At 34.2% G+C, this 72089-nt stretch overlaps 4 protein-coding genes and 1 pseudogene across 5 annotated transcripts; 4 read left to right on the forward strand and 1 right to left on the reverse strand.

The window, feature by feature from the left end:
* The first annotated feature begins 3986 nt into the window (after positions 1-3986).
* Positions 3987-7069, forward strand: LOC136065523 (cell division control protein 2 homolog A-like; annotated as a pseudogene).
* A 6083-nt stretch (positions 7070-13152) lies between these two features.
* LOC111985053 (probable beta-1,4-xylosyltransferase IRX10) lies at positions 13153-18064 on the forward strand. The gene is made up of 4 exons (XM_024016679.2): positions 13153-13597; positions 15010-15398; positions 16153-16394; positions 17341-18064. The coding sequence occupies exons 1-4, from the start codon at positions 13501-13503 to the stop codon at positions 17852-17854; spliced, it is 1242 nt and encodes a 413-aa protein (XP_023872447.1). The 5' UTR covers positions 13153-13500; the 3' UTR covers positions 17855-18064.
* Positions 18065-24706: 6642 nt separating this feature from the next.
* LOC111985018 (uncharacterized) lies at positions 24707-28091 on the forward strand. The gene is made up of 7 exons (XM_024016638.2): positions 24707-24996; positions 25704-25875; positions 26055-26104; positions 26277-26577; positions 27004-27192; positions 27287-27469; positions 27625-28091. The coding sequence occupies exons 1-7, from the start codon at positions 24815-24817 to the stop codon at positions 27868-27870; spliced, it is 1323 nt and encodes a 440-aa protein (XP_023872406.1). The 5' UTR covers positions 24707-24814; the 3' UTR covers positions 27871-28091.
* A 1629-nt stretch (positions 28092-29720) lies between these two features.
* LOC111985054 (peptidyl-prolyl cis-trans isomerase FKBP19, chloroplastic) lies at positions 29721-37806 on the forward strand. Of its 2 annotated transcripts, XM_024016680.2 has the most exons (11): positions 29722-29872; positions 29977-30049; positions 30320-30457; positions 32173-32258; positions 32358-32408; positions 32709-32789; positions 32872-32916; positions 33347-33402; positions 37054-37129; positions 37210-37357; positions 37438-37806. In XM_024016680.2, exons 1-10 carry the CDS (start codon positions 29825-29827, stop codon positions 37303-37305), a joined length of 750 nt encoding a protein of 249 aa, XP_023872448.1. In that variant the 5' UTR covers positions 29722-29824; the 3' UTR covers positions 37306-37357; positions 37438-37806. The 2 variants fall into 2 exon arrangements, with proteins under 2 accessions (XP_023872450.1, XP_023872448.1); XM_024016682.2 differs by lacking the exon at positions 37438-37806 and having other exon boundaries at positions 29721-29872; positions 37046-37129; positions 37210-37257.
* Positions 37807-38362: 556 nt separating this feature from the next.
* LOC111985032 (sterol 14-demethylase) lies at positions 38363-41995 on the reverse strand. Its single transcript, XM_024016648.2, has 3 exons — positions 41741-41995; positions 40628-41124; positions 38363-39630 (listed from the first exon to the last, which is right to left on the reverse strand). Exons 2-3 carry the CDS (start codon positions 41096-41098, stop codon positions 38632-38634), a joined length of 1470 nt encoding a protein of 489 aa, XP_023872416.1. The 5' UTR covers positions 41099-41124; positions 41741-41995; the 3' UTR covers positions 38363-38631.
* Between the last annotated feature and the right edge of the window lie 30094 nt (positions 41996-72089).

Here is a 72089-nt window from a genome sequence, read left to right on the forward strand (position 1 = left end):
TGGATAGAAGGAAATATGAGAAAGAAGGAAATGGAATTAGGAGTTATACACCCTCTTGACCATGGATCCATTTCTTTTAATAAATCACGAGTGCCTTAATAATGAACTAGTTCTTTAATTACAATGTTATCGAATGGTGCAAATATTGCAATAAGTCCCAAATAACTTAAATATTCAATTAATTGTGCTCTGCTAAACTTCTGGCCATTCAACCTTGTTTGAATCCAAATATTTCGTTGAAATCTTTGACAAACTTGCTCTTTCATTTCTTTTAGCCCTTTTCACAACACTCAAGTTCAATAATTTTTTTCCCATCAATGCCAACATAGCTTTTTTGAAAGTGATCGGACCACTTGATGTTGCTTTCCTTCAAATTATCCTAGATTGGAGCCACTACCTCCACCCTCTTAAGAATTTCTTCATTTTTATTCCTACTTTTCCTTTTGTTACTTTGATTTCATATGACTGAGACTTTTATAGTGAGCTTTGGAGTGGATACTTGTTTAGTAACTTCCTCAACTTGAATGGAAGTTAGAAGGTTTAAACTTAACTTCTATAACTGCCATCAGAAGTTAAGAAATTAGTGAGAAGTTAGAGCAGTGAGTAAGAATTTTGCTTCTACTTCAGAATAATAGAACGTGGTCCGAATCATAAGCTTTTGGATATAGATTTACTCTGAAAATTTCTAAGTGTTTGGCGGTCATCCAGGTGACTCCATGCTGGACGACCTTGCACTTGGATGACCTTTCTGGTCTTAGACGATACTATAAACGAATTGGAGATGGTCTAATTTTTGGTTCACCATCATATATAAATAATAAAAATATAAAAATCAGGAAAATGACCTCAACTATGTTATTTTATAAGGAGGTATGCCCTTGAATGTGATGGAAGCTACCAAGGGAGATACGTAGGAAGTTAATTGGTATATTCAAATATTTGTGGAAGAAACCAAGATAATTCCAGTTGATTTTTTTTGTGAACAAGAGTAATTATTGTGGTTGGGCTAATTTCATGGGATTTTTTTTTTTTTTGGATTTTAGATCTAAATTTTTTAATATAACTTTAAAAAAATTACTATTGTGATGAGGGTTATTAGTAAGTAAAAAGTGACCTCAATGATAAGCCTAAATGTAAAATTATGGTCAGATGTAATATTGTAGTGCTTACTGTAATGATTGAACTATCAATTGTAAGGAAAAAAACAGGTACCACGAATGTTACAAAAGTACGGTTAGGAGTAATGTGGGTATTGTCCAATGTAATAATGGAACGGTCAAATTTGAGAATAAAAAAATAGGGTACCACTGAATGTGAAAAAATAGAGTCAAATGCATGTTGGTACTACTTAATGTGACAATGGAACCATCAAATGTGAGAAAAAAGTAAGAGAACCAACAAATGTGAGAAAAGAATTGTCACATGTGATGTTGGAACTGCACAATGTGAAGATGGAACCGTCAAATGTGAAAAAAAAAGTAAGAAAATCACCAAATGTGAAAAAAGAACTGTCACATGATGATATTGGAACTGCACAATGTAAGGAGGGAATTGTCAAGTGTGAGAAAAAAAAAGTAAATGAACCACCCAATGTGACAAAAAAACTATCACATGTGATGTTGAAACGCACAATGTGAAGATGGAACTGTTAAATGTGAGAAAAAAAGTAAGGGAACCATCAAATGTGAGAAAAAAACTATCACATGTGATGTTAGAATTGCACAATGTGAGGATGGAACTTCAAATTGAGAAAAAAAGTAAGGAAACCACAAATGTGAGAAAAAACTGTCATATGTGATGTTGAAACCGTACAATGTGAGGATGGACCGTTAAATGTGAGAAAAAAAAAGTAAAGGAACCACCAAATGTGAGAAAAAACTGTCACATGTGAATTGAACTACACAATGTAAGGTGGAACCGTCAAATATGAGAAAAAAAAGTAAGGAAACCACCAAATGTGAGAAAAAAACTGCACATGTAATGTTAACTGCACAATGTGAAGATGAAACCGTCAAGTGTAGAAAAAAGAAAGGGAACCACATAATGTGTGACAAAAGAACTGACACGTGTGATGTTGGAACCGCACAATGTGAGAATGAACCATCAAATGTGAGAAAAAATAAAGAACCACCAAATGTAAAAAAAAAAACTGTCACATGTGATGTTGGAACTCACAATATGATGATGAAACCGTCAAATGTGAAAAAAAAGTAAAGAAACCACTAAATGTGAGAAAAGAACTGTATATGTGATGTTGAAACGCACAATATGAGGATGAACCGTTAAATGTAAAAAAAAAAAAGGAACCACAAATGTGAGAAAAAACTGTCACATGTAACATTGAACTGCACAATGTGATGATGGAACCGTCAAATGTGAGGAAAAAAGTAAGAGAACCAAAAGGTGAGAAAAAACTTCACATGTGATATTAAACCTCACAATGTGAGGATAGAACTGTCAAATATGAGAAAAAGTAAGGGAACACCAAATGTGAGAAAAGAACTGTCACATGTGATGTTGGAATTGCACAATGTGAAGATGAAACCGTAAGTGTGAGGAAAAAGTAGGGAACCACCAATGTGACAAAAGAATTGTCATATGTGATGTTGAACCGCACAATGTGAGGATAAAATCGCAAATGTGAGAAAAAAGTAAAGAACCACCAAATGTGAGAAAAATCTTCACATGTGATGTTGGAACTGCATAATGTGAGGATGAAACTCAAATTGAGAAAAAAGTAAAGAACCATCAAATGTGAGAAAAAACTATCACATGTGATGTTAAACTGCACAATGTGAGGATGAACCGTAAGTGTGAGAAAAAAGTACGAGAACCACTCAATGTGACAAAAGAACTATTATATGTGATATTGGAATGCCCAATGTGAGGATGGAATCTTAAATGTGAGAAAAAAAGTAAGGGGAACTACCAATGTGAGAAAAAAATTGTTACATGTGATGTTGGAATTACACAATGTAAGGATAAAACCGTCAAATGTGAGAAAAAAGTAAGGGAACCACCAAATGTGAGAAAAGAACTGTCAATGTATGTGGAACTGCACAATGTAAGGATGAAACCGTCAAATGTGAGAAAAAAGTAACTTTGTGTAGCAGTTACCTATTAGTGGGTACCGTACCCCTTTTTTTTGGGGGGTACTGTAGAATTACTCATATATTTATGTGTTATTGTGAATTCTTCTTTCAAATATTTTTTTTTTAAAATTTTATAAATTTGGGTAGTTTTAATTTGTAAATTCAGATGATTGCTTGGGGTTAAAGTAAAAATATTAGGTCAATTTTAATCATAATTCATGCAATAGTAGGGTGTTAGATGTTGATATTAATTTTATGCGTATTTAATTAATTAACACAAACATCTTAGCATGTTTAGTTTGATATTAATTTGACACTTTGAGATGCAAGCGCTTCATTATAATTAAATATAAATATTATTATGTTAGTATGTTATAATTATTATTTGTTGTTCTCCTCTACTTCACCTTAATTGTTATTTGAATAAGTAAAAGTTATCTCTTAGTTCGATCGGGTATAACATTTCTCTTCAATTATTAATTAGTCTTTCTCAATAAAATTATTCATGTTATAAGTTTATGCCAAAACCGTCAAAACTTGATCCATTTACTACTAAAAGCTTTAGAAATTAAAAAACTTGTCTAATCTTTAAAATGTTTTTATTATTTTATTTGTTATTAAATTTAATTATATTATCAAAAATAAATATTTTTTAAATTTATATATAATTCTTTTATTAACCTGTGCATTAGGCATGAACTAGTTTCAATATAAAATAGTAGAATTTAATATATGTTTATCAATAATCAATGTTTATCTATCAATTTGTAGAATATTTTATTGATGAATATGAATGTGTAGGCATTGATAATCGGATTTTAACTTTAAAAAACAATGGAAAAAAAAAAAATCGAATTTCGGCTATTTTGTTGATTTCCTAAGCAAAATTTATTGAATTGACTTACAAAGATTTTTAGTAAAGACCGAAACTTAAAAAGAAAATTGAAAAAAAAAAGAAAAAAAAGGGCGCCCTAGAGTAGGGTAGAGCGTCAGAGTAGAGTAGAGAGTAGAGAGTAGAGAGTTGAGAGTAGAGATTTCCTTTCCCATCCGATCTCCTTTCCCTCTTCTCTTCTCTTCAACTGAACTTTCTCCACTTCTTACCGGAGAAAGGTAATTCTTCTTTTCTGCTTCTTTTATTTCTTTCTTTCACTGTGAATGGGTATGGCCGATGCATCCGCTTTTTTTTTTTTTTTTTGTGAATGTTACTTACTGGCGTCGATGATTTTCATTTTCATTTTAATTTAATTTGATTTATTTATTTTTGTTGTTGTTTATTGTGAAAACGCTCAATTTCAAGAATTATGATAAATCTCAATTTCAAGAAATTACTGAAAAATATGTTATTTTCTCTCCTTTGGCTTTGGAGCAGTTTTAGCTGGACTGGGTTGGTTGGATTGGATGGAGCAGGTTAGTCTGTGAACAGATATAATTTTCTGTTTTTTCTTTTTCATTATTTGTAATTCTTTAGATTGTAATTTTGTTTGTGAATGTGAATGTGAATGTGAGTCAGTATGAGAAAGTTGAGAAGATTGGAGAAGGAACATACGGCGTGGTTTATAAGGCTCGTGACCGGTGACTAATGAGACTATCGCTTTGAAGAAGATTCGGCTGGAGCAGGAAGACGAGGGAGTACCAAGCACCGCAATACGCGAAATCTCCCTCTTGAAAGAAATGCAGCATGGCAACATTGTCAGGTATTCATTTCCTTTTGATTCGTGTCCTAGATTCATTGAATCACCTGATCCCAAAAGTTCTATGCAATTATAGCTGATAAGAATGCTTCTGTACATTTTGGTTGGAAATTCCGAATTTGGGGGCACGTGGTCATGGATTATTGTATTTTTATATGTGTTTTTATGATTGGAATTGCAATCAGGGGAATCTATGTTTAATATTCTATATTCAAATGGAAAAGGTTTTGATTGCTTGAGGTGAAGGTTGACTAGTAATGCTAAGTTTGATGTTTGATCATATAACGAGGTCTTAAAGGCTCCACTGGAAATGCATATGGTGCACTAAGTTTCCGAAAAGAGTTACTTTCTTTCTGTGGACAGCAACTTGGGGTAAATGCTTTACATGTGATAGCCTAATTAATATTAGGAGAGAGGCATAATCTTGGAGGATTGTGTCGTATGTGTAAAAGTAGCGGTATTTAGATCACTTGCTTGTGCATTGTGAAGTTCCTCATGAGTTATGGTCTTTTGTATTTTCTGTTTTTGGGGTCCATTAGGTAAGGCTCAAGTCTGTTTGAGTAGAGGAATTGGTTTGGGAAACATGGTGATCTTTTACTTGGAATATAGCTCTCTTTTGTTCATTGTGGGTCATTTGGAGGGAGGGGAATGATTGCACGTTCAATGGATTGTGTTGAGCCGAAATCTATGTCTTTAAGATTATTGTTTGAATGGTCTTGTTTTCACATAAGTGATATGCACTATGTTGTAGACTTTGTAGACTCCGTTCTTATAGAATATTGCTTTTATATAAATTCCTTAGAGGGACTTTTATACATATCCTGTGTACATGACGTTTTTATAATAGTTTTGCCCTCACAGCCATTGGTTTTAAGCCACGATCTTACCCTTCACCATTTCTTATGGGGAGGGAAGAGGTGCTGATTGAGCCAGTACTAGTTTGCTTATCTTCTCACTTATTTAAGGTTTTCCAGTGGAAGTCCATTGTTATTTTACAGCAAATAGGACACTTAATCATTTAGAGCACTGCTGCCTCTGCTTTCCTGATATTTGAGGGAGGGATTTACACTACAGTTATTCATATCTAAGAAATTCTGGTTCCTGTGAAGGATTATGGATAGATAACTTTTTTATTTCTTCTTGATAAGTGCTAGACAATTAGCATTCTAGTTTGTGCATGTTAGCTCTTATAAGAGAAGCAAGCTTAATAAGGACAATGGCATTAGCATGTCAACCTCATAACAAAACGACTGCAATCTGGTGCTGCTAGAGGTGACTAATACACATGCATGCTGATCAGCTGATGTGTCCCTACAGGGAATGTTACAAGAATCTACAAGCTACATAAATTTTTAGCATATGGAAATTCTCAGATGTGAACCGTCTGGCATCAATTATTTGTCCTTTAAATCTATGTTAACATTATGATGTTTATTTTGTCTCTTGGAGATCGCCTGTAATTGTTGATGAATTTGTGGTTGATAGGTTACAAGATGTGGTGCACAGTGAGAAGCGCTTGTATCTGGTTTTTGAGTACCTTGACTTGGATCTGAAGAAGCACATGGATTCATCTCCAGAATTTGCAAAGGATCTACGTCAAGTAAAAGTAATTGACTGCTTTCTGCCCTTTGGAGACTCTATACAATAAGATTTTCCTTTTCTTCATTTTTATTTTGTGGGTGATCTTTTGAGGGAAAGAATTGTAGTTCTTTTAGTAGTTATCTAATTGGCAAATAAAAATACTGTCGCATCAGGTGCAGGCCATTTCTAGGTTTTTATGCCTCACAACTTCTGTGATGAGGTTAGAGACGGTAGAATAAGATGCTTATTGTTTTTCTTTTCCTTATTCTTTTTGATATTTGTGAACAAATTTTCAGCTTTTGCCAATTCCTACAGATGCTGAGCATGGATTTTCAGCCCAAAATATGTGTCATTTATTGCATATTTTTCTTTCTCATTTACCTGTTGAGCATATTTAAAGAACTTTTCAGTGCAATCTAATATGATCATATTTTCACGATACCTTTTTTTTTGGGTTTAATTTTCTGGGTTTAATTGGGATAATTTTCATTTCTGTAGATGTTCCTTTATCAAATTCTACGTGGCATTGCTTATTGTCATTCCCATAGAGTTCTTCATCGAGATTTGAAACCCAGAATTTGCTCATAGATCGCAGCACCAATGCACTGAAGCTTGCTGACTTTGGACTGGCCAGAGCATTTGGTATTCCTGTCAGGACATTTACACACGAGGTATAAATTTCACTGGGTTCAACTATCCTTTGTTCTTATCTGTGTTTCTCTTGTAGACAAGACACACTGGGTGATGTGTTACTTATCAATCAATAGAGTTTTTCTGTTGTAATAGTGTATAATGTGTTTAATTATTGCAATTGCTCTGGGCTTTCTTTGTTCATTGCCAAAATTTGAACACTATGATGATTTTAATCCACCTGTAAGTAACAATCAAAAAGTAAAACTTATGGCCTTTGGATCAAATGGCATCCCCTCCCCTACTAAAAGTTGTTGAGGGTGCATCATGAGCTCAATCTTGTACACATGCATGAGTTCTGTGTATATGATNGTCTACTACAAAAGCTGAGTATGTTGCAACAACTGAAGCTGGAAAGGAGATGATTTGGCTACATGGTTTCTTAGATGAATTGAGTAAGAAGCAGGAGATGGGCATTCTACACAGTGACAGTCAGAGTGCAATTTTTCTTGCTAAAAATTTGGCTTTTCATTCAAAGTCGAAACATATACAAACAAAATACCACTTTATTCGGTACCTTGTTGAAGATAAGCTGGTAATACTTGAGAAGATATGTGGATCTAAGAACCGGCAGACATGTTGACTAAGGGTGTCACTAATGAGAAGCTGAAATTGTGTGCAACTTCAGTTGGCCTTCTAGCTTGAGGATAGGAGGGTGAGTTGTAGGGATGAGGGATTGCTTTTGGAGGATAGCGGCTGATATTGGTGATTGAACTAGTCTCCAAGTGAGAGATTTGTTGGGCTTTGTGGAGCCTAGTCTATGTTTAAATTTTTGGCCCGTTTTGTAGCCCATTGTAATCCTGTGTGCAAGATATAAAAGCCGCTTTTGTGATTAAGATTTGTTAAATGTTGTTGTGTTTTTAGAGAGAGAGAAAAACACTGTAGCCGCACTTTGTATTTTTCCTTGATAATATAGAAATCTCTGCAACTCCGTGGATGTAGGCAAATTACCGAACCACGTAAATACTGTTTTGTACGTGTGATTGTTTTCTTTGACGTGTGTTTTCTCTATTTTTTTGTTTCTCACAAGTTGGAATTTCGGTTTGAATTCCCAACAAGCTTGACTTTTGTAGTGAATATAAAGCGAAACTTTGATAAAATTTTCTTCTAAAGTAATTTTTAACATTTTCTCAAAAAGAAGTAATTTTTAACATTTTTTTTTATAAAAAAGTTTAAACAATACTCATCAAACAACAATATATATTAAATGGTTCTAATTAATATTTCTTGTTATATTTTTAATTTGAAAAAAACAAAGTTTAATAGGGTCATTTGCCAACAGGGTTGGATAAAATCGACTAATTTTTACAAAGTGAAGGATTAAATTGATAAAAGTAAACCTTAAGAACTAATTTCATAATTGGAGTAAAAATCAAGAGTCTAAATTAAATTTTTGCCTTAAAAATAACATAGTAGAAATATAAGGTATCGAATCCTATAGCCAAATAAATCTCACTTAGCCAAACAAAATAAATGAATTTAACCCTCTATTTATAACCAAACAGCCCCAACCTTTATCACTCTTTCACCACGTTAACACTGTATTGCTACCTCTCTCTCTATCTCTCCTATAGCAACCAACCACCTCTCACTGATGGTCCATCCCGTTTCTTCTCCTTCTTCTTCCTCACCAATCCCCCTCTCTTTTGTCATCCAGCTTCACCTGCTACTCTCGAGTGTTGTCATGGAGTGGTGACATGAAGGATGGATTTCTCATCTCATGCATTGACAAACCCATCATTCATGTTGCCATTCCTCAAAGGTGATCGAGTGGAGAAAGAGAGGGATCAATGAGGAAAAGAAAAATTATGGGTTAACGGTGAGAGGTGGTTGGTACTTGGTAGCGACAAGAATAAGAGGCAACGATGTCGGTTTGTGGTTAGATTGTCACAATTGATGGATATTGGTAGAGGTTTTGGATTCTTTGGTTACAAGAATAAAGCTGGATTTGTTTGTATTGTTACTAATACGTGGGATTTGTTTGGCCACAGGTTTGATTAATATCTCATATCATAGATGTTTTATTTTTAATTAGATTCTTTTTTTTTTTTTTTGGGTAGAATATTTATTTAATTAGTTGGTGCTTTGTTATTGGACAACCTGTTCGGCTGTTCATATTGTAGGAATCGTAGGATTCATGATTGCAAGTGAATGTGATATGCTCCTATCCTCTTCTTTCATGCTCATCTCCCCCGTCCAAGTTTAGGATTAAAGTCATACAAGTAAGTATAGGGTTTCAATCTTAAGCTTACAAATTTGTTAATTTGACAAATGATTTTTAATTCTCTGAATAAAGGAGGGTCAACAACTAATAAATGTTATTGTAAATAGTAACAAGTCACAACAACTTCGTTATCTAACATTAAAAGAACTAAAATGTGAATGATTCTGAAAATATTTACTAGAAGAAAAAAAGAAAAAGAAAAGAGAGATGTGGTTTTGGAGAAAAATATAAGTAGACTGGCAAAATTAGACTTGACATGATAACCCAACTCGAACTCGAAGAAAAATATCTAACCTAAATTCGAGAGATTTGAGATAAAAACGGGTTGACCCTTGAGCAAGAAAGTCGATACCGTACCGGTATCGGCCGTACCGGCCGGTACATACCGTACCGGTTGCATACCGGTATCGAAACATTAACGTCTCGTACCGGTTTAAATACCGGCTGTACCGGCCATACCGGCCAATTTCGGGCAATACCAGCCGGTACCGGGCTTACCGGTCGGTACAGAAAAAAAGTTTTTTTTTAATTATTTTTTTATTATTTTTTAAGTTTTGTAATTTTTGAATTTTTGTTAGGGTAGAATGATAACTTATTTGCATTAACTTATTAGTATTATTTGTTTTCTTAGTATGCAATGGTAACTTTTAAACTTTCTATTTTTTATATTGTGTGTGTGTGTGTTTTTTTTTTCTTTTAATTGATACTAAAGTCTAAAATTATGAATAATTAGTTTTGAATTGAGGAAATATTTTATGGTAAACTTTTATATTTATTATAATATATATACACACACATACATATATATATATATATATTTATTTAAAAATATAAAAAAATAGCGGTAAACCCGAAACGGTACACCGGTATTGACCGGTATCCGAAATATACCGTACCGCTGGGCAAACCGGTACAGCCTCCGGTACGTATTGACTCCCTTGCCCTTGAGGCCTTGACTCATGACACGGCTCGTTAAAAAAATTAATAATAACCATATAAGCTAGCAAATCACTCCAAAATTTGAAACCTTTCTTTTTTTTGGGCTGAATACCAAAATTTGAGACCTTGAAAAGATAACATGACGTCAAGGTAATGATTATGTTGAATCAAATAGTAGCCACCAAAAGACCACAATACACAAGGCAACCAGATTCAAATTAAATTAAACTTATAATATAAATTTTGATAGTATTAAGTAGCTTAAATTGAAGCATCTTTTTTTAGAAATAGTTTCAACCTATGTGCTAAAAGGCTCAAAGCATTGGTCTAAATCGGTAAAGATACATGTACTCAGAGCTTTGGTCTAAATTGGTAAAGATACATGTACTTGATGCCCCACCCAAGAAAGAGACCTAGGCTCTAGTAGCCCTGCTAGATCCTCCAAATCATTCCCGCAGGAGGTCTGGACCCATTTTTCTCTAATCCTTCATAAAAGGACTCATTCTTTTCATATAAAAAAAAAAAAAAAAAAAAGAAGAGGTAGAACCAATAAATATTTCTTTTTCGATTCATCTTTGGAGTTAAATAGCTTATTAAAGAATTGTTTTTGATCCAATCTACAGGAATCAATAGAAAAGTTATATCTTGATAGAAATTCAATATCTTTATTTTTGCCTACGCAAATAATTTTTTTTCCACAAGGGATCGTGATGTCTTTCTATGAAATTGCAGGTCTCTTTATTAGCCCTTATTTGTGGAGCACAATTTCAAGGAATGTAGGTAGTGGTTATGATCGGCTCGATAGAAAAGAAGGAATAGTGTGTATTTTTTGCAAATTTTTCTATAATAAAAACTCATAAGATCTTTTTCATTGTCAATCTCACTCTCATTTGCTATAAGTGAACTAACATCTCTTTCACCATCATCAAGTATAACAAAGTTAGTATTTGAGAGGATGAGAGCCATGGATTTTTTTTTTAATGTAAAAATTTTTTTATAACAAAACCATGTCATTTTTGGAACTTAACAGCAAATCACCTAACTTTTATGGAGATGATATTATTAGTGCACTTTGAACTATATAAAATTAAGAATCTTTGTATTATTAATTTTTTTTTTTTAATTTAGTATTTTTTTGTTCTTTTTTTTTATTTGCATGTGAAAAATATAGGTTGACTAGTAACCCAATCTACTTGCTCGTTTAGGATGACCCATGTTTGAAGTTTGAACTGAACTTGATTAACTTGACCCGAACCCACTTGCCAAGTCCAAAAATAAGGGAATAGAATGAAAATAAAATAAAGACAAAGTTTGACTACAAACTTAGTTGTAGTCTAAGCCTATATCTCTCACTCAAAAAATTAACATTGTTAAATGTTTTAAAAATCTAAACTGTTAAATTACATGTTTTTTATGTTCATAATACACATGTTAAATTTCTTGTCAATCGAATGTTATTTACTATTTAATTTATAAACTTATTTATTATGCATAATTTTAGACCATAAAAATTTGAAATTTAAACATTTGATTAATTATATAACTATTAATTTTTTATCTTTTGGAAATTTTACAAGCATGAAGTATTTAAGAAGAAAATGTAATTCAATGGTAGATTTCTCAAAATTCACATCTAATAAAAATATATTGAGTAAAATTGTAGTCTTAAGTTACAACCAAGTTTGTAACTTGTTGGCTTCTCAAAAAAGAAAAAAAGTTTGTAACTTGTTGTCAAACTTTGTTCAGAAAAGAATTGTTAAGTATTCACCCCCGCCCTTCTTCTTTTTTTTTTTTTTAAAAAAAAAAAAATTGAAAACGTTTTTTTATTTTGAAGTTTAATATTAAGGAAATGAATGAAACTCATTACCGTTTAAGTTCATTTTTAATCTTTCCAAAATAAGCCAATAGATTACATTTTAATAGATTTTTATTTGAATCCTCTATAATGCTCACTTTTCATAAAAATAGAAAGGAAAGACGTATGCTGATACAACAATTAAAGAAACTATTTATGTGTAATTTGAGTCGTATTATAGATGATCTTATTAATTGTCACTTAGGCCTAGTTTGGGAGTAAGGAATGGAATGGAATGAAAAGAATAATTTTATAATATTCTTCCCTTCTTTTGTTTGGGAGTTTTAATGGAGGGAATGGAAAGTCAATTCCCTTATTTGAGAATTTAAGTGAGAAGAAATGAAATGGATATGAGGGAACACTCATTCCTCTCTATTTTCTTAAAATCTCAAATTTTCATTTCTCCCAAAATTGTGAGGCATGAGAGGGAATGAAATTAGATTTAATAATTTTTTTACTAAAACTCTCAAAATACTCTTATATATTCAACTTTTTATTTTAAAATAGGAGTCTAATAGTAATATTATTATAAAATGATTTCATTTTATTCTCTCTATGTTACTCTCAAATAAGATTACTTACATTTCATTTATTTTCATTCCTTGATTTTAAAACATCCAATCAATGTGACTTAATTTCATTCTATTTCATTCATTTTCATTTACTTATATCATTTCATTCAATTCCATTCCCTTCTTTTATGAACTCTCAAACGAAGCCTTAATGGGTTAAAAAAAGAGGGACAAATGTGTTAGCAAAAAGTTAACCGGGTGCTCTAAGAACATTTATTCATAAAATATTTGAAAAAAAATTTTATGAGAAAAGTCAAAAGTAATTAATTTTTTTATGGCTTTGTATATTTTCTATAAAAATAGTGTTTAAAATTTTTTAAATAGTTTATTAATAATTGGTCTAAGTACACCAATTAATGGAACCCAATATTTAATTGAACTTCATTCTTATTTTTATAATCTGGCTTTCTATAGTTCTATTACTAAAGTAATAAAGTTCCATGTTTTTAATACATCTATTTTTCTTTTTAAATTCAAGACAGAACAGCTTGACTTGTTTATCAGCCAATGAGATGGACTTGTTATCAAACCGGCAAAACAAACTCAGCTTTCAGTAACCCCCATAGATATGTACATGTTTGCTGCAATTTCATCACGAAAAATGCACCTTCTCTGTTTCTTCAAGCAATTCCACTCTGTATTCCCCATCAATCCCTACCTTTAAACTTCCATTTTTTATTCAGTCTCATAAGTCTAAACTCTAAGAAACCTCCTCAACTACCACCCATACGACATTCCAACCATATACTCTTTCTTCATTTATACACCCTTTTCCTTCTCTTTGAGACAAAAACCCACAAGACCCATTTCCATTTTCTCCATTTCTGGTCTCAAAGATTGCATTGCAGTCAGCAAAATGAGGATTTGCATATGGGTTTTTCCTGTCCTTATCGTTTGTGGTCTTGTTTGTAGGATTAATGCTGACCAGACTGCGCGTACTGAGCGAATTTCAGGTGATTTTACTAGTTTGAAGTTTTCTTGATTGATTTAAGTGGAATTCTAAGCTGTTCTCATGTGCTCAATTTATGCATTAGCTGTTTATATTATCCATTGGAGTTTGTTGCCAGTGAGTCAGTGACATGGCAATTTGGTCCGGGCTTTTGTTGTTTCTATGTTTCTACTATAGGTTCAAGCGTTGAAATTTGGTAATTTTGCAGTTCTGCTCTACTGGGATTTTGGCATTTGTAATATGTACCGTTCGAAATGGGGTGTATGTATGGTTGATTACATTGGCGATGTGTTAGTTCAGCACTAGTTAGTGATATATCTTTGGGGGTTCTTGTTTAATGATCAGTTAGATTTATGGGCTTATGGAATATCTTTTCCTTTCAAATGGAACTGGTATTTCAGCTTGAATATGATTGTTCGTACCAGTATGATGGTATTTTATTTTTTTATTTATTCAGTTTCAGTTATTAAAGATTAGATATTATTGACGGAAACTAGACCATTGATTCTTAGGGGAAAATTGAATTAGAGAAGCACGTTGCCTTAGAATGGTTTTCAGTAGCTTCCATTCTTAAACATTTCCTAGTGTGGTTTTTATATTTATTACTATTTTTTTACTCATCAAAAGTCTTGAGAATCTGCTTAAGAATGAATGTCATGTACTAGATTTTTGCTTCATATCAATCACACGTGTCATGATTATACACATTGGACTTCACTCTGCTGTTGGCAGAATGTGATTTGAACCACGGCAATTAGCAGAAGTGCATATTAGTTATAGGCAGATCATATAGTACTTTCTGCCTTCACTGACTAAGAAGAGCATCATGTTTTCACACATGCTCATCATATGGCTTAGGTATTAGTTAAGATTGAGATAAATTATTTGAGATGTGGTATGTTTGATTTTCCTTCAAAGCAGATTTCTAAGAAAAAGTTGTTAACCCAACATTTTTATTTATTTTTGCTGAACTCATTAACAATGATTGTGTCTTCACATTGTTGTCCAAAGTCTTAGATCACACTGATCCATTGACTCAACTTGTGAACCACTTCTAAAATGCATGCACTGGACTGATAAATATTTAAGAGAAAAGATACAGAAATTTTATTGGAATTCTAGCTGCTGGACACTGTTTGTAAGGGCGTGCCAACTCTAATTTGATCAATTTCATGCTCCAGCACACTGTGGATATGTTGCTTGATAAACCCAAAAAACTGATACTTTTTAACATGTATATTGTAGGCATACATAGCTTCTTTTCTGTTAGTCTTGATTGTAGAATGACTGGCAAATTGTGATTTGAGCTTATTTTGGTGAAGCATCCAAAAGAATAAGTCTAAATTTAGTAGAGCAGGTTGACTCAGTTGGACTTTGAAGCATGAATCTTAGCTTTGGTTGGTCTTAATGATGCAGGAAGTGCTGGTGACGTCTTGGATGATGATCCAACAGGAAGGTTGAAAGTTTATGTATATGAGCTTCCAAGCAAATACAACAAGAAGCTTCTTCAGAAGGACCCAAGATGTCTGAATCATATGTTTGCTGCCGAGATCTATATGCATAGGTTCCTCTTATCCAGTCCTGTTCGAACCCTCAACCCTGAAGAAGCGGATTGGTTTTATACCCCGATATACATCACTTGTGACCTTACACCAACTGGCTTGCCATTGCCCTTCAAGTCTCCACGGATGATGAGAAGTGCAATACAGCTCATCTCTTCAAAGTGGCCTTATTGGAATCGTACAGAAGGGGCTGATCACTTCTTTGTTGTGCCCCATGACTTTGGAGCCTGCTTTCATTATCAGGTTAGAAACTTTATTTGAATGGACCAAAGATGTGGCTGGATATAAGGTTGCTATCTTTGTTGGGAATCCTCTCCAGGTTCATAATAGACATGGAAGATAGATAAGCATTGTTGAGTTGGTCAAGTGAGAAATTATGCAAAATTTTTTGATTGGATTGGATATAACATTCAACTTATTTTCTTAGTACTGTAGCTTAGGTTATGTCATGTCAGCTTTGGCATCAATCTTCCACTTCCATTAGGTCATCAATCTTGTAGCCTAGACTTTGTCATTTCACAGAAAGGAAGGTGTCTGGATATCCCTTGGCTTTCTAAGTGACACATTGAAATGTTTTTCTTTGAATTATGAATTAGAAAGGTGAAATGAAGGGTGAGGAAACCTACAATACTCATTTTAGAGAGGAAGAGACTGGACATATTTATACTCATTTAAGAATAGATCAGTTATTGCATATTTCAAGTCATCTAAGTAGCTTTCAACTCATTATGCCATGACCATAGCTGGGTCTACCCTTGCTCTTGTTGGGGCTAGTATGGCTTTGGTAACATGATATCAGGTTTTGTAGCGGGTATGCAAGATTTTTGTTGTAACATAACAATCAAAACACACCTGTTCTTATATTTAAGGCCATGACTCCTCCCAGTCCCCTTGCAGGGATGCTGCTGTTATTTGCATGCAAAATCGTCTTAAATTGCAGGATTGCACATACTGATCATGATTAATGTGAGGTTCACTTCTGGTTTGTATTGTGTAGGAAGAGAAAGCTATTGAACGGGGCATTCTTCCATTACTCCAGCGTGCTACATTGGTTCAGACTTTTGGACAACGGAACCATGTGTGCCTAAATGAGGGTTCAATCACTATTCCTCCATATGCTCCCCCTCAAAAAATGCAAGCACACTTGATTCCCCAAGAGACTCCACGGTCCATCTTTGTCTACTTCCGTGGCTTGTTCTATGATGTTAACAATGACCCCGAAGGTGGTTATTATGCTAGGTATGCTCTTAATGAACTTTTACAAGTAATTTGTCACAATTGGGTCTAAAAACTTTGGTTAGGCGTACTTTCTTTATCAATGATAACCATTCTAAGCTACCTAAGTATTACAACAAATATGTGAGATATCCTTTTAAGAGTTCACAAAGAAATGGATTATTAGAATAAAAAGGGAATGGAATTTAAAGTGACCTTATTTTGGATTAATATAAGGAATGGAAAGAATCAGTTTATGACAACATACCATTATGTCCTCCTTATATAAATTAAAATTTTTAATATTATTATATTATTAACGGCAATTTGAGAAGAAAATAATTTTCTTAACCAAATAAACATTTTAATTATGTTGATATTATATTATTATAATTTTTTTGAGAGAAATATATTATTATAATATTGTAATATAATATAAAATTTTATTTTTATGTATTGCCATCATAATTGTTTTTATTTAATGTAGTAATTTATATATATTATTTTTAATTGATATATTATAATATTTATTTTTATTTACTATAATATTTTTTAATATAATAATGATGAGAACAAAGAGGGAGGATGTACTAATATGCGGAGGGGTGTGTGAGAACGTATTATTGGAGTTAATATAAGGTTACTTCAATTTTCTCCCAATCATCCCATTTATCGAGGGAATCAATTTTGGCATTTTAAGAGAAGGGAATGGAATGGGCATTCCTTCCTGGTTGTAAATGAATTGACCTATTTATGAACAACTTAAGCTCGGCTTGGGAAAAAGCTTGTATATGTTCATTTATTTAGGGCTGTAATGGCTTTTTATTTTATTTTATTTTTTAATGCTATAAGAAGACATGGTGTCCTAATTTGGATTTGGGTTCAGCCTTAATCTCTAATGTGATAACCTTATGTAGCATCTCTGAAGTTTTTCGGTCAATCATGTCCTGACACTTTCGTTTAACTGCAGAGGTGCAAGGGCAGCAGTTTGGGAGAACTTCAAAGACAATGCACTTTTTGACATCTCAACTGACCATCCAACCACCTATTATGAAGACATGCAAAGAGCTATATTTTGTTTGTGCCCTCTGGGATGGGCTCCATGGAGTCCTAGGCTTGTTGAAGCAGTGGTATTTGGTTGTATTCCTATCATTATAGCAGATGATATTGTTTTACCCTTCGCTGATGCTATCCCATGGGAAGAAATTGGAGTGTTTGTGGCAGAAGAAGATGTCCCTAACCTGGATACAATTCTTACATCTATACCACCAGAAGTGATTCTAAGGAAGCAGAGATTGCTTGCAAATCCTTCAATGAAATCAGCAATGATGTTCCCACAACCTACACAACCTGGAGATGCTTTCCATCAGATACTGAATGGACTGGCTCGCAAGTTGCCTCATAAAAAGAACATTTACTTAAAGTCTGGTGAAAAGCTTTTGAATTGGACTGCTGGACCTGTAGGGGACTTGAAACCTTGGTAATAGAAGTGGTTTAGCATTGTATTATGTTCACTGATTCTTCTCAGTCCTGTGCTGTATCAAATTGAGAAAAGTGTTGACCTATGCCAGAAATGTAATTTTCCCCTTTTTGGGAACTGTAATTTTGTAAAAATGGTACTTTCTGGAAATTCCTGAAGGTAATGTGTATTTTGCCAAGTCCAGCAGCTAATTCAAAATTTTGCATTTTGGTTTCGTGTACTGATTAATGATTGGTGGACTAATTTCTTGATAAGTTAAATGACTCGTTGATTCTATCAAAAAAAAATAACAAATGACTCGTTGATGGTCAAAACTTTTTAATCTCTGTTGCCTCATCAGTGTCATGTAACTTTTGGTACGCAATCCTCTATATTTCCAACAAAACAAATGGAGGCGATGTTGATGCAACAAGTTTGCAATGGCAAACACTGAGAAATTATATATTTTGCAAGAGCCAAATCATTTGCTATAAATTTTGTTCCTATGATCCTTCACTCTGTCGAAGTTGCATGCAGCTACTTAAGATGGCTGTCCCTTAAGTTATCGCAAGGGTCGACTTAATGGGGTCAAGAAACCTGACTCTTTGTTTTTTTTTTTTTGAGAAGAAGCAACCTGACATATTGATCAGATAACTAGGGTCGGAATAATTGGGTCAAGTAACTTAACATATTGATTCGGATAGGCCAAAACTAGCAGTTTTTCATACAATCTTAAATTGGCCATTTGACTATTTACAAGATTTTATAATAATAATTTTATAGAGTAGCCAAAAAAAAAAAAAAAATTAAAGTGTAAACCTTTATTTTTCTTGTTAAGTTTCTATATTAAATACTAAATAGCCCAAAAGGTTCAAGTGATAGTTCAAGTAATAATATTCTTCGTATATAAAAAAAAAGAAAGAGTAATATCCTTTATGATGTTTTATGTCTGTGGCTCAAATCCTACCTCCTACATATAGTATTCATAGTATCATTTTCAATAAGTATAACAGGTTCATGTATTCTTATTTTTTATTTAAAAAAAAAAGGGTAAAACAGGTTCATGTTCATCTCGAAACTATTGGCTCAAGTAGGGCTGGCTCAACAACTTTGGGGGCCTTAGGCAAAAATTTTAAGTGGGGTATTTTTTATATTTAAATATTAATCAAATAATATATATTGAATTTTTTTTATTTAAAATCTATTTTTCTTACTTTTTGATACACATCAAATTATTAATTGGTATGATAATTTATAATAATTGATAAAGTAAGAAAACGTGATGTCCTATGATTGTGGGTTGTGCAGCTTGTGCAGTATGCAGTGTGCTTCTATGCAGTGCGCAACTGTGCAGCCTGTGCTGCTGTGCAATGTGCAACTGTGCAAATGTCCAGCCTGTCCTATGGCTATGTGCAAAAAAAGGTGCTCTCCTATGACTCCTATCAATCAATCATGCAGTGAAATAGACTAAAAAATATATATAATTTAAATTGAATAAATAGCAAACTCCTCATCTTAATTTTTGGAAAGATGAAGAGGAGGAGAAGATTACCTCTGGTATGCCCACAGCCCATGCTACCCCTTTTCAATTTTGAATTTATTGTGAATTGAAGGGAATCAACAAAGAAAGATTACAAGCTAGATTGAGTTTATAGAAAAAGATCAAAAATCAAGATGAAAAAAAGAAAGGTAAAAATATAGATGGAGAGGCAGAGAGATGAGAGATGATAGATTTTTCTTTTGTTTTTGAAATTTATAATCTCTATTTAGCATATTTCAAGACAATTATGTTGTATTATTAATGAATTTGTCTGGTATTAATTTTGATTTTAGCATATTTCAAGAATGAGTTAATAAATTTGTCTCCTAAAATTTAATTTTGTTAGCTGAAGTTTGATTATTTTTGTTTTTCACCTTTTTAATCTTCTGTATTTTAGGATACAATGGAGATTTTTTAATGCATTTTATTGAACAATAAAAGTACTTAATTTTTTTAATTAAAATATATAGATAAATATATTATATATATAATTTTATTTTTACAAGTGAGGGTTTTCTTTTATTTGGGGGTCTTAAACGGTTGCATCAATTGCATCACACTGGCCTGGGCTCAAGTGGTATTTTTGACTCTGCTGCCCAAAGAGTTCGATGGTGGGGCTAATCCCTTTAAAATCTTATTATTGTAGCAAACAAAAAGAAAAAAGAATATTCATATTCTTGCCAAAGCAAAAGGCTGCTAACTTAACAATCTTCCATGTTCCGAGAATAAATTTATATACAGAACTTAGATCCAAGCAGTACCCTGCGGTGCTGAGTTTTTATAAGTAAGAGGGCTGTTTGTTCTGACCAAAAAATGTTTTTTTCTGGAGAGATTCTGACCAAAAAATGTTGTCTACCTCTTATAGACCATTAGCTAAGCTTCAATCCGTATTTATATTAAATTATTAATTACTAGTAACAATATTAACAAATGCGGCCCCAACCACTCCAACCGTGCTTCTTTCTTTTCCAAACTTTCAATGACAAGTAGACTGCAGGACCCAATTTATGATGGATGGGTGTACCTGAAGGTCCCGAGTACATATTTTTCAAGTTAGAACAAGAGTTAGACTTGCATATATGCCCCCCATTGGCACAAGCTCACACTCTACATTATCCTACTTATGGAAAGCTTATATTAGAGATCTGAAGATCTAAACATTTTCAATTGAGTGAATCTACCACAAGGGACACCGGACACTTAGCACATTTGTGCTGCTCTTTAAACCGCACAGTTATGTGACAAATGAAGCTGGTGCTTAGAACAATACTCATAATTAATATCCAATTCAAACTTCCCTTTTGAAAGTAGCTGATTTCAACCTCAAAAAATATATATGAATTTTTATTAATTCTATTGATAAATTATTTTGTCATCAAATAAGGAACCTAAAATAAATGCCATAGTTTTCAAATCTATTGAATCTATCAAAAACAAAATATTCTGTAATTATAAAGTTTTAAACAATAAAAAAAAAAAGGGATATTTTCACATCTGCACCAAACCCAAGGCTTCATATGTTGTAGTATTCAGTTGTGTTTGTTCATTCATAAAAAAGTGTGAAGTCGACTAAAGATAGAAATTGCTTTTTCAAATTAAAAAGAACAGAAATTTTCTTTTAATTAGCATATTATCTTTGCATCTTGAGAGACTTTTTTTTTTTTTGGGCCGGGGAGGGGGGGGGGGGGGGGTGTTGTGGGGAGAGAGGAGGGTTAAGTATTCATTGTAATTTTATATGGGCATGATTAATATTGTAAACCTTATTTACTAAGAAACTACTGTTTGAAGGGCCTACATGAAGCCACTAAGTATGGGGTCATAAAGAGAGATTTACAGGCACTTTCTTAGCCTCAGGTAGATTGAGCCATAACCCAGATCCTAACTTTAATATTCTCTAAATTTTTATGTGGTGGGCAACAATAGTCTTTCAACCAAACTAATGTCATGTTGTTGTCTTGGAGAACTTGAACTCAAGATATACCCCCACAACATGACCCAAAACCATTAGCAATGACTTTGGGTGGTGGCTAGTTGAGACCTGTAATACAAAGCAGCATGGCAAATTTGGACTTGAACCATCAACTCACTAGAACTATATATATATATATATATATACATGAGTTGAGGGATTGGCTGGGAAAAAATGGGTCAACTTGAACTTGGTTCATGAAAGGGGGATCCAAACATATTAATATATATTTGTTTAGCAAAAAAAAAAGTTCAATATATATTTTATTTCTATTTATTATCTTTTATTCTTAAAGGTCCTCATTTAATTAATTTTAAAATTTATCTAAGGGTAAATTACAACGGCCTCACTTGAGATTTAAGGAAATGGCACTTCTTTAATCCAAAACTTTAGTCAAAATGACATTCAACCCCAATGGCCAACCTTGACTTAACATTGTTAATAGTTTGAATTTTTTGTGGACTGACAGACTCTAGGTTAAACAAATCACTCCCATATTTCCCTTACTAACATAACCTTGGTAAGACGATTTCAATTTTTTTGTTGATTTTGGTGCTTTTGTAGTTCCATAAATATTAAAATGCTATGAAGGTCAATTTCCTCTAAAGGTAAGACTTCTCCTTTAATTGATTGTAATAAATTGTGTTAATCTTGTGACTTGAATATGTTGAGTTACAATGTTCTTAGCCTTCATTTGGATATAATTTGATGAAGTTATTTTGATTTTTAATAGTTGCAAGTAGCTTTAATTGATGATATTTTTATGACTTTTCATGTTACAAATTAATCAATCATTCATTCCAACAAAAAAAAATTCAAACAATCTATTTTTAATGTTTAAAGAAAAAAAAGAAAAAAACCAAGAGTGCAGCCGGGAGGTACTTAAGGATCAACCAAGCCCGTCATGGGTCTTGGATGGGTCGTTCAAGTTTAGATAATTTTGACCCAAATCTCATTGGGTTGAACTCAAACCCTACCTGCTGTCCCGTTACTCCTGTTGGAATCGTAATAACATTAATACATTATTATACAGAAACAGAACAGAACAAACTTTCTTTCTCTTTCTAAGTTTCAACTTTTTAGGTCTTACGTGCATAGTCACATCCATTCTTCAAAGAACTCTTGTACCATTCTGTCTTCGTCTTTTTATCCAACAAAAAATAGTGTCTTCTTCTGCCCCTGATATAAATTCTTCAGATTTTTACACTTGTAAAACTTGGTGAGGCATGCCTCAATTTTAGAGATTGAAAATGCAATATAAAGTTATTATAAGTAGTTAGAGTTCTTTTATAATTAAATTGAGGCATGCTTGGTTAAAGGACAAGCTAGGTTTTCAAATAAAAGAATATACTTTTATGCGAAACAAACAATTCTTAGTTTCTTACATGAGTCATTTCCTTTGGTATATGAAAGCTAATATAAAATTACTATAACTTGACATAAAATGTTTCATTTTCCAAAATTACTATAATTTCTCTTTCTCTGTTCTCCCCCCCCCCCCCCCTTTTTAATATAAGATAAAATTTCTACTTTAGCATAATCTAAGTATATATGTGTGTGAAGCTTCCTCTTGAAGACTTAAATTCCGGCCCTTGCTCCCCACCACTCCACAAGCATTTATACTTGTGGAGTGACCACTGTACCAAGGGTGTGCTGTTCCCCTTGGTACAATGTCTTCTTCTGCCCCTGATATAAATTCTTCAGACTTTTACACTTGTAAAACTTGGTGAGGCATGCCTCAATTTTAGAGATTGAAAATGCAATATAAAGTTATTATAAGTAGTTAGAGTTCTTTTATAATTAAATTGAGGCATGCTTGGTTAAAGGACAAGCTAGGTTTTCAAATAAAAGAGTATACTTTTATGCGAAACAAACAATTCTTAGTTTCTTACATGAGTCATTTCCTTTGGTATATGAAAGCTAATATAAAATTACTATAACTTGACATAAAATGTTTCATTTTCCAAAATTACTATAATTTCTCTTTCTCTGTTCTCCCTCTCCCCCCCCCCCCCTTCTTTTTTTAATACAAGATAAAATGTCTACTCATACTTGTAGAGTGACCATTGTACTAAGGGTGTGTTGTTCCCCCCTCCCTTTTGTAAATGTTCTAGTTCCTAATTTTTCCACTTGTCAAGATCATGTATCTGCCTCAACTAAATTGTTAATTAATATATTTGATGCATTCACATCCTCACTAGTCTTATTTAGAGTAACAACACTTTTTCTTATCCTACCACAGAAGTGCAAGAGTTTTTTTTTTCTCCCTTTTTAATGTTAAAAACTTAAAATCTTCTTTCAAGGTCTTAAGAGAATACTAATATCTAAATACAAGTAATAAAATCTTAATGCAAATAGAAGGGATTAGATATCGAGTTCAAATTATAATTTTCTTTTTGAAGTAATTGTCAACATAATTATTATTTTTTTTCTTTTTTTTGTTTTTTGGTGAACCTGTCAAAATATTAACTGGCACCCAATAAAATGGTGATAGGTCCTATAAAAGAAATCGGTGAGGGGGAGTGATTAGAGCAGGCTGAAGGTATGAGGCAAATAGGCAACCGCCTACAGCTTCTTATGAAAAAAGACCCCCAAATTTTAACAAATAGACATATCTACGTACCAATGAGAGTATTAATTAAACTCAAAATATTAGCTAATAAATAAAAATAATAATTTCTTTTATCAAAGAAAAACCAGAAAATTTAAGAAGATTATTTTCATTGGATGTGGCAATGACTATTGAGTTTTCTCAATTTTAGTGTAGAATTCATTAATATCCCACACACAAATACTGTTTGTAATTTTGAATCTATAAAAATATATTTTAAATGAAAAAAAAATCAAATGTTAAATAAATTTTTATTAATATTTAAAATATAAGAATAGTCTTCACTTAAAGTAGCCGCCTTAAGCCCCACAATGCTTAAGTCAATGGAATGACTCTATGTATTTGTTTGACAATAACTTAGCTAACTTTAAAAAAAATTTATTATTAAAAATATGCTAAAATATATTTATAAATTAAAAAATTAAAAAATATAAAATTTTAAAAAATTATACATAAAAAGTAAAAGCCAGCTGACTGTAAACGGATAATAAAGTTGCAAAATTAGCAGATTTATCTAATTTTATAGAAAGAAATTACGAGGTCAGCAATGAGATGAGAGCGTCACATGAACAAAAAGTCACAGAGAGAACAAAACAAAACTCACCAAATGTTCCCACCTTATTTAACATCAACAGCCACCTCTCACAATCTCTACCTGCCCGTTTGGTCAAATAGAGAGCTGATTTTGCTGACACGGATCAAGGGGTAAAACTTGAACCAACCAAACCAAACAAAAAACCATATATAGTCCTAGGCACATGTCCACTATCATCGTTTGTATCATAGCGTAATATATAAACACACGCAAAACGCTCTCTCTCTCACCTTCACCTACCCTCTGTGACTGTGTTGCGTTTGATCCTCCATGGCTACTATTTCCAGGCTCTCAACTCCGAGCCATGCCGCCTCTGTATCCTCTACGTTGAAACCCAGATCTGCACAGCCTAAGATCTTGATTGGTTTCTACAGGAGCAGTGATTTCAACGCCAAAGTTTCATCTTCCAAATTAGCCGTGAGGAGCAACCCAGCTTTGAGGGGCCCTTTGGTGTATGTTTTCTCTTTTACTTGTTATTTTCTTAGCTGGTAATATTGTTATCGTGGGTTTTTTGTGCATGTCTTTGTGGCGATTGTGATTTGAAACTTTTATTATGGTAATGATCTGATTTACAATCATATTGTGAATATTTTGCGATTTGACTGTCACCCATTTTTTTTTCAATTCATTTTTTCAAGGGAAAATGAGTTGGGATCTTTGAGATACTATTAGAACAAAAGAGGGTTCTTTGTTATTCTCCTGAAAGGTGACATTTTTTAGACATACTAAGAGTGAGAATCTCCATGTGTTTGTTTAATGTCTCAAACTTTCAACGTGCACTCTATTTGTGGACTGGTTGCTCTTCTGGTTCAAAAAATTTATAAATATTGATTTCCTTTCAAGTTCTCAGAGAATTGTGAATGATTTCCTGCTTACGATGCATAATCTGTACCATTCAAAATGCATCATTTGGAAGGCTTAATTCTGTATGCGCTCATGGTTCTTGATTACTAGATATCATCCAAATATTGATACTCAGCGTTACATAATATTTTGACATTAATTCAATATTATGGTCGTTAGTTTTTGAAATCTTAGATTGCTATAAATTTTCTTTTTTTTTTTTTTGGATGTGTTTGTAATCTGTGGTTATTGCATGGCAGTCCTCTTAATCTTGAATTGTAAACTTTGGATTCTTATATATTAGTTGTTCTTACAGTGTCAAGTGTTCCAAAGCTGATGGAAATGGAACTCCAGTGAAGAGAACAGTTCTTCATGATCTCTATGAGAAGGAAGGGCAGAGTCCATGGTATGATAACCTCTGCCGGCCTGTTACAGATCTGCTTCCTCTAATTGCAAGTGGTGTTAGAGGTGTTACTAGCAACCCAGCGGTAATTATGCACATATTATTAATATTAAACTTTTCTCTTTTTTCTTTGGGGAGGGGGGTGGGGATGAAACCATGAAGATCAGTTATACTTATAGAATTGTATCTGAAGATGCTTTTTATGCAGTTTTAATTTATCACTTCTAATCCCATGTAACTAATTTTTAATATACATGATCACAGATCTTCCAGAAAGCAATATCATCTTCAAATGCTTACAATGACCAATTCAGGTAGTGTGTGTGTGTGTGTGTGTGGCGTGATGTATGCATAACTCTTACCAGTGTGCTGGTTGCTGCTGACTTCAGATATCTGGAAATTAGATGTGCTTTTCTTTGATTATTGTCATTCCAGCAGGTAGTTTATCTGGCTATAAATCCAACCTTGAATTACTTGAATCTGCAGGGAACTTGTTCAATCAGGAAAAGACATTGAAGCTGCATACTGGGAACTTGTGGTGAAGGACATTCAAGATGCATGCAAACTTTTTGAGCCAATTTATGATCAAACAAATGCTGCCGATGGTTATGTTTCTGTTGAAGTGTCCCCCAGACTTGCAGACGAGACTAAAGGGACTGTAGATGCTGCAAAATGGCTCCATAAAGTGGTTGATCGGCGCAACGTTTACATCAAGATTCCTGCTACAGCTGCATGCGTTCCCTCTATTAAGGATGTTATTTCACTTGGCATAAGCGTGAATGTGACAGTAAGTAGTAGTTCATTCTACACATCCATGCTTAGCTTAAAAGAAACTCTACAGCATTTGGTAGACTTTGGTAGTTTTGTTTTATGTGATCTTGGATTGTATTTGGCTATCTCCTTCACTTCTCTATGTCTATAGTGTACTATTGGACCATCACTTGTAATAGATTATGATTACAAAGTGATTGTAGTATACTGTGTTTATTTGGCCATTACTAAGTGAGGTAGTCTTTGTAAGGAATATCATGATCTCCTTGATTGACAAAGCTTTTCTAAGCATGATGAAAATGGAATATTTACAGCATTTTGTTATTTTGGTTATGTGACAGATAAAGTGGTAGTATTATGAACTTGTATCATAATTTTCTAAGTTTGATTTGATTGCCATTTGGTACCATTCTAACCGTCTCCTTCTGTTGTGTATGCACAGCTCATATTCTCTCTTTCTAGATATGAAGCAGTCATTGATGCTTACTTGGATGGTCTTGAAGCTTCTGGCTTAAATGACCTCTCCAAAGTAACCAGTGTTGCTTCCTTCTTTGTCAGTCGAGTAGATACCCTCATTGACAAGAAGCTTGAGAAGATTGGAACCCCAGAGGCCCTTGATCTTCGAGGAAAGGTAACTAGATTGTGAATTCTATTTTTCCTGTGGGGGAAATAGAAACCTAGAATTTAGAGATTTGCTAATGTCATGGCTAATCACTACTTTTCAGGCTGCAGTTGCTCAAGCAGCCTTGGCATACAAACTCTACCAGAAGAAATTCTCTGGTCCAAGATGGGAAGCTCTGGTGAAAAAAGGTGCCAAGAAGCAGAGGCTGCTGTGGGCCTCAACCAGTGTTAAGAACCCTGCCTACCCTGACACCTTATATGTTGCTCCTCTCATTGGACCTGACACGGTGAGCCAACACATTTATCATACCTCAGTTTTGTTATATGCTTATGGGCTTATGGCCTTTGATGAAAATTAGAATGGAAGTTCATGATTGTCAAACTCAATTTTGTTAAATTAAAAAGTCATCCTCTTTATATTTGTTGTCGTTTTTCTGTGTAGGTGTCAACCATGCCTGACCAAGCTCTTCAAGCATTTATTGATCATGGTGCTGTTTCAAGGACAATTGATTCAAACGTATCTGAGGCTGAAGGCGTTTACAATGCACTCGAAAAATTGGGCATTGACTGGAGCGATGTTGGCACCCAGCTTGAACTTGAAGGTGTGGATTCCTTTAAGAAAAGTTTTGACAGCCTGCTCGATACCCTGCAAGAGAAGGCGAACTCTCTTAAATTAGTCAGCCTGTGAGCGTCATGGTTTGCTTATTTGGGGCGATGCAAGGTTAATAAAACTCGTGGGGTGCTCAATCCTGCTGTAAATGTAGTTGATGAATGCACTATAAGACGATAAGGATGTATTTTGTACGAGTACGTTTATTATGTGAGGTTTGATTACATCATTTTCTGATTTGTAAAGATTAGTAACGATCTATAAAATGTGGAAGTGTTTTGGGGAAGTATTTTGTGAAAGTTACTGGTGCTGATAATCTCTCCTCTTTCCTCAATCAAGAAGTTACTTCTATTAGGTGGCCCAGGAGCAATGAGGTTCTGATTCAGTGACTCCTGCATTTGCCCAAGAGAGCCTAGCTTGTTTACCTACCAACAGGATTTGGACGTGTTATTTAATGAAGCTTATTGAATGGTTAATTGTGTACTAAAACTACATTAAGGACATAATAATCCTGCTCCTGGTGATTCTTTCAAAGCATCCTTGAACATTAACTAAGATTGCGGTCTAATTTGTAAACTGTTATCTGTATGGATAGAGTCTACCTTCAAACCAGTTTAGAGAAAAACTATTTCAACCCATTAACCATTCAAATTTGTAAACTGTTATCTGTATGGATAGAGTCTACCTTCAAACCAGTTTAGAGAAAAATTATTTCAACCCATTAACCATTCAAATGTACTTTTAGTCATCTGTCCGTGTTTTTAAATAATTTAATGAGTTATTTGATTTAATACACATGAAATATTTTTAAAAAATTGCCACATATAAATTGGATGAGATTCTTTTGAAACCAGTTTGGAAAAATAAAACATTGTTCGTTATGTATGGGGAAAAGAAGATTAATATTGAGTAGATTGGTGCCCTTTTGTTAGTCTTGTTTTGGTGGAGGGTAGCCATAGCACCTTAAGTGGCTGTGAGCCACTCCTTTGCTCAATTAGAATTCTATCGATCTCCACCAGTAATATTGAGTAGATTGGTGCCCTTTGGTTAGTCTTGTTTTGGGAGAGGCTAGCCATAGCTTGCCGCCTTAGGTGGCTATGAGCCACTCCTTTGCTCAATCGGAATTCTTTCTATCTCCACCAAACTTGACTTGACCTGAGTTTTTACTTTTTTTGTTTGGAAGAGTTAACTAGCTCTCTTGGGAAAATGCAGGAGTTAGGCAAAGCCCCTTACATACTAATATATATATATATATATATATTTTTTTTTTCTTCTTCTAATTTTGGTATTGGTAAAAGAGGGAAAAAAATTTCTTCCTTTTACCAAAACCAAAAATAGAACCAAAAAAAATAATACTAGTGTGTAAGGGGTTTTGCTAGCATGCTAGATTCAATTGCAAGTAAAAACCTACCCATGTTACTTGAATTGGCAAAACTAATACCTATCGGCCAAATCGGGTACTTGTTGTCAACTGAATTTTGGTCATTCCTACTTATGGATCATTTCTCTTCGTGGGTTACTTTCTGGCCATGAGTTTGGTGTATATATTTGAGATTTTTTTGGTTCTATTGTGGTAGGATCTAGAAGAGCTTAGATAATTTGTAATCACCCTTCTTCATTTATTTGTTATTTTTCATAAATGTGTTCCCTCTTAGTTTGTACTCTCTTTAGTTATATTTTTTTAGCAATAAAATTCTGCAACTTCCATTATATATATATATATATATCAGATAAAAAAAGTTTTCTCTTCTAATCTTGTTAGTTTAATAAAGATTAAGAAATATAAAGCTATAGAAGAGATTTTATTAATCTAATTAATAAATTTTTGTTTTTTAAAAGAGTGGCCCTTTTTTATGGGCCCATGTGGAGAAGTAAAGCCCAATAACAACCAGAAGGTGGCAATGAGCCACAAAGACACAGCTCTAAACTAAGGTTGTTATCTTCGCGCGAAAGGCCCCCCATCCCTCCCTCTCTCTAGAAACTAGAGTCTACTAAAGTTGACAGGCAATCTTTATTGTATTGATAATTAGTAATGGCGTGGATTTCAGGGGTTGTTTCTCTTCCGTTATCTTCAAACATAGTAAGTACTAAGTACTACTACGTCTACCGTCCTCCGACCTTGTCGTTCTTTTTCTCATCTCATCTCATTTGACTCACTTCAATTCAATTCATATCTCATCTCAGGGATGCTCCAGAGTTTCAATTACTCCTCAATCTCTTCACCGACCTCACTCCTTTTCAGTTCCAACTTCATGCGGTTAGTTTGTTTGTTCGTTCTCAACCCTTCTATTTCTCCCACAATTACCAATCTTCAATAATTAATAAAACTGTATACCGATTTGGAATTTTCTTTTAAGGTTTATGCTGATGTGGCTTAATTGAGGGTTTTCAGTTACCTGCATTATTTTCTAGCTTTCTCTATATGTTTTGTGTGCAAAGTGGAAAAATTTTAGTGAATCAATAATTGTAAAAGTGCTTGTTTTGAAGTTGCACTGTTTAATAATACTTTTATTTCTGAATCTTAAAGGAGACCCAGACCCCACGGCTTATGGGAAAGTCGTCGAGCGAAGGAAAGTTTTGATTTCATCAGTTGGGATGCTTGCTGCTGGATTCTGGTGGAATGCTTCAATGGATGGAGTATCTGTGGCAGCTGAATTTACTGACAGTAACTCACTAACAATGACTTTCATTCACTATATTTGTGCACGCCAGCATTGTTTTTTTTTTTTTTTTTTGGTTACTGGAAAATTCTGTAAGTAAATCGTGGTTTCATCAAAAAATTAATGTCAAATTTGGATGGATAAGCAATGCCTCACTCTTTTAGCTAGATTATATATGAATGAATGAAGGTCCTATTAGCCTTCTTTATCTCACCAGTCACCTGCTTTATTAGCATTACAATAATAAGGTTCCAAATTATATCAACTTTAGAGATTCTGCAAGGCTATACTAGAGCCTTAAATTTCATTTTTTTTTTTTTTTGGTTACTGGAAAATTCTGTAAGTAAATCGTGGTTTCATCAAAAAATTAATGTCAAATTTGGATGGATAAGCAATGCCTCACTCTTTTAGCTAGATTATATATGAATGAATGAAGGTCCTATTAGCCTTCTTTATCTCACCAGTCACCTGCTTTATTAGCATTACAATAATAAGGTTCCAAATTATATCAACTTTAGAGATTCTGCAAGGCTATACTAGAGCCTTAAATTTCAACTAAAATCTAAACAATTGAATTCCTTAATTATTTTGCATTTGTGATCATGGCTTGATAATCCATCCGTCAGCTTTGGCTGAAATAAGAGATGACATGATTCCTTTGGGTATGTGTTCTTACATGTTAATAGTTTAGCTTGGCCATCACTTAGGACTCTTCCTTGTCCTTCCTCTCATTCGTATGATTTTATGGGTCATTTATGGCCTGTTTGGATGTTTAAAAATGAAGGGGGAGTAGAGTAGAGGAAGGGAGAGTAATCCAATTACCTTATTTGGAAGTTTTTTAAGAAATGAGGGGGAGGAGTTTGGAGGGGTTTGGAGGGGTTTCAACTTCCTCTAGCCCCTCATTTTTAATTCTCCCAAATTGGAGAGATTTGGAGGGAGAGTAGAGTACATAAACTATTGACTAAGTAAATTACCTAATTTACCCTTATTATATTAACAAAATTATACAAGGAGAAGGGCTAATTACTCCCTTCCCCCTTACTAATTTTAAAAACATCCAAACAAAGTAGAGGGGAATCATTCTCCTCTACTCTCCTCCCCACTACTCCCCTCCCCTTTACTCCCCTTTACTCTCCTCCCTCTCTAAACTTTCAAACAAGCCATTAGAGTTTTCATTGAATATAGTCTAATTTCTTTAATTTTGAATTTTTTGATAGTCAATATTTACACTATTTATGCCGTAGGTAACCTAGGTTGATTTCAGTGGATTTAACTATAGCATATTGCTTTGCTTTGCTTTGTATCTCAGTCATATGATTGTGGACCATTGGGTAATCTTAATTTGTTAAGAATCAAATATGTTAATATATGGGAGGCTTTTTAGTGCTAAATACTAACTATGAGCACCATGTTTGGGATTACAGTGCCAGCACTTAGGGGAAAGGACTACGGCAAGACATTAGAGTTTTCATTGAATATAGTCTAATTTCTTTAATTTTGAATTTTTTGATAGTCAATATTTACACTATTTATGCCGTAGGTAACCTAGGTTGATTTCAGTGGATTTAACTATAGCATATTGCTTTGCTTTGCTTTGTATCTCAGTCATATGATTGTGGACCATTGGGTAATCTTAATTTGTTAAGAATCAAATATGTTAATATATGGGAGGCTTTTTAGTGCTAAATACTAACTATGAGCACCATGTTTGGGATTACAGTGCCAGCACTTAGGGGAAAGGACTACGGCAAGACTAAAATGCGTTATCCGGACTACACGGAGACCGAATCAGGTCTTCAGTATAAGGTTGCCTGATGAAAAATAGCTAAGCCCTCCAAAACTGTTTAAGTGCACAAGCATCATAATTTAATTATCTGTTCTAACAACATATTTATGAGAATGCAGGACTTGCGAGTAGGAAATGGCCCCATACCAAAGATGGGAGAGACTGTAGTGGTAAGCCACTAATTATTCATGTGCGTTTTTTCATAATGTAAGTTAGCCAAGACTTGGAGCCTAATCTCATTCATTTAAAGAGAAATTTTAGACTGCATTAGTTCCATATCCCCAATTATATGTATAAGTATGCATGGAGTCATCTGTCTTAAGTCTGATATAGTTGATACGTGAACATTTGACAAAATGGTGAGCTGAATTTAATACAATATAAACCATGCAACATTGAAGTTCAATTCTAAGTTGTTTTATTCTCAAATTATCTAACTGAAGCAGCAATGGGCAATGATGTTGTTCTAGGTTGATTGGGATGGTTACACCATTGGATATTATGGCCGTATATTTGAAGCCCGAAACAAGACAAAGGGTGGCTCCTTTGTGGTATGGAATGCTTATCATCCTTTAACTGGAGTTTCTACCATACTCAATTAGAACACAATGATATTTAAGTGCTTAATTGCAGGGTGATGACAAGGACTTCTTCAAATTTAGAATAGGAACTCAGGAGGTGAGGAATATTCTTTTCCCCATTTGATCAATAAACAGTGTTTTCCTTCCATCTTGTATAAGATGGAGTGGAGAAGTACTGTGTCTCCTCAAATTCCTATATTGCTATGAATTTGATTTCAATTCTAAATCTTGGCTCAAGTTAATGCATGTCTATCTCATGTTGATGAAGCATTTAATTATTTTTTTAATTTTTTTAAATTTTTTATTTTACTATTATTATTTTTTTTTTAAGTATGGAATTATATAAGAAGATACTGCTTATTGTTAAATTCTATAGTGCAACTTTGTAAGTCAAGATTCAGTAGGGAAGTGCCACTTTGGGAATTGGATTCAATTGGGATGCTATGGATTAATTGGCCATATTGTTATTCAGTTGGACTTTCAAAATTGAGGCTTCTAATGGTGCTCTGTTTCTCTTGAATCTTCAGGTAATACCAGCTTTTGAAGAAGCTGTTTCAGGCATGGCTCTGGGTGGCATTAGAAGGTGCTGCATCTACTTTCTAAAATACATAGCATATTTAGACTATGCTATTTTCTGAGTGATCCACAAAATTTTTGAACAGTTGCATTAAAAGTAGTGCACCTGCCATGTGAATTAAGTAATGGATTAATTATCACATATGTAATAGCTTAACAATTAACACAACTACAGTAATCATCACCACAATCCTTAGTGATAAAAAGAATGTACAGATTTTGGTGACGAATTGGAAAACTTTTGAAGAATTTTCCAAATGAGAAACCACTCCAGGGTAACCAACCCCATATGAAATTTCCACAAATGAAGAAACAGTTACAATTACCCTATAGTCACAAAACCTTTGTAGACTAAACATGACTTGTAATCTCAGCAAGTAGCCTGTTTGCCTCTCACCTCAGCAACTACAGAACTCTAGAATTTTTTAATAGAAATTCCCCCACAAATGAACTCATTTGCATCAACCCAAAACCCCAACACTCCAAAGAACTCCTTGAAGGGTTTCCACCAAACAGGTAGAGGTATGAAGTCTATAGTGATTCTAGTTAACAAAGTAACAGATTAATTATTGCATACGCTCAAAATTAACTGACACAACTAAGTAATAATCACTACAATCCAAAACAATTAAAAAGTAAAAAGAAAACATGTAGAAAACTTTTGAAAAACTCTTCAAAAGGAAAACCTCTCCCGGGGGTAATGAACCCCATTGGAAATTTTCACTATAGAAGAAACAGTTACAATCAATCTATACTCACAAAATATTTTTAAATGTGACATGACTTGTAATCTCAGCAAGCAAACCATTTGTCTCCTACCTCAGCGACTAGAATTCTGAGATCCTGCTATAGAACTTCCTACATGAATGAATTCATCTGCATCGACCAGAACTCAGACACTCCAAAGAACTCTCTGGAGGGTTTCTACCAAACAAGTGGAGGTATGAAGGTTATATCAACCCCACATAACAAAGTAATGGATTAATTATCTCATATGTCCGAAATTAACTGCATAAAAATTAACACAACCATAGTAACAACCACAATCCAAAGCAATTATAAAATAAATAAATAAAAACCCACAGATTTTGGTTATGAAGTGGAAAACTTTTGAAGAACTCTTCAAAAGAAAAACCACTTAAGAGGATGACTAACTTCACAAGAAATTTCCACTATAGAAGGAATTGTTAAAATTATTTTATACTCACAGAACCTTTGTAAAATAGACATGACTTTGTTGTAATAGCATGTGCTGTCAGACTTTTTAGCTCAACAAGCAACCCGTTTGCCTCCTGATTATTGGCTCCAGAACTCTAATATCCTTCTATAGAACTTTCTCCACAAATGGACTTATCCGCATCAACTTGAAACACCAGCACTCTAAAAAAATCTCTGGATGGTTTCTACTTTCTACTAAAAAAGTAAAGGTATTAAGGATATTTGTGGTTTGAGGATAAATTACAGAGAGAAAATCAAAGGTAAGCTCAAGGAGAGGCTTTTTGACGGTTTAGACTTGAGGAAATTTAGGCTCTCTCATAGGTATTAGAACTGTTGCCTCTGTCACCTTCAAAATTGCACATGAAAGATATCTATATGTAGATTCAAGTTTACTAGTTTAGGTTAAACTGTGTCTAAGAAAAGCCAGGAATCTAAATTCCGTAATCTCGCTTGAGCGAGTGTCAAGCAAGGTTACTGCCTGACTTGGTGATCGTTTTTGAGGAAGTCTTCATGAATTGCAATCTTTAGACAGAAACTTGACTCAATACCTAACCTACTTATTTTCAATGAATATGAAACTCATTAAAGTGCATTTTGCCACACGAATTCACGAACTAAAATCTAGATCCTAACACCATGAGTCAAGTATATAAAGAGGATTACAAATAATCAACATGTATGCCTAGTTTATTACTTTAGTGTGATTTCAAGAACCAGTCAAAGCTCATTTGCTTAAAGGTAGTGCACAATGCACATGCCACACATTAAGTATATAAAAAGGATTACAACTGAATGACATGTATGCCTGGTTTGTTACTTTGGTGTGATTTCAAGGAACTGCCTAAGCTCCTGTCCGTAATTCCTATGGCCATCAATGTATTTTGTCTCTAGATGCATTCACTAAAATGTGCCAAGATTGCATTCTATGGATTAATTCAGCTGTGTTTGGTAACTCTACTGCATTTTGGGATAATGAATTCTAACCGAATAATGAATTCATTACATAATGCATCTCTTTGAAAAAAATGCATTTGGTATTACGTTGAAACTTTTTCTCAAGGGTAATAATACTAAATGAAATAGTGTTTAGTTATGTCATTGGATAATGCTTTTTTTTTTTTCCCATTAAATAATAATTTAACCATTACCCAATCAATATCTTTTTTAAAAAGAAAACATAACAACCCCAACTAAAAAAAATGAGATCTATAAAAAAAAAAATCAAAATAATCTTCTTTTTTCACCAATTTCTTTTAACTCTCTACAATTTCCCCCAAGAAAGAAATTCTAAGAAGTCAAGCCACCATGCATAATCTATTTCCCAAATTTCTAAATCAATCTCTAAAATCTCTGAAACTTCCATGCACCAAAGCCACTGTATACAACCCGATCACCCGCCACCGTGTACAACATGATCACACATTAACAACAAATGGAAAAAGGGCTGAAACTGCAATTGCACACGCCATCGTGCACAGTGACTTCTTGGTCACCCAATTACAATGATTACACAAAAAACTCTCAGCAACAACAAAAACAATCAAGCCTTTCTTCCAAATTGTTGGTGTCATCGATAAATCCTCAACAAATGAGTCAGCTTTGGCTATATATCCACAACAATAGATCCTTTTCCTGGCATTTTATTCTATCCAAATTCATACTATCTATTACTTCCTTAATTGACATGTCCTTTATTACTATTTTTACTACTGTTATTTTTGGCATTCCTCTACCTTTTTGTATTCCCTCAACTTGAATCAACTCACTCTTGGTCATCAATGCATTAATCACTCTCCTTTTAACATGACTAAACCATCTCAAGCAGCTCTTCATCATCTTTTCATCAGTAGAGACCACCCCTATTTTTAAACGAATTTCCTCATTTCGAATTCTATCTTTCCGCTAAATAAAAATCTTATTCTCAACACAACCCAAGCCCCAATTGCAACCACAGCACCATCACCACTATCACTGAATCTCAACCACAATCTCAATCCCAGGCCCCAATTGCCATCCATCCTTCTTCGCCTTCCTTAACTGCTAGATCCAAGCACTACCGAAAATTGCAAAATGCATTTCACATAAGCCAAGAAACTTGTCAAGCACTACCAAAAATTGCAAAATGCATTTCACTATATAAAAATCTGCAAAATGCAGTTCTACTAGAGATGCCAAACTCCAACTTAATAGACTCATTATCTGGGTACTAGTCACCATACCTTCAAGTTAATACCAGCTCACAAATTGGTGCACGCCTTAATCATATGTTCTTTTGGATGAAATTTTGAGCTCCTGGATATTGTTAATGCAGCTTCTCTTGACCTTGAGCACAAAATTTTAGTAGTATTGGCAAAATGTATACTTGCATTGAGCCTGGGAAAAAAGGGAGGGAAAAAGAAAATTGTATGCAAATTTCATGATCCATTTTGCAGTGTTGCAGGATCATAGTGCCGCCAGATCTGGGATATCCAGACAATGATTACAACAAGAGTGGCCCAAGACCAACAACATTTTCGGTAAAATTTGAGAATTTTGTTGATACTTGTATTAAAATTTTGTGAACCCTTACAAGATACAATGCCAATGTGTTTCAAAGGGTCAACGAGCTTTGGATTTTGTACTGAGGAACCAAGGGTTGATAGACAAGACTCTTTTGTTTGATATTGAACTCCTAAAAATCATATCAAACTGATCACCTGTGAAGCTCAACATATGTCACAGATGCCACAATCTGAAACATAGAGGTTAGTTTTTGTTCTGTTTTGTCCTTCTACTTTGGAAAAGGTTCATAGCTTTCATGTATTTCAGCTGCTCTTTAATCCAGGGTGCTGGAAGATCATGATCTGCCACAGAGACATAATATGATAAATGTTAAAACATGGTCTTGATGAACGTAAAGATGATCTCCACGAAGATAGAGAGATATTTTTATTTACTTTTTATACCTTTTCATGAGATCTAATATTATGGTAAGTAGCTTCTATTAGTTTATTTACCACTGGTCCTTGCCCAAGAAAGTATGAAGATGTACAAGAAAGGTTATTTTCACACCAGCCTGTGTAATTAGAATTTTTTTTTACTGTATTCTTGTACTAGTATTATATCATCTTAACTATATCTCATTGGACCAAGACTGTATCATTTATGCCGGTAATGGCTTAGCATTAAATTCATTTCTATGAATCGAGTTAAATTCATCCAAAGTTTTTTTTTTTTTTTTTAGTAAAAGGCAAAAGAATAGTTCGCTCTGTGCTCACCGCGTGTCTGTGTAAATTCATCCAAAGTTGATGTAAAGAGCTCTAGCATCTTTCCTTCCAAGTGCCTAAACACTCGGAACAGCACTCAAAACTCAGATCTTTAAGTTCTGTTGCAAATGAAAAACGTGTTGCTTAATCAGATTTGTGCCCATGGAGATGCTATGAAACCTTCCTGGCTAATAATTAGGTTTGCAGCCTACCATATGGGCAATAAACAATTGAAATGGTCTACAACAGACTCTGGTGTTCACAGTCTCGCTTAGCTTAATGTTATGGGCACAAAATATGACCCCTGGTGTCCCATTGTATCAAAACGTAGACAAGATACATAACATAATGATGATCATGTTCTATTTTAGATGTGGAATTGATTAGCCCGGTTCAAGTGCATTGGTTATCCTCATGTAATATTTTCGCCACTTGATGATGAGCCGGTAATCCAGCCCTTCCTACAACCATGAACTATACACATGACACCATTCAGAGAGATACTTGTTCTAACACAAATTCATTGATGAGAGAGAAATCCAACGCAAGTCAAGGGCCCCAATTTTTTGGCAGTTACAACTAAAACAAAACTAAAGTTCTATTACAAGCTACAATAATCAACCATAAATAGGCTAACAAAGACCAAATCCAAAAAGAGAGAGCAACACCTTTCTAGAAACACAGATTAAAGCATGACACCAAAGAAGCATACATGATGGAGCAATAAAATCCCAAAGACCAAGTAATTAATTTAGACCTGCCAAACACCTAGATTAATTAACAGAAAGCACCCGCCGCTTGTACCGCACCATCACCTTTCCTTTCACACCCACAACCATGGCATTCCAATCAATCTCAGGAAAAGGTGATATAAGCTCAAACTCAAAATTCCTCAGCAAATGGCTCCAGATTGCCTTTATCTGCAGGTATGCAAAGGGCTCACCAAGGCAACCATGCCTGCCACCTCCAAAAGAAATATATGAGAATGCCCCTGCAACCTTGTCTTCTTCTCTCCCAATGGCAAATCTGTTGGGATCATAACTGTCAGGATCTTTAAAAATATGAGGAAGACGGTTTGCAAAAGCTGGTGATGTGGCAACTATGTGGCCCTTTGGGATGTCATATTCTTTTCCATCTCGGGTTGTCACACTAAAATCACTATGTGAGCTACGTAGCAGCATAATCAGTGGGGGGTGGAGTCTCAATGCCTCCTTAATGCTCCTATACAAGGTGTCCATCTCAGACAAGATATCATGATCAACCTTACTCCCATGCTTTTGCATCAGGTTTTTCTGCTCCTCCAAAACAGCAGATAGGTGCTGCTTGTGTTTGAGGAGATAGGCCCCAGTCCAAGTGGAGGTGATGGAACTAGTGTGCTGCCCAGCAAATAGAGCAGCAATGAGCAGGCCAGTGACCTCGGTTTCAGTTGTTGGGCGGCCATCTTTGTACTTTGAGTCAATGAAGCACTGCAGCATGTCATTCTCTGACTTTCCAGCATCTTTGCGGGAGGCTATGATGTTTGCAAAGATTTCTGAAAGCTTCTTACGGGCCTGGTCACGGCGTTTGTGAGCAGGGATGGGCAGGTATGGGAAGATAACACTAATAGGGAGCATTCCATTGTCAAGGTCATGGAACAGGGCAGAAACATCAGCGAAGAGCTTATCACGAACTTCTCGACCCAGGAGACATCTACTGGCTGTCAAGATGATTAGATGCTCCAGCTCATACTTAAGGTCCACCTCACCACTGTCTCCCCACTTTGAGAAGTAATCCTGTCCGGTGCCAGTATAAAAAAGCAATTAAGACCATGGTGTGATCAATTTTGTGAAAAAGGTATAATGCAGAATCTGAGAAATCAAAGAACCATCTATAAACTACTCAAAAGCCATATCACACATGTATGGTCAATAGAGCAATTCAAATAACAATAGAATGAGCCATCTGCCAAGCATAAAATGTTCAGAGTACGAAGAATTGAAAGCACCATATAACATAGCTGAAAGTGAGGATATTGAAAGCATAATTCAAAGTGTGGCTGGTGACTTTAGACCTGTACATTAAACTTTTGCAGATGATAGGTACTAATATTACAGCTTAACAGCTTAAACAATAATCTAGACATTGTCAATCTTTTAATAGAAATATCTTAGGCTAGTCCTTATTTTGCATTTGTTTCCAACACACAATTACACATTTTTTGATTCACTACCAAAACATCCTTAACCACTTAAGGGTGAATATCTCCCTTTTTTCAGGCATGAGGCATCTATGCCCCATTGTGTTAGTCTGCATAACTCTTCTTCTAATCAGCAGGATTTAGGTGTACAGTCAACAATAAATGGGCAAGCCTCGTTGACAAGATAACTGTACCTTTAGATAATAGTTTATCAAGTTTGAAAGAAAATAAACATCCTAAGGAGCATGCAATGTTTGCAACCCAAAGCCTAAACAAAGTTATAGTTTAAGTTTTCTTAACCATAAGAATACCTGAGCTCTTAATAAGGAAACGTATCTAGACATCTTAGTCGAAGTGGCTTTATTATTTCATTTCAATCAATGCTGGTAATATATTATTCGACCCATTTTGTAACAAAAAACTGCCTTAGGACATGTCGCATCTCCAACAAATTAGTACTTACATCCTACTATATAAAATGGAGCCTTCATGATCTTCTTATGCATATATAAATAAACTACTGACATGTGGAAGAAAATTAACAACAAACCCATCAAGGATCCACATATCTATAATTTTCAATTCACACATACCTCTGCTTCTGTAACCATCTGATCCACATATCCCTTGAGTTTATTAACTCTCAAAGATTCAGTGAAGAACCGAAACTGCTCTTGCCTCACCGAGTAATCAACATCAAATACTACTCCTGGACCGAAAGTGGGCACGTTGAATTGGTATACCTCCTGCTGGCTAAGATCTGACTCGGAAGCTTTAAAGAAATGTGCCGAAACCTCCGGACCAATCAAGAAAGTAATCTTCTTGTTAGCCAGATTCAATGTGAATACACTCCCAAGCTTGGGGTATTCCTCCCTGATCATAACAATCGGACCTTTCATGAAGCGGACGAGGCCGCCAATCAAAGGCCATGTCTTAACAACAGGGGGGAGACGTTTTTTAGAATTAGGCATTATAAGCACAGAAATAAGCTTGGCCACCACTAGAGTGGCCACAATGAGAACACCCACATTGAAGAACTTGTTGTCCACATCCATCATGATCATAATCCGATAAAAATATGTCGATTTAACTGAAAATCCAAAATCCAAACAAAGTTCAAAGAAATGTTAATCAAGTGACTGAAAAGTGAAATAAAAGACAATAAGTACTTCCTAGAGAAAATTTAGTTCAGATCTAAAATGTTCCTATATATATATATATAAAGTAAATACAAGGAATTATCATAGTCAACTAGCATCTAGGATTCTAGGTAATATTAATATTTTTTTCTTTTGAAATAATGCTTGGGAAGCAAAAGTAATGCCTGCATTTATTCGAAAATGAACAAAAAAAAATGTGATAATAGAATATAAAATGAATTAATTAAGTATTGATAATGTGATAACTGAATTAATCACTGATAAGGACAACGATCAGACTTAAATGAGGCCAGTATTTTTTTCATCGGAAAATTTAAGGTTTTTTTTTTTTTTTTTTTTCAGTCAGATTTCTCGGCAACCAAACAGAGAGTAAAAGGAAATCAAAGAAAGACAACAAAATAATGCAATGAAAAGAGAGAAAAAAAACATGAGCAAATCAACAAATGATGGAAGAGGATAGATAGATAGATAATTAAAGCAGATTAATAGATAATAACAATAAAGCAATAGAAATTACGCTAGATAAGTGTGATTAATGTTATGTACCTGATTTGAGAGAGTAATGTGGAAGAAAATAAGGAGAAAAGAGAGAGAGAGGGAGAGAGTGATTTTGAGATTAGAAAGGTGATATGTGATTTTGAGAAAGAGAGAGAAGGAAGAGAGAGAGAGAGAGAGAGAAAAAGATGAGAGTATTGAGAGTTAGCAGAAGTGGGAGGCAGTCAGTTGCAAATAATACTCACTTCTAAACTTTATTGATTAATTTTGGGCTATCTATATGTCTATATATATAGACATTAAGCTAAGCTTTAGTGTCATTTGAGATTTGACTAATTTTATATAAGCAAAAGAGTGTGTGAGTTGTGTGCTGCGCGTTGTTACAGGAGTGCTGTTAATTATAGAGCTTGGCCCATTTTTAATTTTGCTACTCTCTTCAATTTTTTAAGTTCCTCGTTAACTTCGTCTTTATTACTACTTCTTTTTTTGGCTTTTACTCTTAAATAGTAAATACAGTTTTTTTTTTTTAATAACTTTTGTAGTATATATCTCATTTTATTAATAAAAAAAAGTAAATTTTTTTTTATTCTTTTCCAAATTCAGAAAAAATAATAGTAGTAAAAGCTGGATTTTTATTAACATTACTATATAGATAAGTAAAATTTTTATTTGGAAAATAACATATTAAACAGAAATGTTTTTTTGGAAAAAGAAGATGAAGAAAGCCCTTTGAGAAAAAAAAAAAATAAATAAATAAATAAAGAAGAAGAAGAAGAAGATGAAGAAAGGCAATAATCTGTAGGGAGTATGGTTTTGATTAGCTGGGCTCGTTGGATCTGGAAAACAGCGGGGCTGCTAAAGGTGGTTTTGTCGCACACGTGGTGTGTCGTGATTGGTAAGAAGAGTTCTTTTTATCTTTCTCAAAACGTGGCAAGTTGGGTTAAACAAGAGAACCACAAAAATTGCTCTGAATATATTAAAGTGGATGGATAATAAGAAATTATACAGTGGTATGGTAGATCTACAATTTCACTAAAAAAAATTATATTTGTTTAAAATTGCTAAGTTAATAATTAGTTTTTATTTAAAAAAATTTCTAACTCAACAATTTTAAATAAGTGTGAGTCTTTTAGCGGAATGGTAGACCACGTTACTTATCCACCATGTGAACGTTATAATTTCTCATGGATCATAGAATATATCTATCAATTAGATTTTAAATTGTAATTCAATTAGAGTTTAGTTTTGTGCCATATTTCTCATCTAATTTAAGTTTTTTAATTTTTATGCCAAATGAGTTAATTTAATATAAAAATTAGATTTCAATTAAAATTTAATTTTGCGCCATGTGTTCTATTTAATCTAAATTTTTTAATTTTTGGTGCCAGTGAGTTAATTCAACGTAAAAAACGATGAGTTCAATATAAATAAACCTAGGTAATATGTGTGTGTGCGTATAACTAAATCTTAGATAAAATTTGATTAGAATCAAAATTAAAATTAAAATTTGTTAGCTTTTCATACAAATTAAATTATTCAGGCCTTCAAAAAAAAAATTCATATTTTTGCTGTTATTTATTTATTTTTATTTTTTTGAACTAATGAGTATATTTTTTTTATACTGTTTCTATTTAGATATATTGTAAGTGAAGATCTTGAATGTAACAAATTTTAATTGAGCTAAACGACCCTATGCACCTATTTCCAATCAATTTAGGAGATATTATTGAATCAATTTATTATTTTATTTTGTATTATATTTAGTAGAATTTCACGGACAATGATAGTGAATTTTTTTTTTTTTTTTTTTTTAGAATGGACAATGATAATGAATTGATATTGTATATGTAGTGTCAAATAATGATCTTCAAAATTATGGCGTAACCAATATCATTAAAATTGTAAGGAAAAATCATTTTAGCATCTCCAAATATTATGATTGAACTAATGTCCTATATATAGAGAGAGAGATGTTACATTTACAACATTTTCACAACAAATCATAGGTGGTTTGTTGTTATTGGTTCAAATTTGAACTTAACACTAAGATTAATTTTTTGCCCCAACAATAACAACCAATAACAACTTGTCACTTAAGATTTGTTGTAAAAATATTGTGGACATATTATTTCTCATATATAATAGCACAAACTAACATCAATAACACTACTACAATTCATCATTCTTAGGCGTAAACAAGAGTTACATACTAGTTAATATAATGTTGGGAGAGGGAAGAAAAAGAAAAAAGGGGAAAAAAAAGGAAAGGAAATGTTAGTTATATATATATATATATATTGGTGGTTTTATATTTTTACAATGTTATTATCAAGTTTTGTCCCTACTTAAACGAAGGGTGTAGAAGTATTTTGGAACAAAAAAAAAAAAAAAAAAAATCAGTTCAAATAAGAGAAGCCCTTTAAATAGTAATATAGATAATATTTATATATAACATAGAATAGTTTTGTTTGTTTGTATGCTGTGTATTTTTTCTAACTTTTACTGAATAAAGTGTATTTTTTTTTTATAAGGAATAAAGTGTGTTTATATTTAGTAGTAATGGTACACGGATTGATTTATTAAACTTATTACATATTATATATAACAATAATAGGTGGTTTTGAGATATCAAATAATTGTTTAATTGTTTGGTTTTGTGTACTTAAATAATAATTTATAGTTCTCCCTCAAAAAAAAAAAAAATTATAGTTTGCTATTCACAATTTTTTCAAAAAATAAAATTAGCTATATAACTAGTTTATGTTCTATATTCCGTTTCAAAGTCTGCATAATTTATAAGAAAGTCATCTATAATTAATGCATTATTCAAAAGAAAAAATGTTTATGATTAAAAAATTATTACTTAATACTCTATCCCAGACTTGAGCAAAGAGATGTTTATTTCTTAGAAAGTGATTTTGGATTAGTTCAAAATAAACATAAAGTACAAGTTTATAGAGTTAAAACCTAAAATTAATTTAAGAAATAAAGGGTGTGTTTGTTTTGGCTGAAAAGGGTTTCAAGAAATCATTTTACACCCCTCTATGTGTTTGGTAAGCACAGAAAATTTGGTCAAATGGAAATTGAATTCCCCGTTGACTGTAAAATAAGCCCCATCAGGTGTAAAACAATTTCAGCTTTTATTTTACCTTCAATCCATTTCCATCCTCAAAAAATTTCTCTCCTCACTCACTCTCATCACTCACGCCAAGCCCAAACTGAAGGATGGAAAGAGCTATCGCCGGTGAAGCTAACCCATCTCCATCGTGCTCAACCCATCTTCGATGAACCCTGCCCTTCAAATCACTTCTGGAATCACAGACACCCAAAGAGAGAGAGAGAAAGAGCAAGAAGAGAAAGTAGAGAGAGCGAGCTAAATCGAACCAAACCCCAGACGTGCTGGCCAGCAAGATCATGTGAGATCACACTGTCAAGATTGTGCATGTGAGATCGTGCCGAGATTGCGCCGTCCTCCTCTGGGTCAAATCATCACCTTCGAGATCATCCCATCAAGATCGTGCATTTGATTTTTAAACCGGGTCTGATTGTTGTCGTTGTTGCCCTCTCGATCTCGTCGTCCGCCACTTACCGATCTGCTTTCTCTCTTTGATCTCTGATTTTTTTTTTTTGGTGGTGGGGTGGGTGGTGGTGATTTGGTTGTTTTTGTGTTGTGTGATGGTGGGTTTTGTGTGGATAATGATGGATTTTTTGTGGGTGCTGATGTGTGGGTAGTGGTGGATTTTCTGTGGGTGCTGATATGTGGGTGGTGGTGGATTTGTGATATAAAATTTGTTAGGAAGCTGAGAAAATAGCTGAGAAAATGTAAAAAATTTGTAGGAAAATAGTATTTTCAAAATTTTACCAAACACTAAAAATTGTTTTCTAATATAATTTTNGCCCCCCCCCCCCCCCCCCCCCCCCCCAAAAAAAATTTCTACACCTCCAAGGCCGCATACACACACTCATGACTCTGCTCGAGCGCCTTCACTTCTAGAAACTTTAATTTAATATTTAGGGTCTCAAAGCTTCAATCTACGGGTTGAGCTATCCTCCAGATCCTTAGGAACATCTAAAACCCTCCAAAAGCCCCTAAAACCCTAGTTTACTCGTATAAATACAAACTTTATGCCTCCAATCCAGACCTTAGCTAGAGAAAGTTTATTTTAGCACCTCCAAGTTCTAAAAACCCAACTTCATCTTTTCTAAATTCACACATAATAGCATTGCATTTTTATTTATTTATTTATTTTTACAGTATTCGAAACCTCTCTCTTGTAGTTTCTTAAGGAGAAAGTTGTTTTTTAATTCGTTTTTCCAAACATTTTCAATTATTGTTTGTTCTTCAGTTGTGGTTACCTAGTTCTATTGTGTTTTTTGATTTCTATTATTATCTCAATCTAATCTCTATGTGGGAGGCACTAAGGGGTCGGTTAAACAAACTCTAATATGTGATTCTATAATAGAGTGAGTCTTTTTTCCAATTTGCTTCATAGGATCCACATGCTTTTGTTTGATATTATCATAAGTGTTCTTATTATATTTAATTGATGTTTATGATCCTTTGATATTTGTTAATCTAACCATATTTTAATTTTGGGTCATGTTTAGGGTGTCCTTACGGAAATTTTTAGTAAATCATTTTAAGAAAGTTCTGACATCACTTTCATTGGAAACATAAAAAGCTGTCAAAAAATTTAATTCATTTTTTTTTCAATAAAAAGATTCTAAAAATACTTCCTAAACTAATATCCTTAGAGCATCCGTTAACTTTTCCCTTTAATTTTTCTTTCTTCTAAGATTTTTGTTTATGTTTCCCCTTGTTTATATCCTTAAAAGTCAAGTTGGTTTATTATAACATGTAGAACTATTCACATGTGTGTTGTTTGATGATTTTGATCTTTATTTGATAATGTTAAATGATCTTGTGATAAAAATATTTAGTTATTAGTTTTCCTTGTGTTTTTCATTTAGTTCATTTGTTGGATTTTCAGTTAATAAAACATAACAATGTGATTTTTCCAGTTTTTGTGTTAAGAATGTGTACGCATAGTTGAGGATGCATACGCACCCCTAACCTAGAAATGGAAAAAACCTTGTGTTATCAATTTTTTTTGCTTTTCACATGTTGTTTGATTATGTTTAACCCTGTCTTAGGTTAATTAATTGTTTACTTTATTTTATTTAGTCAACTTTGCTATAATATGTTTTCTTTTGAATTTATTTGTTTTATGGGATCTTTCCTTGCATACTTAATTTAATTGTCCACTTTCCATATATAATATAATTTGTTTGATTCACTTTTAATATGTTTCATTTTATTTTGTGATGCAATCTTTGAGATGTTGTGTGTGTTTCTTTAATTAAATGCATGGTGAATGTTTAGATTTAGGGTTCTTTTAATAACTTATTTATTTAAATATACCCTATCAATGCATAATGGAGCTCGGTCCATAAATCGGGTGGTCATGGGTGCCTAACTCCTTCCCAAGTGTTGACATCCCATTTTGCAACTTGCATTTAACCTCACAATGAGGGCAAAAGAGTAATTTTACACTCGAAGATAGCATCTTAATTTGGGCCATTAGATCATTAATGTCATATCATCAAAGTGATCTTGATGTCGTAATAATCAAAATGTAGACACTCAATTTTGCACCCATGATTTAATCAAGGAGAATGACTTGAATGACCATCCATGTACCCCAAAAATCATAATTTCATCACATGCATCATTTTGTCTTTGCATTTAGGGCTGTCCACACCCACCCGTGACCCGCAAAACCTGTCTGATCTGGAGCTACCCGAACTGAAACCGTTTGACCCGAGGAGAGAGGTGGTCGGCAGCGGGTCTCAGAGGTTCAAAACCGAAGTCGACAGGTTGGATGGCAAATCTCCTTCTCCAAAAACCAACCCACCTGATCCGACCAGCTAAAGGCCAGATTTACCTCCAATCCAGCGAAAACATACTCATTTTCGCTCAGATCTCCTCATTTTCGGTCATATCAAGCTACAATTTATTGGGTTTCACTCAAATACCGCACAGATCTAGTGAGTTTTTCTCAAATCCAACGAAAATCTGGTAATTTTTTGCTAAGATCCGGTGGGTTTTCCTCAAATTCGGCAAAGATATGGTGTTATTTTGCTTAGATCGAGTGGTTTTGCTTAAATTCGGTAAAGATCCGGCTAAAAAAACATGTAGTTGCCGCCGATTTGAACCTTCAGCACCATATTTTCAGCTTCGACTGACCCAACCACTGACCAACCAGGTCCGATCCGACTTAAATCGTGGGTTTTTGCAGTTAGCAGCGGGTCTTCCCGTCAAAAACCCAATGTCATCAGGTCAGTCGCGGGTTAGGAATAAACCCAACCCAGACCGACCTGTGGACACCCCTATTTGCATTACATGCATTAATCCATTCATTGCATATCATAAAAATGATCTTGAGATTCTAACGATTGCAACGGTGTTTTCAGGTTTCAAATCGAACCATTGGATTGAAAGATATCACATGATCAAGTTCGCACGGTCAACATGCATTGTGTCTAGGTAAGATCGACCACACATGATCAATTTAAATTAATTTTGATTGGTTAAATAATTAAAAATAATAAAATAATTCTATGATTGGTTGATAATTAGTGTTTAAAATAAGGATGCATGCATAGGAATAAAAGGGATGATTGGATAACATTAAAATTGTGGATAATTAGAATTTTATCAAGATTTGTTTTAGGGTATTTATCTACAAGATAATTGTTCTTAAAAAGCCTAAATTATCCAGAAAAGAGACAAAAAAATCACAAACGGAGGTTGAAAACACGTCTAGGTACAAGGACTGACCAAAAAACCCTAGAAAAGGAGTCTAAATGGCACCCAAACACGAAAATATGTTCGGAGCCATAGGGCCAATTTGGCACATTTGGAGTGCCAAATTCCCATGTTTTGGGTTTTGGCCCAACGGCCTTCGAATGATGATTATGCATACTCTTTTCGATCTTTTCGTAAAAGGATGCGTTCGGATTCAAACCCTAATCGTCCGTACGAATTTTTTAGGATCCTTAAGCCTCTTTAAATAGAGACTAAACTTCATAATTCAACACTTTTTTTCACGCTTTGAGAGGCACACGTTTTGGGCTCCCAAACAACTCATATTTTCTGATCTCCTCTTTGATTTTTTTGTAGAAGCTAGGGTTTTTAGGTGAAAGTTCAAATAGCATTAAAAACACTATGAACGTTTAGACCCCCAAACAACAAATTACCAATTCAAGCTTTATATCATACAATGTATGTGCGAAAGATGATAACAAGTTTATAGCAGAATTGATAAACAATCTAAACCATAAATAATCACAATCACAGCAGTAATTAATTGGTAAATATAAAGGGAAGAGAGATGCAAATACAAGGACAACACATGATGTGTTATCGAAGAGGAAACTGAAGCCCTCAACGTAAAACCTCTCCGCCGCCCTCCAAGCAGTCAATAATCCACTAGAAAATGTAGTTGGGATACATGAATAGCAATAGACCCCCCAAGCCTAATCTACCCAAGTACCTAAGTCCTCCAAGCTTCTTGTTCTAATGAGGTTGCGCCGAACCTTTTTTCTTTTCTAGCTTATCGGATTCCGCTATAAACCATAGCATTAAACAATAGTCATTGGTCCCTTCTAAACTGCTTCCCTTAGCACCAAAAGACCTTCTTACAGATGTGGGTATGATGAGAAAAGGATTTGGTCAAGAACCTCTCAAGGATGTATCAATGGAGAGAAAGAGAGTAGAGGAATTTAAAGAGTCTCTTAGGTGAAGATTATGGATGAGTCAATCTTGTTTTTCTCTAGGGTTTCTCTCTCAAAATTCTCTTTGGAAGTTCTCTACATTTTGTAGGAATGAGGGGTATTTATACTAGGGTGAGAATGGAATGCAAAGAGTCAGTTTTTCCTAAACAGGGTATTCTGGTGACTTGACCTCTCGACTGGGTTGAGTCGCGAGTTCAAGTCGCGAACTAATGGCCTGGCCACTTGGGACTTTTGTCCTGTAGTACAACAGCTAGCGTGACTCTTTAGCTTCTGGCATGCTTGGCACGTGTGCAACTTCTGGTGACTTACAAGCCGCGAGCCACCCGCGAGATCCAGTCGCGAGTCCTTGTTTCTTTGCACAATCTTGAGCATTTCTTCACACTCTCTCACTCACTACCCTTACAAGATTTTCACCTAAATATAGGGTTAGTAAATGCTTAAATACAAGTAAATTTTACACGAAATAAAGCCAACAAAATGGTTGATTAAATTCAATTTTACAATCTCCCATTTTGGCTATTCTGTGATAAAACCCTAAAACAAACTCTAGACTTAAACGTGTGAGTTGGGAAGAGTTGGAAAACTCATTCACACCTAACTCTAGAATCTATAAAGCTCTTGAACCATAAACCAAAACATCTCCTGAAACACAATAACACAATAAAATTATTGTATGCAGAAAACTTGTAATGCATATGGAACAAGCACAATGCAATCAAGCAAAAATGGAATAAAGTAATAAACCATGACTTGACTAAACAAGCAATCACTGTAAGAAAATGATCACACTGTTCATTCTCACTTGAAATGAACATCAGGTCATTCAAGTTGATAAGCACAAAGCAAGTCACTTGAATGACCAACACTCAACCAATGCACAATACATGAAGTATATGCATCTAGGAATAAAATCCTACAAGGGCACAAGAATGAGTGTACTTAAGTAAAATGCATAACATTTAGCTTGAAGTACAAAGTAACAAAGCATATAGGCTGCATAAGCATGGTACAAACCATAAAAGCCTACAAATATGCATAGAAACAAACCCTAAAAGCTTACAAAAGTAACATGGGTACAAAACAATAAACTAAGAATCTTAAAAACCTACAAATGTAGCAGGTACAAACCATAAACTCATAAAGTAAAATATGCTAAATAACATCATATTATATACTGAATAACTACCACCAAAGTTTCAAAACTATCCAAGAATTATGAGTTTTAGCCAAACAATAACTAATACCACAGTGTATCAAACCAATAATAACAGCATTTAACCAAAACACAGTATTAAAGCTATAAACATAACAACATATGATAATAAAAGCTCCCCCTCATACAAGCATTCCTCCTCAAGTGTAACCCAAAAATTCTCCCCCTTTTTGACCGAAATGGCCAAAGGCTCACTGCTCCTGATTAGTGTAGATGCTGTCAAACTTAGCTGAAAGTACATCAAGCTGATCTTGCATTGTTGTCACCCTTTCAATATGATGATTTTGAACCTCTCTGAGTCCATCAAGCCTCTCCAGGATGATCTGAAATGCATCAGGAGGTATAGCTGATGAAGTAGAAGCCCTGCTCTTCTTGGCTCTACTTCTGGGTGTGGAAGTCTGTCCTGTAGCCTTTGCTTTAGTTTCCATAGGATCACCTTCTCCTTGGTCACCCTCCTCTTCATCTCCTAGAAGAAGAACTTATATCCTTGTGAGGGTGAATTTGTTTATGGCTTATAGAGGAGTCATGGGACTTATATCTTGAGGGATCTCAACACCTTTTAATCTGAAAAGCCTCATAATAAGATTGAGAAAGGTCAGCTTGGGCCTAGAAGTGGTTTTAGTCTCATCCACTATAGTGTCAAAGATGTGAGAGCTGATGTTAATGAAGGTTTTCTCCTTAAGTTCCCTGAGGAAGATAGCTTTGGCATTTGTCAGTGTAGTCATCTTCCTTATCAGATACAAGTTGTACATCATTATGGTGGTCAGACATCTCATGTCAGTAGGAAAATCAGTAGTGTTGAGACATCTGTTTTCTTTAACACCACAAATCCGAGCCTGGACAGTGTCTATAGATAGCATTCTGTCTTTGTAGTTAATGAAGTCAGAGTCCTCTATTCCTTCAAGACCTAGCACCTCATCAATGTCATGTGCATCGATGGTGAATTCCTTTCTTCTCACCCAACAACTCAACTCCTCCTCCCTTATCACAACATTTGCATAGAATTCTCTGATTAGAGGCTCACAGACAGGAGATAGCTCACTCAGCAAATTTTCCCAACCTCTACCCTCAAAACAGCTTAGAATAAAGGTGTCTTTCAAATCACTTAAATCAACAAATCCTTCCTAAATGATGGTTCCTTTTAAGAAAGAGTCCCTATATCTTTCAAAGTGTTGAACCGACCTAAATAGGTTAGGGTCCATTTTCAACCTTTTGTCAGATTTCTTAGCAGCAGTCTTCTTCTTTGTAGGAGATGCAGCCATCTGTAAACAAGCAGAAAAGGCCACAAGAACAAAGCACAATAGATAGATACTCAACATATTAGAACCAAATTAGAAGTACATTGAGGAACATAGATAAATATAACATGCTATAGAATAGAGAAATTAACACATATGACCCAAAACTCAATGTGACAATGTAAACAAATACAACAGGATCACCAAAAGACTTAAAAAGAATGACATAAGAGAAGATGTGCACCAAGCAAACTAATGACCAAAATCATCAAGAAACCAACTCGAACAAAAACTGAGCACTTAAGTATATGCCAACAAGACATTCCAAATGGGTATGATATGAAAACTGAGTCCAAACACAACAAAGGAACACAAAACACAAAACTACCGAACATCAAATTGATCAATGCAACAAAAAACCCATACAAACAAACCCAACAAAATAATTTCAACCCATAATTGAAACCCCTCAAAAATCAAAACAACAGCACAACACACAGATTCAATAAAAAAAAAAAAAAATCCAAATCATGAAGAATGAAGTGAAAAGGAGAAAACCCATACCTTTTTCTTGCTGATTGGAGTAGACATGATGCAGAAATGGAAGCTATTTCAAATGAGACACAGAGTGTTTGAGAGAGATATTTTGGGGAAGACAATGAACAGTCACTAAAATTCGAGGGAAAAACTGAAAAGTTTTTGAAAAAACTGTCCTTAAAACACAAAACACGTGTTTTTCGCGACTAGATCAAGTCACCAGTTAGTCGCCAGGTAAGCCACGAAACACTTAAAAAATAAGAATCTTGAAAAATTTTACTAAGTGTTTTTCACGACTGGAAGGTCTACCCGCGAGACAGTCGCCAAGGGAGCTGCGAAAATCTTTGTGTACCCCTCGCGATTGAACCTTCCACCCGCGAACAAGTCACCACACTAAGCTGCGAAAATCACAAAAAAACTCAAATTTTGAAAAATTTTCTAAGTATTTTTCGCAACTGAAACCTTAACTCGCTAGTGAGCTGCGAAAAGTCTTAGAGTGAGCTCGCAACTAGGGCATGCAACTAGACCAACCCGCGACTAAGTCGCCAAAACAGGGCAACACTGTTTTTGAAATTTCTGACATTTTTGTAGAACAAAATACTTTCCAAAAACAAGCTAAAACACTCAAAAAAATTTTTGTATTTGATCAACATAGATTGAGCTTGTGAAAACACATTTAAACAAGTACAATCACATAAATGAATATGGCATTCACTAAACATAGACTTGTGTGTTGTATGTGAATATCAAAGGTGAGATAGTCCTTAGTCTAATGTGAAGTTTCAATAATCAATTCAATCAAGGCATACACAATTAGCACTAGATAATGTAATCCATCTCAATTATAGAAATGTGCATATATGACTTCCCACATAAACTTGAGAACATTTCTTTGAAACTTTATTTGGCTCCATATACATCATAACATTTGATCATTTTGAATCAATACATCTCATTGTGAGATCGATGTATGAAATTTTCAATATTTCAATTTGATGAGTTAGCCTTTGGCTTTTTGGGCATCATACAATATATTATGGTCGTTTTCCCTTTTTCTTAGTCAAATACTAGCATGTGTGACAGGTTTTTGCAGCTCAATATCTCTTTTTATTTGGAGATTTACATTTGGTGAGCTTTTTAATTAAAAGCAATAAAAATAAAAGTGGGAAGACATATAGGCACAAGTCTATGCATGTCTTAAGATCAACAAAACTATTCACTAATTATTCATAACAAGGTTGAAGATCTATTTACAACAATCACATAGATTTCAAGATTTTTCCCACAAAGATATGAGTGCATATGAGACAAGCTAAGCTCGTAGATGCACAAAGCCATTAGTACAAAGGTACAAGGCAAAACATGCTTTGAGACAAAACTCAACAAAGTTGATCAAACTTTTTGGATTTTCTATTTTTATGTGTTTTTGGATTTTTGACATAAAACTACTAAAAGATTGATAGAAAACAATGTAAAAAATTTTTAAAAATAAAACAAATAAACAGACAACAAATCAAACAATTAGAAGCAAAAAGCATACAACCAAACATATTCACAAAGCATAGGAAGAATTGATGCATGGACATGTTATGATGCTTATGCATGAGTACCCTTTGTCACCCACACATCACGTGCATTTGGGGTGATATCCTTGATGGATTGGGTACGAAATTTAGGACTGTTAAACCTCTTTGTGAAGCTTTCCAAGGAATTTATGAAGGCACCAATCATCTTTATCATGTCCATCATTTTGGGATCATAGTTTTGACTTCTTGTTTGCTCACTGCCCCAAGACCTCTTGTCATTTCTTCTTCCTCGTGATCGAGGAGGGCTTCCATTGTTTAAAGCTCTCAGCTTATGATAGTTGGGTCTGGTATGTCCTTGCAATCCACAATAGTGACAAATATGATTCGTTCTAGGACCCCGTTGTAATCTTGGAAGTGATCTTCCTATAGCTTCATATCTAGCTTTTGATAGATTACAAACTGTATTAAACATCCGTTGATCAACCATACTCTTCTTCTTTTCAGTCTTAACCTTATCAGGAATAGATTCTTCTACAATTTCCTCTTTGGCCTTCACAAACTTCCCTTCTTTAGTGACATTGGCTGATGAGCTACTCCCTTCGGTATATCCCACTTCGGACTTGTCTGAGACTGATTTTTGATGAGCAAGCATTTCATTGAGTTTCTTGGAGGAGACACGGTCTACCTTAGCATTTGCTTGAAGCACTTCATGCCCAAGGAATCGAATTTTTGAGTAAGCTTTTAACAACTCTCCATTCATTTTCCCCACTTCACATTTAGCCTCCTTGTACTGCACTAGAAGAATTCTGTAATCTTCCTTAGCCCTCTTCATCTTCTTAATAGCTGCGTTAGCCACCTTAGCATATTCACCGGTCTTCTCAAGGAGTGAATTATAAGACTCTTGCAATCCCATTGCTTCTCTAACTTCCTCATCTTTAGACTCCTCAACTATTCCAATAGACTCCAAATTAGAGTGCTCACCAAGCTCCTTCACAAGTGTACCAAAATCATCTGAGGATTCCACATGTGCAATGGTCATGAATGCGGAGTAGTTTCCTTCTCCATCACAACTTTCCTTCGAATTAGAATTCGATGAATCTAATCACTTAAAGTAGTGGCATAGACCTTGCTCTTTGACTTCAAATAGTTGGGACATTCTTTTTTGAAGTGTCCATGTCCATTACACTCGAAACATGTGATTCCTTAAGAAGATTGGGAATCTCTACAATCTTTCCTTCGAAATTTTTTCTTCTCCTTCCTGGAACTCTGAAATTTTCCTTTGTCACCAAATTTCCTATCGTTTTTAAGTTTCAAGAATTTCCGGAAGTTTTTTACAAGATACGCCACATTTTTATCAATTGCATCCTCTTCCAAAGAGTCATGAGATACCACTCTCTCATCAATTCTTTTAAGAGCAAGAGATTTTCTTTTCTGCTTAGGTAGAGACAATTCATATGTCTGTAAAGAACCAACTAGCTCTTGAACTTTAATGTCGTCAAGATCTTTGCTCTCTTCAATAGCTTTTACTTTGGCACGAAAACTTTCTGGCAGTGATCGAAGGATCTTCCTTACAATTTTAGAATCCTCTGTGTTTTCTCCCAAATTGAATTTGTCGACAACCACCTCGTTTAACTTACTATAAAAAAAGTTGAAAGACTCATCCTTGCTCATCTTGAGCTCCTCAAAGAGAGTGGTCAACATCTATAGTTTGGTGTCTTTCACCTTCTTTGTTCCTTCATAAGTAGTCTCCAGAATCTCCCATGCTTCCTTAGCAACAGTGATGTGTGAAATCCTGTGAAATTCTTCTGGAGAGACACCACAGAAAATAGCATTCAAGGCTTTACTATTAGCATTAGCCACCACAAGAACTGCCTTATCCCAAGTGGATTTGGCAGCCTCCGGCTTAGTCCAACCAATTTCAATTGCATCCCACACAGCATCATCAATATAACATAAAAATGCCCTCATTCGGACTTTCCAAAATGTATAATTATTTCCATTAAAAAATGGTGGCACATTTAGAGATTGAGACCTATCCATCTCAAAGAGGGGTCAAGGATCACACTAGGGTGTTTAAACCACAACAAGTGCACCTGCTCTGATACCAATTGAAAGTTTAAATAGCGTTAAAAACACTATGAACGTTTAGACCCCAAACAACAAATTACCAATTCAAGCTTTATATCATACAATGTATGTGCGGAAAATGATAACAAGCTTATAGCAGAATTGATAAACAATCTAAATCATAAATAATCACAATCACAATAGTAATTAATTGGTGAAGATAAAGGGAAGAGAGATGCAAACACAAGGACAACACACGTTGTGTTATCGAAAAGGAAACCGAAGCCCTCGGCGTAAAACCTTTCTGTCGCCCTCCAAGCGGTCAATAATCCACTAGAAAATGTAGTTGGGATACATGAACAGCAATAGACCCTCTAAGCCTAATTTACCCAGGTACCAAAGCCCTCAAAGCTTCTTGCTCCAACGAGGTTGCGCCGAATCTTTTTCTTTTCTAGCTTACCGGTATAAACCATAGCATCAACCAATAGTCATTGGTCCCTTCCAAACTGCTTTCCTTAGCACCAAAAGAAATTCTCACAGACGTGGGTGTGATGAGAAAAGGATTTGGTCAAGAACCTCTCAAAGATGTATTAATGGACTGGAAGAGAGTAGAGGAATTTAAAAAGTCTCTTAGGTAAAGATTGTGGATGAGTCAATCTTTTTTTTCTCTAGGGTTTCTCTCTGAAAATTCTCTCTGAAAACTCTCTACATTTCATAGGAATGAGGGGTACTTTTACTAGGGTGAGAATGGAATACGAAGAGCCAGTTTTTCCCAAACGGGTGTTCTGGTGACTTGACCTCGCGACTGGGTTGAGTCATGAGTTCAAGCCGCAAACTAACGACCTGGCCAGCCTGGGACTTTTGTCCTATAGTGCAATAGCTGGCGCGACTCTTCAGCTTCTGGCATGCTTGGCACGTGTGCAACTTTTGGCGACTTGAAAAGCCGCGAGCCACCCGCGAAATCCAGTCGTGAGTTCCTATTTCTTTGCACAATCTTGAGTATTTCTTCACACTCTCTCACTCACTACCCTTACAAGATTCTCACCTAAATACAGGGTTACTAAATACTAAAATACAAGCAAATTTGGCACGGAATAAAGCCAATAAGATGGTTGATTAAATTCAACCTTACATTAGGTTTTAAGGATAACTGTATAAGTTTCTTTGAACCCTAAAACATCATCTCAAGTAAAAGAGTGCTTATGCAAGTGGTTATTTTCTACACCCTTTTATTTTTATGCTTTTCTTATCATGATGATGTATGTTTAATTGTTTCAAATATTCATAATTTGGTTTATAAAAACATGTTCTTGATTTCTTTATTGAGGATATAATCTGTTTCTTAATTTTAAAGAGCTGCATGTAGTCAACTATTTTTCTTCAAATAAAACGGATCTGCATCTTTCTTAGATGTAGATCTGAGTTTTTCTTCAAACAAAAACGAATTTGCATCTTTATGAGATGTAGTTCTGAATTTTTCTCAAATAAAAAATGATTTATATCTTTTTTAAGATACAAATATGATTTTTTTTAATATACGTAGATTTTTGAAGTAAAGAAAGAGATTAAACATGTTTGTGTTTGCTTTTGTCTATTTAATTCATGATTCTATAAATTCATATTATGAGTGAAACTCTCTTCTTAAAAGAAAAATCCTTTTCATTTTTTTAACATATAAGAAAAACAAATTTGATTTTTCTACTATTAAAAATCAAAAAAAAAAAAAAAAAAAAAAGTTATCACAAAACATATTTGATCTTTTATAAATCAAAAAACATTTTTTTTAGTTCTTCAAAAATAGATCTGATATTTTTCAAACCAAAAGACTTTATTTTATGTAGTAAAAACATATCTGAATTTTTGACATCAAAAACCATTTTTTTTTTAAATACTACAAAACAGATCTGGTATTTTGATAAATCAAAATTAATTTTTTTTACACATCAAAACAGATCTGATTTTTTTTTCTTTAAACAAAAGAAGAGACTTCATTCATAAATAAATTTGTGTTATTTAATTTTGGTGTCACATGTTCAACATATCATTCATCACATGCATAAAAAGGTACATTGGTTACAAGAGTCTAAAAAACTAGACTTTGTCTGAGCGGAATGGGTGCCTAACATCTTCCCATTCCGTAACCTAACCTCCGAACTTAGGTCTTTGGCTAAGTAGATCTAGCCTTGTCTTTTTATTTTTGGATAGAATGTAACTAGGACAGAAAGTCATGTATTTTTGGTAGATTGTAACTAGGACCCAAAGCTATGTAATTTTTCAAGTTTTCCAAATATGCAATTATTTTTCTTCAATTAATGAATGGAACTATTCTGTCATGTATTTTGTAATTAGCATTTTTTTCTTTTTTCTTTTTTTATAAAAAAAAAAATTGGCGACTCCATACCACTTACCCAAAAAGAGAGGTGTCCTAAAAGGTACCCGAATCTCTTTTTTGAGGGACGCTACTTTCGAGGTCTCTCACAAAAAACAACTGGTCACGAGCCTTAATTGGACCATTGGATTGAAAGTTATTGACAAAATAAGTTTTAATGGCCAAGAAGCACTCTAACAAATTAAGTCCGACTATATGTGATTATGAACAATTAATTCCAATTGGTTATAATTATAATCATTTGAAATTAATTTTGTATCATAATTCAGTTGGCTTAGACTATAGTTTATGGTAAGGTTGCTCACACTTGATTAATTAGATGGTTAAACATTTAATATTCAATGAGTAATTGGTGTAATTATCTTTTTGATTGGGATAATTAGGTTATGATTTGGGGCTGATCAATTCTAAAATGGAAGTAACTGGGGCCTATTAATTTTAATTGGAAGTTAATTTGAGGCCTATTAACGTTAATTGTGCTAAAACTATTTTCCAACAAATGGCATCTGCTCACTACCTCATTGATATCTCTGAGAACATTTTGAATTCATAAGTGAGATTTTTTTTGTTAGAAACTAGACATTTGAGGCTTTAATTTGAGCACAAGAATGAGGCTATTCCGATTAGAATTGAGAAAGCTATGAGTTTTCAAAGTTAGCTCTAAGAACTGTTACAAGAGTTACAAGAAAACCAAGGTTTTATTCATTTTGCTTACTCAACACTCCCATTAACCTTCAAATTTAATCTAATCTCTATGTTGGAGGCACTGGGGGGGTCAGTTAAACAAACTCTAATATGTGATTCTAAAACAAAGTGAGTATTTTTTCCATGATTTTCCATTTTGCTTCATAGGATCCACATGTTTTTTTTTTTTTTTTTTAAGTGTTCTTATTTTATTTGATCGATGTTTATGATCCTTTGTTATGTGTTAATCTAACCATGTTTTAATTTTGGGTCATATTTAGGGTGTCCTTGGGGCAATTTTTAATAAACCATTTTAACAAAGTTTTGATATTACTTTCATTAGAAACATAAAAAGTTGTCAAAACAATTAATTCTTTTTTTATTTTTCCATAAAATTTTCTAAAACTACTTCCTAAACCAATGTGCTTAGAGTATCCGTTAACTTTTCCCTTTAATTTTTCTTTGTTCTAAGATTTTTGTTTATGTTTCCCCTTGTTTATACTCATAAAAGTCAAGTTGGTTTATTATAATATGTAAAACTATTCACATATGTGTTGTTTGATGATTTTGATCATTATTTGATAATGTTAAAATAATCTTGTGATAAAAATATTTAGTTCTTACTTTTCCTTGTGTTTTTCATTTAGTTCATATGTTGAATTTTCAGTTAATAAAACATAAAAATGTGATTTTTCCTACTTTTGTGTTAAGGATGTATATGCATAGGTGAGTATGCATATGCACCCCAAACCCAGAAAGGGCAAAAACCTTGTGTTATCAATTTTTTTTTTTTTTGCTTTTCACATGTTGTTTGATTATGTTTAACCCTATTTTAGTTTAATTAATTGTTTCCTTTATTTTATTTAGCCAACTTTGCTATAATATGTTTTCTTTTGAATTTATTTGTTTCATGGGATCTTTCCTTGCACGCTTAATTTAATTGTCAACTTTCCATATATAATATAATTTGTTTTATTCGGTTTTAATATGTTCCCTTTTATTTTGTGTTGCAATCTTTGACATGTTGTGTGTGTTTCTTTAATTAAATGCATGGGGAATGTTTGGGTTTAGGGTTCTTTTATTAACTTATTTATTTAAATATATCCTATCAATGCATATGGAACCTGGTCCATAAATTGGGTGGTCATTGGTGCCTAACACCTTCCCAAGTGTTAACACCTCATTTTGCAACTCGCATTTAACCTCACATGGAGGGCAAAAGAGTAATTTTACACTTGGAGATAGCATCTTAATTTGGGCCATTAGATCATTAATGTCATATCATCAAAGTATCTTGATGTCGTAACAATCAAAATGATTGGTCACGGGCCTTTATTGGATCATCGGATTGAAAGTTATCAACAAAATAAGTTTTAATGGCCAAGATGCACTTTCACAAATTAAAGTCTGACTATACGTGCTTAAGAACAATTAATTATGATTGGTTATAATTATAATCAATTTGAAATTAATTTCATATCATAATTAAAATGGCTAAGACTACAGTTTATGGTAAGGTTGCTCACACTTGATTAATTAGATGGTTAAACATTTAATATTTAATGAGTAATTGGTGTAATTATCTCTTTAATTGGGATAATTAGTTCATGATTTGTGGCTGCTCAATTCTGAAATGGAAGTAATTGAGGCCTATTAATTTTAATTGGAAGTTAATTTAGTGCCTATTAACGTTAATTATGGTGAAACAATCTTCCAACAAATGGCATTTGCTCACTATTTCATTAATATCTCTCAGAACATTTTGAATTTATAAGTGAGGTTATTTTTTCTAGAAATTAGACATTTAAGGCTTCAATTTGGGCACAAGAATGACGCTAGTCCGATCAAAATTGAGAAAGATATGAGTTTTCGAAGTTAGCTCTGAGAACTATCATCGGAGCTACAGGAAAAACCAAGGTTTTAGTCATTTTGCTTGCTCATCACTCCTATTAACCTCCAAATTTAATCTAATCTCTATGTTGGAGGCACTAAGGGGTCGGTTAAACAAACTTTAATACATGTTTCTAAAACAAAGCGAGTCCTTTTCCTTGATTTTCCATTTTGCTTCATAGGATCCACATGCTTTTGTTTGATATTATCATAAGTGTCCTTATTATATTTGATCATTGTTTATGATCCTTTGATATGTGTTAATCTAACCATGTTTTAAATTTGGGTCATGTTTAGGGTGTCCTTAGGGCAATTTTTAATAAATCATTTTAGGAAAGTTTTGACATCACTTTCATTGGAAACATAAAAAGCTATCAAAACAATTAATTCATTTTTTATTTTTCTATAAAAATTTTCTAAAAGTACTTCCTAAACTAGTGTCCTTAGAGCATCCGTTAACTTTTTTCTTTAATTTTTCTTTGTTCTTAGATTTTTGTTTATGCTTTCCCTTGTTTATACCCTTAAAAGTCAAGTTGGTTTATTATAATATGTAACTATTCACATGTTTGTTGTTTGATGATTTTGATCTTTATTTGATAATGTTAAAACGATCTTGCGATAAAAATATTTAGTTCTTAGTTTTTCTTTTTCTTTTTTTTTTTTCTTTTTCTTTTTTTCATTTAGTTCATATGTTGGATTTCTTGTTAATAAAACATAAAAATGTGATTTTTGTAGTTTTTGTGTTAAGGATGTGTATGCATAGATGAGTATGCATATGCACCCTAAACCCAGAAAGGGCAAAAATCTTGTCTTATCAATTTTTTTGCTTTCCACATGTTCTTTGGTTATGTTTATCCCTGTTTTAGGTTAGTTAATTGTCTCCTTTATTTTATTTAGTCAACTTTCCTATAATATGTTTCTTTTGAATTTATTTGTTTCATGGGATCTTTCCTTGTATGCTTAATTTAATTGTCAACTTTCCATATATAATATAATTTGTTTGATTCAATTTTAATATGTTTCCTTTTATTTTGTGATGCAATCTTTGACATGTCGTGTGCATTTCTTTAATTAAATGCATGGTTAGTATTAAGGATTAGGGCTCTTTTAATAGCTTATTTATTTAAATATACCCTATCAACGCATAATGGAGCCTAGTCAATAAATCGGGTGGTCATGGTTGCCTAACACCTTCCCAAGTGTTTTTGCAACTCGCATTTAACCTCACATGAAGAGCAAAAGAGTAATTTTACACTATGAGATAGCATCTTAATTTGGGCCATTAGATCAGTAATGTCATATCATCAAAGTGAACTTGATGTTGTAACAATCAATACGACTGGTCACAAGCCTGAATTGGACCATCAGATTGAAAGTTATCAACAAAATAAGTTTTAATAGCCAAGATGCACTCTCACAAATTAAGTCCAACTATATGTGATTATGAACAATTAATTCCAATTGGTTATAATTATAACCAATTTGAAATTAATTTCGTATCATAATTCAATTGGCTAAGACTATAGTTTATGATAAGGTTGCTCACACTTGATTAATTAAATGGTCAAACATTTAATATTTGATGAGTAATTGTTATAATTATCTTTTTAATTGAGATAATTAGGTCATGATTTAGGGCTGACCAATTTTAAAATGGAAGTAATTGGGGCGCCTAATAATTTTAATTGGAAGTTAATTTGTGGCCTACTAATATTAATTGTGCTGAAACTATTTTTCAACAAATGGCCTCTACTCACTATTTCATTGATATCTCTTAGAACATTTTGTATTTATAAGTGAAGTTATTTTTGCAAGAAACTAGACATTTGAGGATTCAATTTGAGCACAAGAATGAGGCTATTATGATCACAATTGAGAAAGATATGAGTTTTCGAAGTTTGCTCTAAGAATAGTCACAAGAGCTACAGAAAAAACCATGGTTTTAGTCATTTTTCTTGTTCATCACTCCCATCGACCTCCAAATTTAATGCAATAGTCTTCCCTGAACACTGAAATGGGGTCTAGGTTCATGATTCTCTTTGATCCTTTGTCAATCCTCGTCAAATGTCCTTCCATTCATATTTTCTCCTCCACTACTGTATTAATCCCCTTCTCCTCCATGATCCTTCGAACTTCTCCCTCAAAGTGGGCGCCATTATCTGAGATGATCTCTTTTGGTACCCCATATCAAAAAATGTTGTTATTCTCTATGAACTGAGCCACATGTTTGACTTTTAATACAGAATAGGAGGCCACCTTTACCCACTTGGTGAAGTAGTCAATCGCCACTAGGATATACTCGTGTCCATTCGAAACTTTTGGGGCTATTCTTCTAATCACATCTATGTCCTAGACTAAGGAAGGCCATGGGGAGGTCATGTTGTATAGTTCACTAAGTGGTACGTGATTCAGATTCACATGTGTTTGGCAATGATGACAACTTTTCACGATGTCCACACAACCGGTCTCCATCGTGTTCTAGTAGTACCTTATCCTTAGGATCTTTTTAGCTAACATTCTTCCATTCATGTGAGGACCACAAATCCCTTGATGAACCTCTTCCATGACTCTTTTGACTTCTTCTTTTCTCAAGCAACAGAGGTGTATACCATCGTAAGATCTCCTATAGAGTTGTCCTCCACATATGATATATTGCATAGCCATCATCCTAATCGAACGACATTCTCTCTTATTGGCACCGTCAAGATACACTCCCAATTCTAAGAATTTAATGATGTCATAATACCAAAGAACCCCTTCTTCTTCTATAGCCAAGACTGAAGACTCGGTTTTCCCATTATGCTCTAGTTCATAACTTTGTTCAATCTCTAAGGGTTGTGTCCATACTCTCTCGGGTATTTCAACCATGGAGGCTAAGGTAGCCAAGGAATCTATAAACTTATTTTGAGCTCTAGGGATGATAGTGTGTTCAATCCTTTCAAAGGTTTTGGTCAAATCATCTAAATATTGCTGATAAGGCTTCAAGCGTTTTTCCTTTACCTTTTATAATTTTTGTGCTTGGGCTATGACTAAAGTTGAATCGCCAAAGACCTCTGCTTCTTTTACTCCTAACTCTCGAAGAGCTTCCATTTCGGCGATACAAGCTTCCTATTCTGCCATGTTATTAGTTGCCTCAAAGTTCAACTTGACTGCCAAAGGCACCTGAGATCTATCTCCCATTCCTATAATGGTTCACAGCTCCATCAAAGTACATTTTCCATGCCCCTAGTTATCCAAAATATCCTCATTTGGGAAATCTTCTTTTCCATCACCTCCTTCTATGGGGTTCTCGGCACAAAAATCTGACACGTCGCTTCCTTTGATTGTTTTTCTAGCCACATTTTTGAAATCAAATTCTGCTAATAGGATCAACCATCTTGACAATCTTCCACTTAAAGTGGGTTTCTCAAATAGGTACTTCAATGGGTCTATTCTGGCTACTATCCATATCTAGAATGGTAGAATGATGTGTCTCAACTTCTGCACGGCCCATACGAGTGCAAAACATGAATTTTTTATAGGTGTGTATCTAGTCTCTTAATCATGGATTCTTTTGCTCAAATAGTACACTTCTCTCTCACTCTTATTATCATTTTCTTGTGCAAGCATTCTTCTGACCGCATCTCCTATGATAGAGAGTTATAGGAGTAGTGGCTTTCCCTGCCTTGGAGGTACTAGGGTGGGTGGATAGAGGAGGTATTCCTTAATAAGTTCAAAGGCTTTCTGACATTTATCGCTCCATGCATGGGGTTCATTCTTCCTTAGGAGCTTAAAGATGGGCTCACAAGTGGAAGTGAGTTTGGCAATGAATCGGCTAATGTACTATAATCATCCTAAGAACCCTCTTGTTTCTTTCTCACTCTTAGGTGGAAGCACATCCAATATGGCTTTGATTTTTGATGGGTCAACCTCGATCCCTCTATCACTTACCAAAAAGCCTAGCAATTTCCTAGCAGTTACTCCAAAGGTACACTTTTGGGGGTTCAACCTCAATCTATACTCCTTGATCCTTTCAAAGAACTTTCTCAAGTTAATGATGTGACCTCCTCTATCCTTGGATTTCACAATTATGTCATCAACATATACCTCAACCTTATTATGCATCATGTCATGTAACAAAGCTGTGGCCATCCTTTGGTCGGTTGCTCCCACATTCTTGAGCCCAAATGGCATCATGGTGTAACAATAGATTCCACATTCTATGGTGAAGGTAGTCTTAATCATATCCTTAAGAGCCATCTTGATTTGGTTATATCTCGAGAAACCATCCATGAAAGACATCAAGACATTACTGGTCGTATTATCCATTAGGACATCAATGTGAGGAAGGGGGAAATCATCCTTAGGGAAAGCTTTGTTTAAATACCTAAATCTACGCACATTCTTACCTTCCCATCCTTCTTTGGTATGGCACAATATTGGCTATCCACTCAGCTTGGTGCACGGGTTTAATAAACCATAATTTCAATTGCTTGGTGACCTCTTCTTTGATCTTTAGCTGCCATTCGGTTCTCATACATCTCAACTTTTGCTTGACTTGTATCATGTGAGCATGAGTTTTAATGTGGTGTTGGCCTATTTCGGGATCAATACCAAACATAACTTTATAGGACCATGCAAACACTTCTTGAAATTCTATAAGAAGCTTTTTGAGATCTCTCCTTTCTTTTTCATCTAAGGTTAAGCCAATTTTAATTAAGTGTGGATTCTAATCATTGCCCAAATTAAGAGTTTCAAAAGTTGGTTCCATAGGTTCAATTTTCTTTTCCAATTGTTTATTAATTTCATTTTCAAATTCATTAGAATCATTTAAGTGCAAAATTTCAATATTATGGGACACATCAAAATAAGCCAAATCAGAATTCATCTTATTGAAAATGTTGAAAAGTACATCAGAACTTGCATTACAAAATTTCTTATAAAACCCAACCTAATTCCAATTATTGATGTGCCTTACAGCAGACACGATGAAGGTAGATGGATCACTTAGCTCTTCATTAGTGACGATGAACACGTCCCACTCCATTGCTTCAGCATAGTCTCCATTACTTCAGCATCCATGTAGTCCACCTAGTCGACTTCCTCTTGAACTTCCTTGATTACCACAATAGGTTTCTCCTTGAAAGTAAGCTTCTCATTAAAGAACATCTCCTTACCTAGCTAAAGTTTGGTAAAGCCACAAAAAGGAAGGTCTCCCCCTCCTTTACAAAGTTTCCATTAAAGGTACCAATGTTCTTTTTGATTCCATCGCAGCCTTTAAAGAATCCTAAACCTTCCTTGGTCAATTGAGTCTTGAAATCAGGGAATTCAGCCACCCCTTTTCCAAGACCCATACCAGGCATATACCCCATGTTTTTCATCATTGCAATCACCTCATGGATACAATATGAGAGAAAATCTATAGTATACATTTCATCCTTTAATCTATAGTCAGCCATGTTCACAAACTCAAAACCGCTCATTTGAAGCTCACTTCCTCCCTTTTCAAGCCCACAAACAGGAGCTAGGATTTCACTGTCACCAATTACTACAACGATACCTCCCTTCTATGGGATTTTCATTTTTTGGTGTAGAGAAGGAATAGCCCCAATGAGATAAAGTCATGCCCTCCCTAAGAGAAGGTTGTAGTTAGGAGTGATGTCCATCACGTGGAATTCCCCAATCGTCTCCAATGGGCCAATCTTGCATGGAGCTTTGAAAGTACTCATAACTTTCCTTAAATTATTTTCATATGCCTTAATAGTCAAAGGAGAGGGGATAATTGTCTCCACATCTAGCCCAATGGTGAGAGCGGTCCTAAAAGGGCATACATTCAATGCGAATCCATTATCAATATGCACCATTGAAACCTTGGCACCGATGCATTCAATAGGTGATTTGCAATGGCCTAGTATGAGTGGTGCCTTTGGGAGGAAGTTCTTTGTTAGAAAAGGCAAGGAGATGATGAGATGGGGCTTTAACTCCTATAAGAGATAGCATTTCTTGCAGTGTAGTTTCTATGGGTACTTCCTTTCCACTAAAAGCATCCAAGAGAGCACTATGATACTTGTGAAAAGCTATTAGCAAGCCCCATACAGATACATGAGCTTGAATTTTCTTTAATTAGGTCAAAACTCTATCTTTTTCCGTTTTCTCTTCCTTCCCTTTGGTTCCATGGGCTTGGACCCTTCTCCTATGTCCCTACCAGGATGATCATTCTCCAAAAAGGATGGCTTGTAGTGCTTCCCACTCCTAATGATGTTAGCCATATTGTCCTCCATGACTCTTTTTCTTAATTAGGTCATTACTTTGGGGAGTATACCCCACATGGCCATCACATTTTTCAAGATCTCATCCTCGTCATCCCATATCCCTTGGACTTTCACTGCATTAACCTCTACAGTTTCTATTAACTTTGAACAATCTCATTCAATCTCATCTATCTACACCAAATTCTAATATGAAGGAGGAGCTCTGTGATAATCAGGCAAGGGGTTCGGAGAATGTCTCCCCCACTCCTTGCTTAGTGGTCTTCCTAATGTTATGCTTAGTAATGATGGGATTTGGAAGAGTTCCATTGTCTATGAGGTCTTATATTTTATGTTTAAGGTGAAAAAAATTGTCAGTTTTATGGCAAGCTTTTTTATGGAAGTGGCAATATTCATTGAGGTTCCAAGTAGGAGGTACAGGATTGGGCATAGGTGTGGGATCTAGAGGTTTGATAAATCCTTTGGAGGCTAGATTTTCATATGCTTGGGCGAGGGTCATTCCTAGTTTGGAAAATTCTCGGCGGGCTCTTTTTTGTGAAGCTTGGGTAGGCTAAGTTTTGTTGGTGTATAATGGCACTTACATTTACAAGATTGGGTGCTTTAGAAGTAGTTACTCCTCCCCCATATGTCTTCTTGATTGAAGGTTTGCACTTACCCTTCTCCAATTGCCCATTATTGACAGCATCTTCTATCCTAGTTCCACAATCACACAATTTCCCAAAAGAACTAATAGGCGATGATTGGAGCCTACTATTATATGCCGGGAGCAAATTCTTGATAATCATGTTGATTTGGTCTTTCTCATTTGGCCTATTAACCATCCTTGACACCTTTCCCTTCCATCTTGTCATATATTCAAAGGATGTCTCCCCTACTCCTTGCTTAGTGGTCTCTAAGTCTCTTAGAGTTACATCAATCATAGTATTGAAGAAGAATTAATCCACAAACAACTCTACTAGCTCATTTGACACCTTGGTCTTGCTTGGATCTAAGCTATAGTACCACCTTGATGCACCTCCCGTGAGTGAAAGAGGGAATGCATGCAAAGTTTGCTTCTCATCCAATCCTTTCATTTCAGCGATGCTTAGATAGCTCCTAACATGTTGCTTTGGATCTCTAGTCCCACTAAACTTTTCCGCATCAGAAATCTTAACCTTTGGAGATATTGCAATGGGAGTTTTTGAAATTATGCCCCCCATGCTATAGAGACAATCATCCATCCCTTAGGCCTTACGAAAGGCTAGTTGCATTTTCTCCGTCTTTTTTTTCATGGCCACGGTATTTGCGATGAACTTCTCAAATTGCTTGTTCCTTTAATAATCGACCTTATCTCTTTCATCCCAACCTTCCCCTTTTTCATCATCATGAATCTCCACATGTGTGACCTTTTTTAGCTTGGCTTCTTCTAATTTGGTGAGGCAACTCCCCATCTTCTTGAGAACACCACTTTGCTCTTCCATTGCCTTGAATATCCTTTATGCAATCTCATCATTAATTGAGCAGCCATTGTTACTTGAGATGATTCTCCCTCTTGAAATACTTTTTCTTTATGTGTGTCCTCAATCTTGACCAAGCATCTTCTGTGCTTTTCTTGGACCCAAATTAGAGTGGGGACGTGTTTTCTTGATCTTGGTGGTGCAATGGTGCCTGAAAAGAAGTCCCATCTTTATTAAGTCCATGTACCAATTAAAAGCTTTAGATATTCTTAGAAAGTCTTTTAAGTCCATTTTAATGAAGTTGTGAGAGACCAAAACTTTTTGGTGCTCTCAAAAAAAGAGAAAGGTATCGGCACCTCTCTTTTTGGGGTTGATGTGGAGTCGCCACTTATTTTTTATTACAAAAAAAATAAAATAAAATAAAATATACAACTTACATATTGAAATACCTCAAATTTCATTAATTGATTATACAAATACAATTTTGTAGAATAACATTATAAGGCTTTGGTCCTAAATACAATCTATGTAAAAGAAATACAAGGCTTGGGTATTAGATACAATCTACCAACATAAAGTAAAGCACTAGTTCTACCAACCTAAGATTCTAATGTTCAGGGACTAGGTTACAGAATGGGAAGGTGTTAGGTACCTATTTTGCTCGGAAAGAGTCTGGTCTTCTAAACTTTTTACGATCACTTAAGTACCCTTAAACAATGACATGCAACATGTTGTATGTATATTTTCACATCTATGGTTAGATATTATACAAAAATGTTAAATTTGTAGCTCTTATGTGGGAAGAAATTAAATTTTAATTTTAATTGTAGAAAAATGAATTTTAAAGAGAAATTTCAAATTTAATTTCAGAATAAAAATGATTTTTAAATAAAATTTTGAAATCCACTTTTTAATTATCAAAGGGAATAAATTTTAAAGAAAAATTTCAAAATTGATTTTTTTAATTAATAAAGAAAATAAATTTTTGATAAAAAATTCAAATCTGATTTTTAAAATTAAAAAAAAAAAAGGATTTTAAAAAGATTTTCCAAATCTGACTTTTTAATTAAAGAACAGAATGATCTTCAAAGAGAAAATTCAAATCTAATTTTTTTAATTAAAAAACGTAATGGATTTTGAAAATAATTTTTAGTTCTGACTTTTAAATTAGAAAACAGAATAGATTTTAAAAAGAATTTCCAAATCCGATTTTTTAATTAAAAAATAAAAGGAGTTTGAAAAGAATTTTTAGATTTGATTTTTAAACTAAAAAAAAAAAAAAAGAATGAACTTTTGTTGAGGACAAATTTCTCACACCACATGGCTTCATTTCATTGGAGACCCACACCATGTTAACACTATCATAGATTTTGGGAAAATCTCTTCTAAAGCCCAAAGAGTCCATATTTACACAAAAAGGTGTCAAAGCCCGTGGTTCAAGCTTATAGCACATCATCTCATTTTTTGGCTCATAATCCAAGCTCATGAGTCTCATCGGGGAAATTTTGAGAGTCATGATTTGGAAGGCCAAGAAGTATGTTCAGTAAAGTTCCAGTGGTTCAAAGTTGATAAAGAAAAGCATGTTGCTTGGCATGTCTTCCTCGATTCCCTAAACTCTGATGGGTCAGTGTACAATAGGCAACATTTGGTAAGCTTTTCATATCACATAACACTTAAAATGATAAAACTCCTCATGCTCTTTACATAAAAATTAATGGTCATCATATAATATAAGTTTAAAAATGTAATTATAGTATTTCATATAAATTATATCATTATCATCTAAATCAATTCCAAGCACATGACTAAATATATATTACTATCTCATATCTAGTTTTAAACGCTCTGTTTACTCTCCATAATTACATCTCATAAATTTCATCAAATATCAACCAACTAGTTTATTACTTATCAAAAGAGGAACCTTGGCCAAAAATACCAATAGTAGCTCTAGCAGAAGCTGCAAACAACTCAAGCAGAAGCTGTTTTGCAAAAACATCTCCAGCAAAAGCTCCAAACAGCTCCAGCAGAAGCAGAAACAACTTCTACAGAAGTTGCCACAGCTCCAACACATTCTACAGTGGTTGTAGTTGTGGTACCAGAAATAGAAAGATCTTATATAAAGATTATCTTACCATTTTTAGCCAAACCATGAATTTAATGTCAAATATTTTCCCTTCAAGCAAAAGATCTCATTCAGAGAGCATCATTTGACAGCTCACAGTTGTGACTAACAGCTGTAACAACTGTGGCAGCACCATTAAGTCTCTAACTTTGCTTCTTTTGGCTAAAAAACAAAATCCCACTAATGAAACCACTTACTTTGTCAAAAAAAATTTCTTATTTGCTAAATTTCCCTTCAACTAGTTCTGATCTAGTTACATACTTGGCTCTATATAAAGAGGACCAAGCTACACACTAAAGGGGATCCATCCTTCTCTCATCTTCAATATTCTGAAACTCCATTCATTTGGCTGCCATATCTCTAAAAGATCTCCATATCTTTCTTCATCCCTCTTACAAAATCTCTCTTTATATATAACAACACAACACACATATTACAACACACCATTAACCCTTACTATCCATCTCTCCCACACTTAAAATATTCTGAAACTTCATCATTTTGCCGCCCAAAAACACATCTTCATCTCATTCTTTATTTCTAATTCAAAATCTCTCTTCTTAGAAAGCAACATAACCCATGACATAACACAAAAATCACTCCAGTAGCAGCTATAATCCCATGTATTTACTATATTTAACATTCATATTATCTATCTCATACTTCCATTTGTTTTACAAACACATTCCTCACAAAATACCAATACATACTTCTCATATATCTTCAAACACCATATACCACAAAATATACATACATATATATATATATATATATATTTATACTTCTTACCATCTCTACACATTTTAAAACATATCAAACACTCTTCCATTACAAAAGCCCTTTCTCATGGAAGGCATATGAACATCAATACCAAAGCCATTCTCTTAATAGGCACAAAGACTTCATATTAAAGTCATTCTCATTTAAGGCACACATTTCTAATACTTAAAGCTATTCTTATGAAAGGCACACTTTATGAAATTAAAAGCCCTTTTTATAAAAGACAATATCACTCATTCTTGACTAAGAACTGGAAGAACATTACATGGGGAAAATCATTTAGTGCATGATTAAGGGGACAAACTTAACCAACTAATGCACACGGCTGGACATATTCTCTCTCCCTCCAGTTGCACCCATTTTTCCCTTTCAAACATGAAGTCACCATGAAAGGATTCACTTCATCATGCTACTGAAATGTTAAGCCCACTGATGTGATACGACTCGAGTTGCAAAACATGAAGGTTGCT

Source organism: Quercus suber, unplaced genomic scaffold, assembly GCF_002906115.3.
Source record: "Quercus suber isolate HL8 unplaced genomic scaffold, Cork oak 2.0 scaffold_1002, whole genome shotgun sequence".
Lineage (NCBI taxonomy): Eukaryota > Viridiplantae > Streptophyta > Magnoliopsida > Fagales > Fagaceae > Quercus > Quercus suber.

Bases quoted from the DNA above. Each gene is read 5' to 3' on its own strand.
- LOC111985053 (XM_024016679.2), top strand. From the start codon at position 13,501: ATGAGGATTTGCATATGGGTTTTTCCTGTCCTTATCGTTTGTGGTCTT. The intron at 13,598-15,009 runs GTGATTTTACTA...TTAATGATGCAG, and splicing joins GCGTACTGAGCGAATTTCAG to GAAGTGCTGGTGACGTCTTG. The intron at 16,395-17,340 runs GTATGCTCTTAA...GTTTAACTGCAG, and splicing joins GAAGGTGGTTATTATGCTAG to AGGTGCAAGGGCAGCAGTTT.
- LOC111985018 (XM_024016638.2), top strand. From the start codon at position 24,815: ATGGCTACTATTTCCAGGCTCTCAACTCCGAGCCATGCCGCCTCTGTA. The intron at 24,997-25,703 runs GTATGTTTTCTC...TTGTTCTTACAG, and splicing joins GCTTTGAGGGGCCCTTTGGT to TGTCAAGTGTTCCAAAGCTG. The intron at 26,105-26,276 runs GTAGTGTGTGTG...TTGAATCTGCAG, and splicing joins GCTTACAATGACCAATTCAG to GGAACTTGTTCAATCAGGAA.
- LOC111985054 (XM_024016680.2), top strand. From the start codon at position 29,825: ATGGCGTGGATTTCAGGGGTTGTTTCTCTTCCGTTATCTTCAAACATA. The intron at 30,050-30,319 runs GTTAGTTTGTTT...TGAATCTTAAAG, and splicing joins TTCAGTTCCAACTTCATGCG to GAGACCCAGACCCCACGGCT. The intron at 32,917-33,346 runs GTGAGGAATATT...TTGAATCTTCAG, and splicing joins TTAGAATAGGAACTCAGGAG to GTAATACCAGCTTTTGAAGA.
- LOC111985032 (XM_024016648.2), bottom strand. From the start codon at position 41,098: ATGATCATGATGGATGTGGACAACAAGTTCTTCAATGTGGGTGTTCTC. The intron at 39,631-40,627 runs GTATGTGTGAAT...GGCACCGGACAG, and splicing joins AGATGGTTACAGAAGCAGAG to GATTACTTCTCAAAGTGGGG.